The following is a 62,955-nucleotide window of genomic DNA, read 5'->3' as shown; positions in this document are numbered from 1 at the left end:
AACGATATTTCTCGCTGTTGCGGATTTTGCGGAAGGTTTCCAATATTTTGTCGTATTACTAATCTGAGGTATGGAGAAACGTTTAAACCAAAGAATTGTCAACCTGCATTTATGAATAGAATTATCCACTGGGTTTTAATTTTCCTATTTTCGGTGATAAGTGAAATCCGCTAAATTAAATCTGTGTGAACATGTAAAATAATAAAATTCATTGTTTCCTTGACAATTTGTGAAATTAAATATCAGTGAAAATAAATCATGGTTTTACAGCATTTACATCAAGACAATATAGTTCACCCCAAAAATAGAATGTTCCTCAAAAATTACTCCATGTTGATTTACAGTTGATATTATATTGATACTACCAGAGGTACATTACTTGGGGTTTGTAACTACGGTGACATGATACCAAGATCCCGTCACAATCTCGCTCTCGCATAAGCGTTCCAACTCAGAAAAATGCGAATGCGCATGCCCGAGGTAACTAGGATACTGGGATGTCCAGGTGGATCAAAATAGCTGCCCACGGTATGACGGATTACGAGAACTATATTTTCTGTACATTTTCGATGTATTACATTTTTCACTATGATAGTGACAAGAAAAGTTTTATTTTTTCATTACAAACCTTGAACATTGATATGTGTCATGTCAGAAGGTCGTAGCCTCAGTCTCGCTATCTACGAGAAGTGACTTGAATGGGATCTTGACATGATGTCACCATACAGTACTATGCGAGTTGCAAACCTCAAGTAATGTACCTCTGATACTACCAAGAATTGAAACATTCATCGTCCGGTTCGCAGGTTTTGGTAAAGCCGACCAACCGTTATAATGGCGGGCGACGACCGAACCGTGGTTGACGAAGATGAGAAACATTGGAATCAACAACAACTGAATGTTTGGGTACAATCACAGTTTACATATGCCGACCGTCAATCTTTCTTGTCGTGCGACCTCTGTTTTCCTTGTCCTGAATATGACAGACGAGGATGCACGTCGTTTCCCTGCTGCTTGGAGTGTCTCGTGAATGTATGTGCATATCAAGGCAAAACAAATTGCATTCGTCAATGGTAACGATGATAATATCCTCTCCAAACTATAAAATACTAGCACTGAAAAACAAAACACAGGATGCCATGCTCATAGAGTGACATTAGCGGCGGGACGGTCACGAGTTATTAGTAGTAAACGTATTATTATTAATCCATTTGACTTGACCCGCAGTACTATGCCCAGAAACTGCATTTACTCACAACTTCACAAAATATTAATGTCAAAGTTGCATTTTTTTAATTATACGGTTGTAGGAGAAAAACAACTGAACTTGTTTTTGTCTTGGAGGAAAAAGTTCCCTTCTTTTCTGAAATACGCATAGCGCCATCTGTGGTAGAAATATGTAGCTGCAGTCGTTTTTATATCTATCCTGTAGCGCCACCAACGCACAATGTGAATAATATCTTTGCATTCGTTTTGTCTATTCTGTTACTACGCCACCAGTGCCCAATACTTAAATTGCATTCGTTTATCAGCCTTTCGTCGCCGCGCCACTAACGTTAACTACTTAAAATCTATCCGTTTATCTTTTAATGTCGAACAGTGTAATAGCGCCGCCAATGGTCGTATTGTGAACTCCTCTTGTTTTGTAATGAAATACATGATTGTATAGTGTCCCCAACGTTCATAACTAAATTATTTCGTTTGTTGTTTTAATCTAATTATTGTTTTACCACCATCATTGTTTGTATAAAACAATATTTTGTTGGAGTTACGATATACAGCGCCACCAACACCCAGGAAATGTCGTAGCAGAGTTCGAGAAGGGTTATGCGCACGCCACATTGGGTCGTATCTGGGAGCTCTCAAATAGGACCTCCCGAATACGACCTACTTTACATATTACCCATATTGCATTATACAAAATGGCTGGTAGGTTAGTTGTTAGTTTTTTTCGGTTTCTTCGCAGTGTGTACTCGATGTTTTGCGTTTACCAGTAATCGTGCGTTTTCCTGACGCAGTATTTGAACCAATATCGCCTCGCGAGATAGCGATTCAGTTTGCATGTTTATTCATGTTTATGAACGTAGGATTTATTGACATTTATTGGAATATTTATTGGCATCGGACTCGTTGCGTTGACCCGAATCTTCGACAGCTTGTTAAACGGAAGAATAACAAATAGATTTCCATACTCTTCAGGAGTAAAACAGAGCTGTAACTTAAGCCCAACATTATTTAATCGTTTTTATTTTATAAATGCTCTCCAGACATTTTTGCTATGAACACTTGTGACCCTCCAACCAGTCGGAGCCCAGGAACTTTGATCAACTGTACGCAATCCCTATGAGCGGGGGGGGGGGGGGGGGGTTATCGGCTGGTATCTAGTTTAAGAAATAAGGGATGAAGGCTCCAGCCAGCTCATATTTTTTAAATTCGAAAAAACAGTCAAACGGAATGAAAAAATAAAATCTAAAAAAAAAATACCAGCTTGAAGAATATTGGTTGCTGTTTAAAATTTCAAATTTGATCATAGTTCCTGTGCTCCAACACGGGGGGGGGGGCTCCTTTTACCAAAACCACCACCCCATACCACTCCTAGCCCAATTTAATTGCGTATGTCCCTTCTAAGGACGCCTATAGTTATCTAGAGGGGGTATAGGGAAGAAGGCTTATTACTGAAACAAACGTACACTAGTACAAGTTCGTACTAAAACAAACACTCAATTCTGTCTCAAACCTCAAAATAAGCATAGCTCTAAACCTATTTGATAAATTGATAGCACCCATCATTAGCTATGGGTGTGAAGTATGGGGAGAGGAAGTCACTAGGGGAATTGGGAAGATACCCTCTTGCCATAAAAATTATCACACAAATAATTAAATTCTGGCTCAGATCAAAACTTCCATAGACGCCCAAGTTAATAAAAAGCACCTTTGATGAGGTCAATACAGTAAAAACTAGGTGGACAAGAAATGTCGACAAAATAATCAGTGACAACAATCTTGATAAGGCAATAAAACAACAAATAAAAAAAAGAAACCACACCAAACCAAGACTATCTCTGCTTTACTGAAAGAAAATTATAAAATAAAATGGAAAGAAGCTCTATTTGATGACAACAGAGCAAATAGTGGAACAAACAAATTGGCAAATTATAGAACATTCAAAACACAGTTTAAAATGGGAAAATGTTTAATAACAATGAGTAATATTAAACTGAGACACTCCCTATGCCAGTTCAGAATCTCTGATCACAAACTTCATATTGAAACTGGCAGGCATTGCAGAACTCCAAGGAATGAAAGGGTCTGTAAACACTGCTAAAAAGCAGATTGAAGATGAGATACATTTTCTTATGGACTGCAGTCTGTACAATACACACAGAATTGAATTATTCAAGTACTGTAAGGAAATTATACAAAATTTTAGGAAGTTAAATGAACTAGAAAAATTCAATGCAATCATGAAATATTGTTCAGGAATAAGAACTGCACAATACATACAAAAATGTATGCAAATGAGATATGAGCAGCTCCACCAAAATTTAAAATATTCTTTCCACCATAATTATGACTCTAATGTGATTTTGTTACCTCTTAATAATATTAGCTAGTGTATTGTATTGTACCGTATAAGTTTATTATGATCTTTTGCGTGTTGGTAATATTATTTAGCTTTATTTAGCATTCTGTGTAGTTGATTAACATTACTGTATCTTAGTGTAGTTTATTTTATTTTATCTTATCTATTTTTATTGTTATATGACCATAGAACAACTCACTGTAGTTCGTTTTAGTGTTGAATAAATAAATTATTTGACAAATTAATTTATTTTTTAATTCAGCTAATCCTTGTTTGAGGTAGTGATGTCTGGGGGCATTGAAGCATGTACTGTTCCAATGTACTATTTAACATCTAGTATGTTAGCTTGTAGCATTTAACTGGTACAATTGTATAAAACCAGTTTAATTCCTCTCCAGGAATTTGACATGTTTCAATAAATGTAAGGTTATCCTGATATTACTTGTTCTAGACCTGAGTGTTTTTGGGTAAATTTTTTTTCTAAGATTGGGGAACACAGCATTAAAGAACTGGGTAATATTCTTTCCACATTAGACGTAAACAAATTTCACTGGCTAACTCAGGTGACTGTGTATTATTGTTGTCGTTAAAACAATACTTCATACCTTTGTAATTTTTAAACATTATTATCTTGGTATAGTAGTGGTTTATATCCCGGTATAAGGAGCAGTATAAATTTGATATCTTAGAACATAACATGTTTCTGTTTTAGCATGTTTGGTCTTATATTGCTTCAGTGATCAAAACATTCAATCCCATTCCTATACACAAGACAGAACCTATATTTCAAAACTGTGATTGGAATAAACATCTTTCATGATGTTGAATAGTTCCTTAAAATAAAAGAAAGACAGTGATTGGTGTGCTTACTACAGGCTAATTACTGCAATGTATTTTACAACAACTTTCTTTTGGTAACCATCAGGTGCTACAATTTTTTTCTCAATAATGATCAATGTATGTTTCTAATTTGTGTTTATTGAAAATCAAATTATTTTACTAATAGATGTCATCTCTATTATTTATAATAAATAAAATGTGGCTAATGATTTTTATCAAATTTACCGCTGCATGTACATAAATCGGATTAAATTATTACCAGTAGCTGATTTGGATGGCTGATAGACAGTATGAACCTAATAAAACGGTCCATGATTTAACAGTAGAATGTATAGTTTCCTTTCTCAAACAAGTGAATTTTTAACCTAATGAATATTTCTATTTAGTATCCACTGGAATTCAAACCAGTGAATGTTTTTTAAATACACAGTGCCCTCTATGGGTTGCTTGGAGAAAGATACAAAATAATGTGAACTACCCCCGGTAATTGAAATTGAAGATTGCATAGCAATTGTTAGTTTTATAGAAGTTCAAGAAAGATTAATGTCTGATAATTGTAAATGTAGTTCCACCTTGTTCAAATTCTACCATTTAAAATCATGAAGTGAAGAATATCATTTTTCAGGCATGCCTTAATATATTGTGTGCACCATAGTTTTGGAATCAGCTGTCCTGAAAATTCATTTATTTAAATATTTTAATCATTCATATTGTGAAAGGTGCAGCATTTGAATATTGCATAATATTGCATATATAAATACAATACTGTATCTTATTGTTCACATTTGTCCAGCCATCCCTTTGTGCTAGGCAGCATTATTCAATTTTTGAGACTAATTGAATCCCACATCCCAAATGCCTGGGTTGAGATTTCTCATGGAAGGAATATTGTTTTGAAATAGAAAAGTGATTGTGTTTACAAATCATTAACATACCATTGTAGCTATATAAGGGGATTATTAGGTTTGGGCCAATTGATATTTAAGGTAGAGATGCAGTTTACCAGACAGGTATTTTAATTAGTTAATTAGGCAACCAAGATGACCTCCCTTGTCCACATAACTATATATTTTTAGAAAGCTTATTGTATGAATTTTAAAATTTTGTAAGTATTTTTTTTTATGGACATTGTAGTTTGAAATATGCACAAAAATGTTTTTTTTTTGGTCAAAAGTGATTTAAAACAAATTCGCTTCTAAACCATGTCTCTGTTTCCTGTCAAAATTGGTTTACGGGTACATCTGTTTACTATGAAGAAAGTTTCGTCTTGAAAACTGTCTACCTGGGCAGCAGCTCAAATTTCACTAATTCAAGTTTATGCATAAATTAACACCCAGGCTAGTTGTCTGTACGATTGTTGTAACACTGTTCAACCAAAAACAATGCCCCTACGGCGTTTTGAAGATAAACACATTGTCAATCATTTGTGAAAATTTCAAAACAAAAGGTCAAAGCGTAAAGTTTATAAGAGATAATTGCTAATTTGCATATTTTATAGTTAAGTAAAAATATATGCTGATTTACATTGCTATTGGATTTAACACAGTTCCACTAAAAAATGCTCGGCACCATCTAAAAAAAATTGTTATATATATATATCTGTCAGATTTGTTAAATTCGTGTAAAAATATGGAAATTTAGATTTTAAGTGAATATTTTTGTCATTTTTGGTAAAAAATGTTATTTTCGACAACTAGTTCGAAACCATAAGTCCAAATGCTTTCATATTTCCAGCAATGATACGTTGGATGGTCAGATTTGTTAAACTGGTGTCAAAATAAGCAAATTTGGATTTTTAGTGAACATTTTTCTCATTTTTGGTAAAAAATGTTATTTTTGACAACTGGTTCAAAACCGTAAGCCCTATTTACAGAGAGCTTTCAACTAAATATAAAACATAATACAGCTTTAAAGTATACTTTGAATATGTAATAGCACAAGTGAGTTAAGTAACTGGTATTTTTGATGAAAAATGCGATGATTATTCTGCTTATATCAGGTCCCTTAAATTGCACACATAATAATTTGGACGGTCATTATAAATAGAACATTGATACAGTCATTAGAAACAACTTTTAGATCTTCTCAGCTTATTTCAGAAGCCACCACATATATGGCACAACAATTGATCTTGCATTCAGCAATGTCTTATGTAAAACTGGAGTACATTTGTAATTGACTCTTTCATACCTGATCATAAGATTATTACTGCACAGATTTATTGAACATTACATATATGTACAACGTATCAGGAAAGATAACATTTCAAAAACATGACCACAATTTTCAAACAAAAACATATTTTTTTTTTCTCGACCATTTCTCAGGTTTTTGCACATCCATGATTTCTTAAGTTTAGCCTCAATGATGTTTGTCCAATGAAATGCACTATCCTTATAAACACTATAAAAGTTCATAATTGCAACTGCAAGCAACTGTAACTCAAGTGCAATGTTCTCTAAATGACTGACTATGAATATTACAACCACAATGCCACTTCACTGATTCTTGTTCCATGATAATGAAGACAGCGGACCTATTTCGACCGTCAGGTCGCTTGGTTTTCAGTAGATTAATGATTTATTTCACAGCACAAATCATCACTGTGTACATGGTATGCTATCAAATCACATATGCAATCTATAAACGACAACCATTACAAGTTCTGAATATTAGGGTAACATCCATGTGAAATATAGGAATCTGAGTCTTTGATTTGCACAGAAGATCTGAAGTTTGTGGACTCCTAGTGATACGTCACTCAAAATAGGGAATACTATATAATAGCTTGTGTTGCATGCTCGTTGAATTATGTTTCTTTATTATTTTACCTTTTGATCTTAAAAATTATATTATGTTGTTCCTGATAATAAAATCAACGAAGATCCCATAAATTTGCATGCACAAAGTTTCTTAAAAGTGGGAATAAATATAACCACAGTTTGGCAGTGCCATATTTACAATTAAATAATTGTATTTAATGTATTCATGGTCATTAAAGCGTTGCTGCGCATTCCCTGTAAACAAATGTGTATTTTACACGTATTGTGTATGTCATGAGTTCCATATTGATTAGGACAAGTAGTAGTTTGACCAATCATTTTCATAAACAGATTAAACAGCAAATACAGTGTTTATGTTAGCAACATATTTCTTAAGAACATTTCCCATCATTTCCAATGCTACTACCAGTACTGCAGAATTTACAGTTGATGGAAAATGTTACTGATATTAAAATATACAATCAATACAGTTTTTCTCTATTGGTGCATTAAAATTGTTGTTCTCTATTTCTTTTCTCTAATTTTTTTGGAGTATAAAGAAAACTGGTATTTTTTTTTTACAAAATTGACCATCACATTAAATGTTTGCAGTTTTCCCCATAGACCACCATGTAAACTGAAAAAGGGTGTATAGTGTAATGATCCATTTTATTTAGCCATTTCTGAATACAGTCTTGAAAATGTATTGGTCACCCTTAATTTCTGTGCAAATGAATTTATTCACTGATTTCACCTCAAATTTGGTTGTTTTCCAGACTTTTACAAAATTGTTATACAATATAGGCTTGTACATATGACTTACATATGAACATCCATTTGTGATACAGACTTATTTAACATGGACAAACAGTGGCAATTTTAGTGCTAAAAATACATCAAAATTCCCTGTTTTGGCCATTTCAGAAACAGATCTTGGTAATGCATAGACTGATTACATTCAAACTTGGTACAATGAAAACGAATGGGACCTTGATGCACGAGACATGCAGATATAATTAAAAATGGCTTACTGGTGGCCATTTTGTTTTACCAAATACAGTTCCAGGTCTCTATAATGGAAACACTGGAATGGTCAAGTTCAAACTTTATACAAACACCATACAACATGTGCTACTACTTGATTCAAGATTTAGTACTAAAAATGCATTAAACTTATTTAAATTGGCCTTTCTGAACTAATATTGAACCTTGATGCGCGTCCTTTCCTTTTGATTTAACAAATATAATTCTGGTTTCATATCTTGAAAGTACTTGGATAGTTAACCTGAAACTTTAAACATGCACACAACTCGGGATGCATATTTTTTATTCATATTTGTTTTTTATTTGTTTTTTTATTTTTAGAATAGTGTGTTTTCTTTTTTGTTTTTTTTTAATTATAGTTTTTAAATTTCTTTTTGTAAGACCCTTTTTATTCTTCCCTGAGGATTTTATGCATCTAATAAATATTATTAAGATGACTGCAGAAGGCCCCTTCTTGGATGGATTTTGTTTTTTATGCAATGACTTAAACTTCATAACCAATGAGGACTGTATAACTTGTTAATAGTATTTTTGGGCAGGCAATACAGTAAAACTTGGGTTTTATCTATTTATAGCAGTTTAATTGTACCACAATAAGTCAAAGGTGACATTGTACACTCTTTGCCCAAAAACAATGTTTCTGGCCAAATTATTTTTTCAAAATTGATGCATTTCTTTACTACCATGGCCAACTACAAAAAAAAACATTTGACATGTAATCTTTGAGTGATGTGCATGGTGATCTGAAACATTATTTTGTTTTGTTGAGCTTAAACTATATATAAATCTTAAAAAACATGGCTAAGAAAACAGAAATTCTGTGGAACCACAGATAAATCATCCTTGTATATATCATGTGTGTTTGACATTCTGAGTGCATGCTTTTCTAGTTTGTATGTTACATTAGTATAGGAAAATGCAGAAAGTATTTGGTGTCCCTTGATGCCCTATTTTCACAGGTTCGTACAGAGTCCTGTCAGGAGCACTAGTGCATATAGAGATAGTCACACAGTGTTATAATGAAGACATTGCACACTAGACCTGATTAACCTATTTAACAAGTTTATAATTCCATAGTTTGTAATAAAATGTTGAGATGACGATGACATAAGTATCCACCACATTCCAGTATATTACTTACATGCACTGTAGGCAACTTTAATACAATTATGAGGGTATTAGTGACAACTGATTTTCATTGATGTCAGTTCAAATTTAAATAGCTAATTATTGCTACTGCAGAACTGACACTTGCCATATTAGTCATCTAGAAGGCAGCACATTTACAGTTTTCAATTTTTTTGGAAAATTATCTTTACCTACTTAAGATACTTGATGAAATTTGTGGTGCAAATTTTCACTGGCCCTTTAAATTAGTTGCACATAATTGTGGATGTACAGTTATTTATATTTTGTGGACACAAATCTCAATTGTCAGTTTTGCGCCTAAAATGTCACACAAATCATATGGACATTCAGAACCAAGTTTATTTAGTATGGAATAACACTGCAACCATTTACAATTATTATAAAACAAATTGTGTTTTATTAGAGAACCTATATAATATAACTGAGGATGCTGATAAAGAATGCCATATTTTTTCCTTTATATTCTTTAGAACAAGCTGTATGGAAACCAACATTACTGCACTGTATACTGGATATAATATAAATTAATGCTGGCTAACCTGGAATTATCAACATTGTATAGATGTGGGTGCAACGTCAGGACAGACATTTTGCCAGATTATTTCAGTTTATAATGAAAATATTTTTTTGATAATCATCTTATAAGCTATTTTCATTTGTTAACTTGAGTCTCGAGTCCAGGAAATAATTCCCTTTCCTCGATGGGTTAAATAAAGTGACACTGAAACATTACAATGAAAAGAAATTGTTTCAGATGATATTTAAATGTTTTTCATATTAAAAGTGCTGATAATACCATGAACTAACAAACATTCATTGTCAGCTGGCTACACATGAAGCTCCATGCAATACATAACCCCCAAAATAGCTTACTGCGGAAGCACCCAACACTGTTCTGTACACTATTCTAATACATTTGGAGTTATTGCTATATACCGGTACTGATAGAAAATTGCGTATTTCTAAAGATGCAATACAGTACAATTTATTAACTCATAACAACCTACTGAAGGAGGTTAAAGGTTACAACAACAACAAAAATTACAGAAAAAAAATTAATCAAATTACAATGGCTAATAGTTTAAAGACAACCAAAATCAGACTAAAAACAGAATAAAAGTTAGTAACGGAAATATATAATAAAGTAAAATAAAACACCAAAAAAAAACTATAAACTGAATATAAAAACAAAAACCCAATGAATAGGTGTAAAAAAAAATAAAAGAAAAAGTCAATGACTAAGTACCAGGGGTAGGTGCTGCTGTCTAATAGCAAAGCTGTATTTCAGATATTGTGCCAGAGGAATTGCTAAGTTATTATTTGACATTATTTTTATGAATTTATTTTCAGGTGTGAGATTAGTAAAGTCAGGAATAATCTTTTCAGCTTCATTGTATAAAACTACTATATACTGGGCATATTATGAGGAAGTGATGTTCATCTTCAATATCATTTTTATTACACAATTTGCAGATTCTGTCGCTACTTTTGATTCTGTTTTGTCTTTCTTTTTCAATTTCTAAACTGTGATTGCTCAGTCTGAATTTAGTTAGGGTACTTTTCAGTTCTTTATTTTTTAGCTTAATTAAGTAGTTTTCCAAAATGAAGTTTGTTTTAAATTTTTTGTAAGTCCTCAGTTTGTTTTTTGTATTAGTGTTTTGTCTGTTATCATCATTAATTGAGTTAATCCAATGCTTTATAAATACATTTTTTATTTTATCGTATATCCGTGACATTTGTGACGATTTTAGCTCATTATTGTCAATATCTGATAGTGTTGTATTTGTAGATTTAAATACAGTTATTATTATTATGCGTCTTATATCTACTTCAAACAAAAGTAGCCGCTATTCATGATGAGAACTGGAAAACCAACTGTAACTTGGGTAGCTGGTAAACTGACCTAGCTGATGACAAACCACTATCAAAAAAACGTTCGACCCCCATGTACCCCCACGTACGGCCGTCAGCTATATGAACTGTACTCCGTCTACAAATGTTCATCTGCCGACACGTTATTGGACTTTCCCACCCACGATGACAACCAATAAATCATGTTTGTGACGTCTGGTCTGATTACACCCAGCAGCACAAGCTCTAAATCAGGGTCATATATTGCAGATTTGTATTTGAACAAATAATCGTGCATGGGCATCCTGTCTTCTAAGCTTTGTGAAAGCATAAGGTTTTGAAAGCATTGTGCATATTTACAACTTTCTAGCATTTCACACGTAATGCGCCATATACTGTAAAAGGATCAATTGTTCACCGGGTTTTAATTTGGCTTATTTCGCTGAATGAAAAATGCGCTAAATTAAAACCCAGTGAATATGTAAAATTTAGCATAGAACACATTATCTAAATGACAAAACCGTGAATTTAAAACCCACTTAATATACCTGAAATGGTAAATCAGCGAAATTTAAACCAAGTGAAAATTAGTCATTTTACAGTATGTGTATCGATGTCGCCATGCCAACGTTTCGTTTCGTCCTAGTTGTGATATTTATCTGTAAATGTCAGACCATTGGTCTGAGGTTCATCGCAGACTCTATTTGAAAGGCTGCGGTTGAGGTTTCATGTTGATCCGTCGAAAATGGCAGTTACTTATCACACAACAAAAACTTATTAGTTACGACAATATTTTCTTAACATTTTATGGAAACAATTCGTAGTGTGCATAAATCTTAAAGAAACATAATAGACAAAACAGTAAATTTTAATATTACTTGTTCGTGCTGTTTTGCAGCACTGCGAAGGAAAATGAAAGATTACAACAATTAGCACATATGGCTGGAAGTTACATTTGCTCCGTTGTGTAGACAGGTTTCAACATTTCATCAGATAATACAATTTATATCCAATCATCTAGAACAAACTTTTCTAGAGAACACACGCGCACAAAGATTTTGTGGTCTCGTATTGGGGGGGGGTCACAGTAATATAAACAAGGATACATTTTGCCGAGATATTCAAATCAGTCGCTATTATGATTTACAGAGGCGGCGGAATGAAATATCCCATGGAGGGGCGAGATCTGCTCATCACCCCTCGCTTACTAGGAGGACCCAGGGGCATACTCTTCCTTGAATTTTGAAATCTAGACCCTCTACAACCTAAGCTATTTCCTTCATTTTGAGGGGCAAATTGTGCTGACACAAAAGGTTTCAGCTTGATTTTCGATTGGCGGCATATTTTACGTGCCCCTGAAGTGGTTCTCGTTTTTAGAATATTAGAAATAAGTATCGGTCTTATTTCTGATCAAGATAGGTATGAATATCGGTAGTATTTTCCCAATTTGGTGTATTTATGGTTCCGTATATGAGCGAATATCTCCACCTCAGATTCCGGCCTCATATCCCTAGGTAACTGTTTTATTCGAAATAAACAGTGAGGACAGAAATGGTACTTTGGTATAAACATGGGTATAGATTTTGCCACTATCCAGTTATAAAATTGGCCACACTTTTGAGTACTCAGGGGCACTTCCCTACCCAACTATGTATCAACTGCCCCCCCCCCCCCGCGTGCATGCCCGTGAATGTGGTTATGCAATAGAAAGTAATGTCTACACGTAGGTAGGGTTATTAAAATCGAGAAAACAAAATACGGGTATATTTTTTCCGACATATAAGATAAACGGAAAAGAGGTTACTAATCAATCTTCAAGTTTTACATTTTTGTAATTTCTTCTGTGAATCTCTCCGGCGAACCTACCAGCGAATCTCCGGTAAGGTATACTTAGTAGTACGTGACGTTCAGAATTCCCCCGCCCCTGAATAATCGCGAAGAACAGACTGGCGTGTTAACTGCATAAATATGTATAATTTCCTTCCTGAATGCAGAACTTAGTTGATCTAATCGTTAAGGCGTATGATACATTTTGATGTGAGTTAATTTGTAATGAATAGTTCAGCCAAACACTGAAATATATCATGATGGTGGTATGATGAATTATATTTTTTTTTCAAAATGATATTTCTGGATTTCATAGAAGTATATTTTCATTTTTTGGCCGGCTAATGTTGGATGTGCAAACCTCATTCGGGAACATGTATATTCGGTGTTTAGAATAAAGATGGGCAAAATGCTAACAGGGCAATCGTTTTTATTGATGTGTTGAAATTACGCCAATAGGGTATGCTTTTAATGTTTTTGTTAATTGAATGTTTTTGTTGTTGTTGTTGTTGTTGTTTTTAAAAAATTGTGTACGTAATTGAAATTTATTTAAAAAGCTGAAGAACCCTTGTATCATCAGAGGGACTGTGCATCATCATAAGAATAGCGGATTTTGCAAGGAATAATGTTTACTTGCTCTCTTGACTGAACACTTAAAACCCAGAGTAAAGAATAAACTTTATAAAATAGTTGGATGGTTGAGATCATATACTAGTATCACATGAATATGTGTAGTATAGTCAGATGGTTGAGGTGATATACTAGTATCACATGTATATGTGTAATTGTAGTCAGATGGTTGGGTGATATACAAGTATCACATGGATATGTGTAGTTGTAGTCGGATGGTTGAGATGATATACTAGTATCACATGGATGTATGTAGTTGTAGTCGGATGGTTGGGTGATATACTAGTATCACATTGATATGTGTAGTTGTAGTTGGATGGTTGGGTGATATACTAGTATCACATGGATATGTGTAGTTGTAGTCAGATGGTTGAGATGATATACTAGTATCACATGGATGTATGTAGTTGTAGTCGGATGGTTGGTGATATACTATACTAGTATCACATGGATATGTGTAGTTGTAGTCGGATGGTTGAGATCATATACTAGTATCACATTGATATATGTAGTTGTAGTCGGAAGGTTGAGACGATATACTAGTATCACATTGATATGTGTAGTCGTAGTCGGATGGTTGAGGTGATATACTAGTATCACGTGGATATGTGTAGTTGTAGTCGGATGGTTGAGGTGATATACTGGTATCACATGAATATGTGTAGTTGTAGTCGGATGGTTGAGATGATATACTAGTATCACATGGATGTATGTAGTTGTAGTCGGATGGTTGGGTGATATACTAGTATCACATTGATATGTGTAGTTGTAGTTGGATGGTTGGGTGATATACTAGTATCACATGGATATGTATAGTGTAGTCGGATGGTTGGGTCATATACTAGTATCACATGGATATGTGTATTATATGTACATGTCGGATATTTTGTCTTTTACGCCTTGATGAGTCTGTCACATGGTTCACAAAGAATCACGTGTAACTGCCCCTTAAAAGAAAAATAACATTGCATATTCCGAGGTTAGTATTAAAGCCAATCGGCGAATTTTGCAGGGGCTTATTGCCAGTAGCCCATACTCTCAAAACCGTGGCGAAATGAAACATTAAGCTCAGTGGTTAGTTTACGCATCTTTTAAATGTGTTTTGATTCACAGTGCATTCGACAATCAACTGCAAGTCAGTTATGTGAATATGAATTGCATTCACTGGCAGCCGTACTAATGAACAAGTTGAAATCGCATTTAACGGTAGAAATATGATAATTCTTAAAACATCTACATTTCTATGAAAGGCCTCAGTACTCTATATTGTTTTAATTTGTATGTAGCTGTTGTTGTATTTTCTGATTTAGTAGTAAGTGCAATGTATATTTCATTAAATGAGTGAAACAAAGACGTGGAATTCATCACCTAAACCGAGTATAATAATTTGTCAAAATAGCAATAGAAAATAATATTTCTTTGGCATTACCCAATCTCATTTAATATACTTATTAGACAACAGAAAGACAGACAATATGCAGGGTTACATCCTTAAATGACGATTCACCGTGAATGGAAGGGGTTCACTGCCAAGTTGAAGCTCCTTGTGTTGGAGAGGTATAGGTACATTCTGCGCTACGGAGTTCTCATTTCAAACTGTTTAACCCCTCTTTTCAGTGTAATGTAGAACTATGTCTTATTATGACAACACATCTTCATCAAAATGTCGAAATTTGAATATCCATTTTAGTACAATTTACCCAAAATGGAGCCTGAGTTTTAAGACCTTTTCTAATATAAATAAGAAGTGGAGTTTAGAACACCTATTAAAACATACCATCTTACATATTTCGACATTGATTTTGCAAATAAAACATTCGCTTGAATGGTATCATCACACTGCTGTCATTTGAAATAAAATTTGCACTCTGAGAGAATTTATAAAGCGTTATTAGTGTACTGGAAAATGCCATTCTCTGTAATAGCACGGACTGTGACAAAACGTGAAACCGTGAGTTCTATATAAGTTTGTTGAACGTAAATAATTCCATTACAGCATTAAAACATGAAACTTAGTGCTGATGGTCAATTCAAATAATGGGTCAAATATTTTTTTAGTCTATGAAGACGAATCATGTATATTTTATGTAATAGATTGAGAGTTTCCTGTCACCCAGATTATTTGGAAATCTGTTTTTCAAAGCTAAATTTAGATAGCACCGCAGTTCTATTCAACCCACACATTTATAATTATAAGCAAACGCTGTTTTATTTTAGAATTATCTTGCGAGCATCATTGTTTGTTGTCATCAGAGTACTTCGCTAGGACCTACAGGACTCTATAGTAAACGTGTCGCTCTCCATGACCAACTTCTACAAAGTACCGAAAAATCTAATTGTTGAAAACATCACTACCGGTAAGTTGAAGATTATGAACTGGAACTCGAAGGCCTCAAAACACATTCTGTGCCCAGGAATATAACGGCACACGGCGTTTGAATCAGTCACAGTACCGACCGTTACATCGCGAGTCATCGAATAGTAGCACCGCAAACCAAGGGTCATTCAATAACCAAACACTCCCTTGCTCTGTCCGACTGTGTGCGACCCGAGTCCGCGACCCGAGTCCACGTCGCGAGCTCAGTTTCTATTTACGAAATACCAAATATATTGATACTAATGGGCCCGGCAACGTTAAATTATAATGTGCCACAACGCCATTGAACAATCAATACGTCACTTCCTGAGTCCTATTCGTGAGGTCGTATCTGTGAGGTTCTATTCGTGAGGTATATAGCGTGCGCATACATCAATTGCAGAGTTCGTGTATTAGTGAAAACGCTTATTAACATCTGATGATGCTCAATAATGTTAAGGCTAATATCTCGAAGTAAGAAGGTGAGTAAATGTTCGATTTCTTGTGAATGATTTTGGTGGGAAAAATAAAGCAGTCCGCTGGCGTAATGTTTGTTTACATTGTGGTCAGTAGTCGGGCGGTTCATTTATTTAAAACAGATCTTGGCTCCATGAGAGGACCAAGTTAACTTCAGCTATGTTCGCTAATATGTATCTGTTCCTTGTTTTCCACTTGTGCTGCCATTCTTTGAAGTTGTCGTCTGCACTCGCCAACAAATCCGTAAAAATATTCGTCCGTAAGTTCTTATTCACAGTATCAACCTAGATGTCACAATGCTAAACTTTCAAAAATCTCTACAAGTCACTGTCTTGCTATCTGGAAGAAGGATAATACAAAAATCTAGTGACCTTAGCAAACTGACAAAAATCCAACGACTAAAAAGCTTGGTATAGTAAACTTGCACTCCACCATCTGAAAACTGCTTTCTGTTCAAACCTTTTCTGCAAATGTGATGGAGCTATGTGTCCTACTGTGTCCTACTTGCCAGGTTTTGAATGTGATTGTTACATTTATGTACCTCGTCTGCCCTCTCATGTTACAGGTGTTTCTCAGTATTATAATAATAATAAATGTATTGCATCCTGGAAATAGTTGCCATTGGTTGACAACAATTAATTGTTAGTAATTAAATAAAATACAAATAATACAAGGGAGGGGAGAAATGTTAAAGGTGAAGATAACAAAAGATTGGGAGACAAAATTATTGCCATGCAGATGTGAATAAAATATTTGCAGAAAGGTAATCTCCATTCACAAGTTTTCAAATGGGTAACCCCCCATGTCTGTATTTTGCCGAGTTTAGTAAATTTGTTGGTGTAACACACAAATGCTTTTATTTTATTATTAATTATGTACATTCATTCATTTATGTCTTGCAGATTGACTGTGTCCATTATGAGGTTGGTTTGAACATGTTATGCAGATACTTGGCCCAGTTTTGGTCATGTGATTAATTGTCCAGGCCTCTCATTCTGTAAACCCACATTTTGTAATTTGTCTCTTGTGCAAGGTCTTAAAGTTGAGGATAATCTTCCTTAACTATCAAAAAAAGATGGCAAAAGGGTATGGCAGGTACATGCAGCCTTTAATCCAGAGCCATAATGCTGATTGGTTGGATGACCAATGCTAATTATACATATCTACATGTATATGCAAAATATTAAATTTTACACTATCCTGATTCATGATGAACAGGTAACATTATTCAAGTAGAAGAAATCTACGTAGACACAACCAAAAAACAATGGCCACCAGTCAGCCATATAAGATATTGAATAAATAACCAGCACCTGCAACCCAATATGGAGTCATCATTAGCATCAGATTTTAAATAATTTTGTTTGAAAAAATACAGAAAAAAATTATTTGGCCATTCAAATGATTAAAATATCTGAATTTTCTATGGCCATCAGTTGGCCATTTTGAAATCAAAACGCAAACCAATATGCACAGTGCACCACCAGTAATGCGCTTTGTGAATACAAGTTTGCCAGAGAAACGAATGCAAACACTAACAGAAGCAAACAAATTTTAATCCGAAATCAAATTTATTAACAAATAGTTGGAAATGCATCTAAGTACAATTTATAGTATATATCTAGTACCAATATGTATATTTTACTGCAAAGTTTGGAAAAATGAGTTTACTCAAACTCTTTAAATGCAAACACAACCAAGACTTTGACTTTTCTGACCACTTTGTTTATCCAAATTTTTCATAAGAATTGTGTTACCATATCAACACATTTTATTGTGTTGAAATAGAATCGCCCAAAATCCAGTTGAGTTGGCTTGTTGACCTAACATTATTGCTAAATAATTATTTACACTCATGTGACAGACATAATACAAATTGGAGCTAGTTTATTTATGAAATTCCTTCTTTTATTCTGCCCATGACATTCATAATGCATATTTCTGTAATGAAAAATATGATGGGCTATCTTGAGTCAGATTTTAAAACAGATGCATGTGCAAATGCTAACCAAATGGTTATGGTACATGACGTATGTGTAAAATTAGAACATGATCAGTCCAGTCATGCTAGTAGTATGGCTCCAAAAATATTTGTTAAAAACAAAATGGCAATCAGTCAGCCATTTTGAATCAAATTTGGGGGGTAAATACGACACATATTAAGGACTCATTTGGTTTAATGGGCATGCCAAGTTTAAATGAAATAAGTCCATGCACTACCCAGATCTGGAATAGCAGGAATGAAAAATTTGATTAATTTTTAGCACCAAGATGGCTGCTATTCGGCCATCTTGAATTGGTTCATGAAACAAATGCATGTGTACATGTACAATACAGTGTGTATGTGAAGTTAGAATGAAATCGGCCAAGGCACGTCAGATATCAAATTACAAGTCCTCGTTTTCGGACTGTCTGAACAGGGAAGAACTAATAAAACAAGCAGGTAGGCTGGTTAGCAATCCACTCCGCTAAAAAAACAAGCAGCCTGTCGGCTGAGATAGCTCCGCTGTTAGCAATGCACATTACAATTAAAGAACTGAAGATATCATTAGAAAATGAACAATATATATATAAAAAGCAATGGGACAAATCTGAAGAAGTCCACACGTAGTATGTATATATGTAATATAAAAGCAATCGAACTTGCGGTTTTCAACAAGAAGTCAAAAATATCACTTTTCACCAAAAATGACAAAAATAATCATCAAAATTAAATAATTGAAGATTTCACAACGAAATTAACAAATCTGAAAGAGGTCCACATGTAGTACCTATATATGTATTATAAAAGCAATCGAACTTGCGGTTTTCAACAAGAAGTCGAAAATATCACTTTTTACCAAAAATGACAAAAATATTCACCAAAATTAGAGAATTAAAGATATCATTACAAAATGAACAAATCTGAGAGAGGTCCACATGTAGTACCTATATATGTATTATAAAAGCAATCGAACTTGCGGTTTTCAACAAGAAGTCGAAAATATCACTTTTTACCAAAAATGACAAAAATATTCACCAAAATTAGAGAATTAAAGAATATCATTACAAAATTAACAAATCTGAAAGAGGTCCACATGTAGTACCTATATATGTATTATAAAAGCAATCGAACTTGCGGTTTTCAACAAGAAGTCGAAAATATCACTTTTTACCAAAAATGACAAAAATATTCACCAAAATTAGAGAATTAAAGATATCATTACAAAATTAACAAATCTGAGAAAGGTCCACATGTAGTACGGAGCGGATCACCAATGATGGCGTGAGCAACAAACAAAAGCTGTGGCCCCCCATTTCCTTCATATTTAGACATTTTGTTTATAACATAGTTGAACTCTGGTGACCTTGCCCTTTGTTATATACTGTAGAATACTTTATTTTCGCTTGGAATTTATTTTCGCTGAAGGGATGATTCCGTGTAAATAAAATCCAGCCAATATACTTTTTTTCCTATATTTCACATTAAACTCATCATAAATCAGTGAAATTAAATTCCATACAAAACGCCCAAAAAGCCTTTTCAGCGAAAATTAATTCCAGCGAAAATAAAGTATTACACAGTAATATTATTCCCTTTATCATAGTTTGTTTCAATATAAGTATGCATTATCATAATTATTTTTGAATACAAACAAGTTTTGGGGTTGAACCAACAGTTGGGAATCAGTCTACCAAATGTCCTTGATAGATGTAAATATCTTACAAAGAAATATCTTGGTGCCTAATTTGTTTAATTATTTTAAGGGACATAATTATTTTAAGGGACATAATTTCCAGCTTTATTCAAAGCAATTCAGATATTTTAGTATGTTGCATACAACTTATTTACCACTTCCGTGTCACTGAGAATGGGTGGAATATTCTAGATTTCTTTTGGAAACTGGTTGAATAGGTAATAGAACGCTGTAGGAGGCAATAGAAGGTAATGAAACATTCTAAAAATTTATAGTAAATTCCAGACTCATTATGTATGCTGATGTAATGGTCTATTTATAGACAGTGTGGGTATATATAGGGGAGTTGTTCAGCACTGAGATCAGATCGGAGATCTCGTTGAATTGTATTGGAGTTTAAGTATCTAGTTATTGGAGTAGTGGAGTTTTACAGCGTTATTGTACTTGATGTTTGCAGAGTATAATAATACCAGTACCAGTTGAAACCTCATCTGTTGACTCCGTGTTCGCATGTTATCATCACCGCCAGGGAAGTCTTTCTGTTACTGTTGCCATTTTGGTATTTGAACCATCACACCTGTACTATACCAATTACGGTAATATTACGTTGCGTGTGACATAGTATAAAAATAAATGCCTCATCGCAGAAAAAAAGTGCTGCATTTAGACGTGAATAGATTCATAAAACATGCAAGATAACAGAAAATTTTGTGCAGGTGTCTGTCAAAAATTAATGATTCACTGTGACAAATATGAACTGTGTGACTACTGTATTATATGAAAAATAAAATAACATTCTATGAATAGCTATCATGTTGCTAGCTCTGCTTTGTATGCAAATCAACTTAAATACTTAGGGAGAACGTCAAAAGATCAATGTCGGATAAAAAACTTAATTCTTTTATTTTTTTCCCAAAACCCCCCACTGAAACTTAATTGATAAATATTGATCATGGCGTCAGACTGCATTCACCATTAAATACAATTTGATAATCAGACAGTAGTATGGCATAGCAGTTGGTTGTAATCGGACAGTAGTATGACATAGCAGTTGGTTGTAATCGGACAGTAGTATGGCATAGCAGTTGGTTGTAATCAGACAGTAGTATGGCATAGCAGTTGATTGTAATCAGACAGTAGTATGGCATAGCAGTTGGTTGTAATCAGACAGTAGTATGGCATAGCAGTTGGTTGTAATCAGACAGTAGTATGGCATAGCAGTTGGTTGTAATCAGACAGTAGTATGGCATAGCAGTTGGTTGTAATCAGACAGTAGTATGGCATAGCAGTTGGTTGTAATCGGACAGTAGTATGGCATAGCAGTTGGTTGTAATCAGACAGTACCCCCGGTAGTATGGCGTAGCAGTTGGTTGTAATCGGACAGTAGTATGGCATAGCAGTTGGTTGTAATCAGACAGTAGTATGGCATAGCAGTTGGTTGTAATCAGACAGTAGTATGGCATAGCAGTTGGTTGTAATCAGACAGTAGTATGGCATAGCAGTTGGTTGTAATCAGACAGTAGTATGGCATAGCAGTTGGTTGTAATCAGACAGTAGTATGGCATAGCAGTTGGTTGTAATCAGACAGTAGTATGGCATAGCAGTTGGTTGTAATCAGACAGTAGTATGGCATAGCAGTTGGTTGTAATCAGACAATAGTATGGCATAGCAGTTGGTTGTAATCAGACAGTAGTATGGCATAGCAGTTGGTTGTAATCAGACAGTAGTATGGCATAGCAGTTGGTTGTAATCAGACAATAGTATGGCATAGCAGTTGGTTGTAATCAGACAGTAGTATGGCATAGCAGTTGGTTGTAATCAGACAGTAGTATGGCATAGCAGTTGGTTGTAATCAGACAGTAGTATGGCATAGCAGTTGGTTGTAATCAGACAGTAGTATGGCATAGCAGTTGGTTGTAATCGGACAGTAGTATGGCATAGCAGTTGGTTGTAATCAGACAGTAGTATGGCATAGCAGTTGGTTGTAATCAGACAGTAGTATGGCATAGCAGTTGGTTGTAATCAGACAGTAGTATGGCATAGCAGTTGGTTGTAATCAGACAGTAGTATGGCATAGCAGTTGGTTGTAATTAGACAGTAGTATGGCATAGCAGTTGGTTGTAATCAGACAGTAGTTTGGCATAGCAGTTGGTTGTAATCAGACAGTAGTATGGCATAGCAGTTGGTTGTAATCAGACAGTAGTATGGCATAGCAGTTGGTTGTAATCAAACAGTAGTATGGCATAGCAGTTGGTTGTAATCAGACAGTAGTATGGCATAGCAGTTGGTTGTAATCAGACAGTAGTATGGCATAGCAGTTGGTTGTAATCAGACAGTAGTATGGCATAGCAGTTGGTTGTAATCAGACAGTAGTATGGGATAACAGTTGGTTGTAATCAGACAGTAGTATGGCATAGCAGTTGGTTGTAATCAGACAGTAGTATGGCATAGCAGTTGGTTGTAATCGGACAGTAGTATGGCATAGCAGTTGGTTGTAATCGGACAGTAGTATGGCATAGCAGTTGGTTGTAATCAGACAGTAGTATGGCATAGCAGTTGGTTGTAATCAGACAGTAGTATGGCATAGCAGTTGGTTGTAATCGGACAGTAGTATGGCATAGCAGTTGGTTGTAATCAGACAGTACCCCCGGTAGTATGGCATAGCAGTTGGTTGTAATCGGACAGTAGTATGGCATAGCAGTTGGTTGTAATCAGACAGTAGTATGGCATAGCAGTTGGTTGTAATCAGACAGTAGTATGGCATAGCAGTTGGTTGTAATCAGACAGTAGTATGGCATAGCAGTTGGTTGTAATCAGACAGTAGTATGGCATAGCAGTTGGTTGTAATCAGACCGTAGTATGGCATAGCAGTTGGTTGTAATCGGACAGTAGTATGGCATAGCAGTTGGCTGTAATAATGAAGCGGAATATACGCATACGTTTCAGGGTTCTGCGTGTGCTCTAGGTCTATGACCTGAAATGGACCTCATTTGACGCACATATTTACACTCGGACCAAACCATTTTCTCGTCTTGGATGTGTTTTTTTCATTTTCTGTTATTTTTGTCTATGATTGGATAGAAAAAAAAAACGAAATGCAAATACTCCAAGGTTTTTTTGACTTCATTAAAAAATAAAATCGTTTTTGTAGGATGGAAACTTTTTGAGGTCAAAACCCCACCCCCAAACTAAAGCAAATAAGTTTTTTATCCGACATCGATATTTTGACGTTGTCCCTTAGTTGGTGTCCAGTGGAGAGGGAGAAAAGTCAACAGTACTGTTGCTTCCTGAGAATCTACATCTTCAAACACTGCAATCTTTGTTTTTGAAGTGCGTTTTTAAATTAGTATTATAAAAGCTCTATCATTCTGTTCTAATAGCTGAAACAAATTCTTATGAATTTTCATTTGTCGAATGAACTGTTTGTCAAATACAGAATACATATATTTAGTACAATTTTCTTTTCTAAATGTGGATGCAACGTTTTGCTTTGATAACTTTGAACTAAACAGTTTTTCTATTAGCTTCAGATCTTGATCAAAGTTTGGCACCCAGTTCATAGGAGTGCTTATATTGATTTTCTGACATCTTGTTTTCTGTGAAGATTTTATTGGTAGGTTTTGTAAATGTGCATCAGACTGTGCAAAAAATCTCTCCACAGTTGTTTATGAAACCCAGTATAGTATTCCCATGGGATTTGAGAGATACATTACCAAGGATATTATTACAAGATAAATGATTTGCTTCATTGAACACATACAACAATGCATATTTCCACATTTTTGCATATTTTCATACAGGAAATCCGTTGTTCAAACTCAGGGAAGACTTTATACTGATGAATAAGGTAATCAAGTTTGATGAAGTTTGGAATAGAATTAGTCAAGTTATTGTGCACATAATTATTAATGACGCCACTGCTGCTGACGACAACACCACCGGACAACATTTTTTCCCCCTAATATACCTTTCCCTTCCATCTTTGATGGTACAGGGAAAGGTAAAAATGTTAATTTGATGACACGCATATGAATTACCGGTAGCACAACTAGTTTTGTCACAGCACATCAGTGTAGTCTTAGATGACACACTGGGATTTGATTGTTGGCAGGGGAGAGGGGGGATAAAATACAACAGCTTTCATTTATGAACATTTTTATTATGCCGACAGGATAACTACTGAAGAAATGATTATTACCATGTCATCTATCATAAATAAGAAAATATATACAGGCTACTATAAATAATAATAGTAGTATTGAGTACTTCATATTGGATTTCCGATTATATTTTGATCATTTCACACAAGGGATGGGAATAAGTCTGTGAATGTTTCTTGCCAATCATTACTTAGTGGAGAAGCAGGGAAACCCATCGATTCTGAGTCAGAAATACCAGAGTCACTGTAACTATCACATTTTGCAGAATCTACACTTAGCAAGTCCTCAATATTGCAGTTCAAGTCAACTGATGAACTAAACATTTCTGACATATCTGGTTCCGTCTCCATGTCAAGAACAGCGACATCAGGAATTGCTGGTGAAGGAATCATGTCTGGTACTACAGTCTTTTCTTCAGTAGTTGCAGTTGTTTTATTGTCGACTGATTGTTCACAGATCACTGGTTTTTTGTAGTATTCATGATCAAATCGTATCAGTTCATTAAGGGATTCCAATTGGCTTGTTGTGGGCCCCACCACCTGGGCATCTGTGGGACATTCGGATTCACTGGAGAGTTCGGAAATAATGTCTCCAGGTTTCTCTTCAAAGAATCCATCGGAGTTGAGGTCTTCGAGTAACCCCAACAGGAATTCAGACTGTAAAAAAAAGGATTATATTTTCATTAAAACTTGAGAAGTTTGGTAATCATTCACTATTATTTAAGCTAGCCATCAATTCATACACGTTCTGTGCCCATGTCCACAAAAAACGTTCACAGGGCGAATAACATCATAAACACAAACTTAATGCATTTATAAATGCTTTCAGTGTCTTATTCTATATAAGTGATTTCTCGTGTATACAGACCAAATTCTGACCAAATATCCAATTTGAATTTTGAAAAAAATTTCTGATCATGTATGAAGGTTTTGTGCCACTTGTTTCTAAAAACACTAAATAAAGTCGAATTACAAACCATCCCATGAATTACACCTTAAACTATGTTTTGCTAAGCTATTTCTGAAAATGAGAGCATATATTCTGAAAAATTCTCCTTTATAGTGATTTCCCCTCAAAAGTACCAGGATGTAATAAAGCGCTAGTTGATACAAGCCCGGACCACCCTTGTGATATGTGCAGAAAAGATAAATCACTGAATCTAGGGGACAAACAAAAAGTGATCATCTTCATCACCTACTCCATCAAACACCATGTGCGAATCAACAGGTGTATGATCCCAATATTATTTCCAATCGTTGTCATAACCTGCAATTTTCCCAAGCTGGTCATATGCCGAGATGGGAAGAGGGATCAGGGTGTTCATTGACTAGCACATGAAAACGAATCGGTACTCACCTCCACAAGAGAAGCATTGCTAGCCAGCTGGACAGAATCTGGGTGTGCTCCTTCTGCTGAGGAACTGAGAGTACTGCAGACCCGCACCCATCTCTCTCCAACTTACACAATGTTGTGTCTTTAGAGTCTTTTTCCTACAAACAATAAATTAATAAGTTTACAAGCATGTAAATCAAGCAAAAACTTATTTCTTGGTTTTGGAAAAGAAAATGTACAAATTCTTTAGTATCTTTGGTTTACTACAAAAACTAGATAACCATTTAAAATCATAGGGGTGGCTGGAAAAATGTGACCAAATCACCAATGCATTTTTTTTCGTGGTTCTACATGTATCTGTACATTTTTAGTTTTTTTGAACATGCCAACTTTACTCTCCCCTACAGCTTCCATGGAATTTTCTTTTTCTCTTGGTGTATGCAAATGTTTTATTCAGAAAGTCTTCCAGCTTAATTTTTGTACTTCAAATGTGCTATATATTTACCTGTTTAATTTCTACTGTAGAATTCTGTTGTAATCTTAATTGAGCTTTTAGTGATTTGTTTTCTTCATTTAATAAGTTGCTCTGTTTTCGAAGTGCTTCATTAGCCATTAAAAGTTGTCTATTCTTTGCTTCAAGAATAGACACTCTGGACTGTATGGAATCCATGTGAGCCTTCTTTCTGTCTCTGGCAGTTTGTGCAGCAACTCTGTTTTTTAATTTCCTGTAAGAGTTTGTGAGTATACATCATAAATACAACATCGTAGTCAGGAATTCTCAATAGTACTAAATATACATTTGTTATATCAGTACCCTATTTCATAACACCCCCCCCCCCCGACATGTATCATATACCGGTACACCCAGCGACACCGATGCTAGCTGACTGTGCTCCACCCGCCTCCATTCTTTTACCATTAGGGATTGGTCAGTTACTTCGGCCTAGGGGGGGTCGGTGGATCAGTAGGGGGGGTTATCCTGTTTTTGATTGTGCAAATAGGGGGGGTCACCCTGTTTTTGATATCATGTTTTACAGAGTTCACACACGCTCATGCATATATTTTTAAAAAATTTATTTCAGAACAAACGATAAACAAGCAGCCTGTCGGCTGAGATAGCTCCGCTGTTAGCAATGCACATGGCAATTAAAGAACAGAAGATATCATTAGAAAATGAACAAATCTGAGAGAGGTCCACATGTAGTACCTATATGTATAATATATCAAAGCAATTGGACTTGCGGTTTTCAACAAGAAGTCAAAAATATCACTTTTTACCAAAAATTACAAAAATATTCATCAAAATTAGAGAATTAAAGATATCATCATGAAATGAACAAATCTGAGAGAGGTCCACATGTAGTACCTATATATGTAATATCAAAGCAATTGGACTTGCGGTTTTCAACAAGAAGTCAAAAATATCACTTTTTACCAAAAATTACAAAAATATTCATCAAAATTAGAGAATTAAAGATATCATCATGAAATGAACAAATCTGAGAGAGGTCCACATGTAGTACCTATATATGTAATATCAAAGCAATTGGACTTGCGGTTTTCAACAAGAAGTCAAAAATATCACTTTTTACCAAAAATTACAAAAATATTCACCAAAATTAGAGAATTGAAGATATCATCACAAAATGAACAAATCTGAGAGAGGTCCACATGTAGTACCTATATATGTAATATCAAAGCAATTGGACTTGTGGTTTTCAACAAGAGGTCGAAAATATCACTTTTTACCAAAAATTACAAAAATATTCACCAAAATTAGAGAATTGAAGATATCATTACAAAATGAACAAATCTGAGAGAGGTCGACATGTAGTACCTATATATGTAAATATCAAAGCAATTGGACTTGCGGTTTTCAACAAGAAGTCGAAAATATCACTTTTTACCAAAAATGACAAAAATATTCACCAAAATTAGAGAATTAAAGATATCATTACAAAATGAACAAATCTGAGAGAGGTCCACATGTAGTACCTATATATGTAGTATCAAAGCAATTGCACTTGCGGTTTTCAACAAGAAGTCGAAAATATCACTTTTTACTAAAAATGACAAAAATAGTCACCAAAATTAGAGAATTGAAGATATCATCATGAAATGAACAAATCTGAGAGAGGTCTACCAAGGTACATATACACCAAGTATCAAAGCATTCAGGCTTGTAGTTTTCAAGAAGAAGTCGAAAAAGTAAAACATTGACACGGACGACGACGACGACGACGGACAATCACTCATATGATAAGCTCCGCTCGACAAAGTCGTACAAATCTTAATAATAACTATTACCTATATTGCTCATAAATTTGTTGATGCAAAAAATGTTATAGGCTAAATATTTTGAGGTTAAAGTTGCCAAATAACTAACAGATTATGCAATGCGGCTAGAACCCCAATTATACAGTTTTAAACACATCCCAAGTCTATGTGCTGCTGATATCAGATTATTTTATTGAAAGTCTGAAGTCACTCACCATTGCATAAGATATTTACTGGATTTATCCATTTATAACAGGAGACAGAAAGACAACACAGCAATTAGTACAAAGAGCAGTGACAGTTAAAAGTTAAATTTGTGAAAATGCTGATATATAAATTAAAATATAAGGGCGTATATCGAGTGAGTACTCCACAGCTTTGCTTTTATTTACTATCTTTAGCAACATAGATTTCCCTCCTTCCTGCAGCCTTTTCTGTAGTCATTTTGTGGCTTTATGCTTCCCCTCCCCTCCTAAGGTCTATTAAATGCAAACGCTAAAAATTATGTCAAAATTATGGCAAACCATGATATTTTCAATGCACATATAGTACATTTTGTAATCATGTCAAAGCCAAAACTGTTAATGTTTCTTTGTTTTTTTTTTAGGGGGGGTCAGCATGTTTTAAGTTTTAAAATATAATGTTTGGGGGGGGGGGGGGTCATCCACTTTTTTTTATTTGATAGGGGGTGGGTCAACTGAGATTTACAGCTGGCAAAATGGAATCTGCCGACCCCCCCTAGGCCGAAGTAACTGACCAATCCCTTATACAGTCTTGAATTTTTTCACACACATTCAGTAAAAATCCTCAAGATACCCTTTTCGAGTTTTCAAATGGGAACTCAAAAGTGAAAAGCACAAATCGCGAAGTACTAGAACCATTTTCCATAATATAATTATTTTACTATACGAGTGAGACAGCTGTTGGCTACAGTGCACGTCAACAAGAAGCATCCTGAAATAAGACATACACTTCGAAGACTGGGAATTGTTTTCTTACCGTCTCATGAATTTTTCTTCCGGTGAAAGATGTGTCAATCGCTGTCTTTTCCTTACTGGTTGCTGTACATTAACGTCCGACGTAACTGGTGACGCCATGTTTGCCGTCGTCCTGATTGTTGTCAAAGGTGTCGCCGGTGTTATTCGCCGTGCCGGTGTAATTAAAATCGTCGTTGTAGCCATATTGTGGGACTGTTTATGCACACAATAACTTCTAGAACCGCAGTTACCCCAAACCGGGCAATTTTGGCTAATATCCGAAACGAAAAACAGCAATAACCGACACTACATACCGTTCGATGATGTGGCACAATCTTATGGATGGCAAAATATATCGTGTCGGTTTCTGATTGGTTGATATTTTCAGATACGACGTCACTTATCTGTGTGGCGATTGGTTGGTTGGCTATTTCATCGGCGAGTTTGTTTCTCTCTGATGAAACCTTCCACGTCGACAAGTATTCGTCACTTCGGAACTCGTGACTGTATATGGTGCCATTGCCCGGAAAGCGGAAAATGATGCAATCGGTTCCAAGTAGCAAGCAGTATAAATAAACATTGAAATATTCCGTCAGGCTGCAGTGAATCATGGAGCTCCATGAGTGAATATATATCACACAGACTATATCCAACAAATGTAGTCGAAGACAAAACGGAAAAATTGACCTTCAAATTATACCATGTTTCAAATTATAACATTGGAGCGCACTAATAGTTTTATTTTCTCACAGTCCCTCTATCTGCAACTGTGGTTGCCTGGCTTTTTATGGGTTTTCCGTTTGATATGGGGTGCTTGATGTTGTTAATTTTGTCAAATTTTGAATTCATGAATGACCACAATAGGAAACGCCCAATAAGTCATTTTTGGTCAGGGAAATACCTCGGAATTTTCAGTCCAACAATTTATTTATTTAATTATTTATTGCTCAATATATTCCTACAATCGCATCATAACATGACTGGTCAAAATATTTACTCCTAATGAGTTTTTTTCAAGGTTGCCGGCGAAATCCGGAATTGAAATCACGTTGCAATTATAAAACGCGTCCAGAGAAGACAGCAGTTTAAATGCATATGTTAATAATAAGACCATATGTTACTATATAAAACAAGTGCTGCTTGTGCTGAATAAAATTTCCCTATCATATCATATCAACAACTCATATTGTGAACAAGATGCTGAATTGGTAGAGTTACAAAAATGACCACGCCCATATTTTGGAAACTATGTCCACTTTTTTCAAAACCACGCCCAAATTATAACTCGATGCTCAATTAACTTAATAATTAACATTATCACCATATTATTATTATATTATTATTATTATTGAAACACGCCCTTTTCATGTCACACACTTTCAAATGTTGTTCAAGGTATATAAAGCATACATCCTGTGCCAGACTAAGCCTTTCTTGACAATTTTGGAGTGCTGATTGTGAAAATTCATTCTATACAGGCGTGCACGGGGCGCTTAGTCACGTCAAACATCGTGAAAAATAACCAGTAAAAGGATCACGTGTCACCGGAGGGAAAATTACTGGGTAGCTGCTTCTGGCCAAGTTTGAGACGCTGATTTCAGATGCATGTGTTCAAAGGTATGTTAATCCTCCACTCCAGTCTTAAGTAAAGCTTCGTGGGTTTCGGTAAATTGTCATATAAAACAAAACCAGAGAGGTGTCGTGCGGAAGGAGAAATTCGCCAGACAATAAGTTGTAACCCTAATTTTATTATTTTGTTAAATTATAGACTAAGAATAACATTTCACTGAGTCTAGACTCTCTCAAGTTTGCTAAGACACATTATATAGTTATATAGGGCTGGCAAAATTTAGTGGAAATGTAGGCACTAATGACCTAGTTTATGGCGTAAAACTCGGCCTCGTATTGCATTATATTGTAGTCAAGTCGACCCGGTTAGCATTTTTCCCCAAATGGGGTATTGCCTTTACCAGAAACTCGAAGTATACAGCATTGCAATAAATAGTAACCATGATTATTTACAACCATTTGGGTTTACCAATTCTGCATAATCGATACTAAGTCATTCAATAAAACAAACTGAGTTTATGATGTCATATACATCGTGTAATTTATTACATTACATCGTAGTTAAATCTACACATTAGGTCCTGAATTACAACTCTGTATAGTTGCCGCCACTGCATGAAAATAAAAATTTACATTCTAAAGAAATACGAAAGTCTAGAATTTATCACTTTCACAGTGGTTCTTTAATGGTTTTATTGAAATAAAAATAAAGTTAAAAAAGTTAGACCGCCTTTATTTATTTATTTATTTATTTATTTATTTATTTATTTATTTATTTATTTATTTATTTATTTATTTATTTATTTATTTATTTATTTATTTATTTGTTTATTTATTTATTTATTTATTTATTGCTTCCCTTTTGTAACAGGGGCTCACTATGTAAATAAATAATAAATAAAACATTTCACGCAAAGACCAATGAAAACACTTTTGATAGACAAAAATAGAAACTAAGTTACATGAACTAAAATAACAACAAAATAAAGCAACAACAAAAACATCTAAAAGTAGCCTGTATCGCCTTAAAAGGCCTGTTTAAAATTAAGTCTTCACATACAACGCATCCTAGCTGTCATTCTGATAATGAGGATGATTATATTATACGTGTTATTATGTAATACTTATAACATTTTTTTTTAAATGCCGGACCAACTTTTAGGGGTGATAATTTCGAAAATGCATGTCATGCCATGCAGGTAATCACGGATGCGTTTAGCCTCGATTTCGTCCATGTAATGTTGCCAATGGCATCGAGGTACCTTGATGTGAAGAACTAATTTGTTTCGCACGATGGCGCACTCCAGTTCTACATGGACTATGAGCAGACTGAAGCGATGACAGTCGCCACATAAACGGACACTAATGTACACTAACTAAAAACCAAAGAGACCATTTAGTTGGTGTTGAGAAAACTTATATTGAGAGAACTATACAGATAACTGACGTGAGTTATTAGAGTGAACGTTCAATGTTGCCAAGGTGGTCCTAAAATAGCAGGACATAACATTATTAACACTGCGAACGTTTGACCGATCACTTCCCAGGACAAATAACTCGAATAATGTAGATGAATACAATTCTATTATATAATAACTATGAATGCACTATTCTAGACATCATTAATTAATGTTTCCATACACATTTAAATGTTAATGCATTGTCGCGACACGGACATTGTTTGTGTCTGGTCTGATCTGTAGTTTCATGAGAAAGTTAGCACGGAAGAAATTCATTATCCAAGCGACGCACTTTCTGACCACCTTGAAAGGCAGATGAATGTAAGACAATAATATTGTTACACACTATAATCATAGAAATTAGATAAACATGGATATTATATCATGTTTATTGATTATTTTAACACTATCCAGGTTGTTGGCAGAACTTTGATATCAATATTTAAAGTTAACATGTGTTTGATAAAACTTTAAATGACTTAAGTTGCATCATGACTTCACGAAGTGAAAAAATGTTAACACTAACCGCCGGTCGACAATAAAGGGTTTATGCGTCGTATTATTAGTCGTATTATTTGTTGTGATACTGATACAGACAAACGAACATGATACGGTAGTCAAATATATGTTATTTTAATAGTAATACAGATTTCTTGTCTGAGTGGCATTCTTAGACGATAAAATAAAATAACCTCAGTCTCTGCTAAACATTCTATTGGAAATCACCCCAAATGCAATGTCGAATACGAGTAATGTTGATATCCCGGAGCGGTCAATTTTGACACATGCGTAAATAAATAGCAAACACACATACACTGTGCTATCGTTTGCTATTACTTCCTGTTCGACGAAATTTTGCCCGTTTTTATGTAAAACAATGCCGAAAGGCAATCCATCGGATAATTTTCCACTGCATTGTCTTGTGTGGCACAATAATTATGACCATTTAGAACGGGAACTCGTCAAAGATAAGGTATGTTGCAAATTTAATTGCAATTTGCATATCCGATTTGTGATTTGTTATTTTTTTGGTCGAACCTGGTGAATCTCGTTTCATGTTTAACATTTGATATTAATGCCCTGTGATATGATCAGTGTTTTCATTCGCTTGTTAGTAAAACAAAATCGTCATATTGACGTTATTTTATCATCGATTGACGTTTTCCACAGTGACGTCCGTCATTCGTACGCGATGTAAGCAGCCATTGCACGATGTGGTCAACATCAAGTGCAACTGTCAAGTTCTCCAACAACAACGTGCAGTCGTAAATCAGTGAGAACTTAAAAACGTAGCCATGTAAAACAAAACGCATCTGTCAAGACTACAACATACATGTGTAGTATATTGTGTCTTATCTTGTTTTGTCGTTAATTGTAGGTTTGAAATATGAGTCATACTTAGTGCGCCGAGGCCTCACTCCGCTGTATGACCATGAAATATACTACATCGATGCAGTCACGCTTGTCTTTGAATATTAAATTATGCAATCATGACTCCTTTCATTTCCCTTATTAGTAGTTATCCCCCATAGGTTACTTTTACCTCATAATTTAAGGAGCGCATGATACAGGCAATGTTGGTGAGCCATTCATTGTAAAACATGGCGGCTGCAAAATACGGAGAGCGAATAATGTTGCTATTTTTAGACATAAGGGACAGGAGCTAAAAATATATTTCTCTATATATAGAGGATATCTAAAGATTAACCCATAATTTCTGATTTATTAAACAGTGTAGTAATTTTCACCAAAGGCACATGAAAATTACGTCTCAAGTTTAAAGAACCTTATGTCATGGGACACAAATCTTGATATTCTATTTATCACATGTATGCATTTCATAGCAATTGCGTCAGAAACTAACCTAAGAATCGTCATTTGTGAGCACATCCTAATCTTCTTATTATGTTTCATCTCATTTGCATACACTAACGTTGTGTATACACTAAATTGACAACATCCAACGTTATGTGGATGTACCAAAAAAGGTGCTTTACAACTGCAGTTTATATGGCTTGCAATTAAACAAATAATTCATTTTTAAAACCAGACACTTTGCGATATGCATTTTTCATGATAAGTGATATTCACAAAAAATATTTATTAACAATTTCATAGACGTTTTATAACTAGTTTAGCAAATCCCAACCACAAATCAGATATAACTTTTATTGCCTTTTAATGATGAATGGCAAAATTCATGTTCATTTTTAACAAATCCAAAAACTCTGAGGATAATTTTGTTTAGACGGTATATACTTTGTACATGTACTATTTGTTTAATGGATATACAGATTTTAGTAAACCTGTACACACATAAAAATATTTCATCAAATATTAGTGATAGAATTTATTGTACATGTATAATCTGGACTTCAAAAGAAAACACCATTTTTCCTTGGTGCATTTTTCGTGTACATGTAACCTTCCTTGGGAATCCAGATAAATGAGATTTAAAGTTCACAACTAGTTATTTTTCATAAAATGGAATTGCCCATTTAAAAGAATATTGGGGCTGCAGGAATTTGCCTTTTTTCCCACAAATATTGTATTTGCCTACATACTGATACTGTATTTAAAGTATTTTTTAATATGCAGTCATCTGCAATTTTTTCCCACCCTGATTTTCAAATGAGCAGCCACTTATGGTATTTATATGTACAGAATCCTGATACAAGATTTTCTCTATTTGTCATGTATTTGTCACAGATTTTCTTTCTCATGCTCATACACACTGGATGTGTATGAGAAATAACCAGCTACATGTATATACAAGTTTGGATCAAACCATGTTAATTAATAGTGTTTATAGTAGTTGCCCACTACTCTTTATTTGTATTAACGATACAGATCAGTTACTTAATATATTTTATCATTGTGTAAATTAGCCACCATGCTGTTGGCAACACTGTTGGCATTAACCATGCACTTCTTATGTTATGTTGCAATTCACACACACATGCACACATATACACTACCGTCTTTGTAACGACACACATTGGATTAACTTTTAATATAGTTAAATTAACTTTTAATATAGTTGTGATATAAACTCGATTAAAACGCATTCCTATATAGGGTTGCGTTTTAATTGGGGTTTAATTAAAACTCAATTACAATGCAATACAACGTAGAATTGCGTTTTAATTAAGTTTAATTAAATAAAAGTTGAATATCCCTTGACTGAACATAGAAATGTTTGCGAAGCTTAGGTTTAGTAAAGGGGGTAAGTATGGTACTAGTACAATTATATTAATATTAATATAAATTGAACCATACCCTTCCCCCTTTACTAAACCTAAGCTTCGCAAACTTGACTTAAATTTGATTAAATATTAATATAAATTATGAAACATTGTGAGTCCCCATGTTTGATGCTCCACCTGTACAAAAGGCTGCACTTTGTTGGTGTGTTGGCTCCACTTCTACTGCTATACACACACACACACACATTGCAATACTTCTTCATATTCAATTGGTCTTAAAATAAAAGACCACAATACTAATGGAATTCAGGGTTAACACAATGTGTCTTATTGTTTTCAGTTTCTTGATGTAGAACTTGTGGATCCTAGAGGAAGAACAGCTCTACATTTAGCAGTGGCTCTGGGTCACTTGGAAAGTACGCGTGTACTACTCAGACACAAAGCTATTGTGAATGTGGAAAATAAACAAGGATGGACAGGTACATATTCATTGCCCACAATACTCTTGTGCATACGTGTGTACCTCCAAGTACTAGTAACACATGTGGTCATACACGTATGAGGGCGCTGTTGAGAGGGAAGGAAATTATGGTGGATTGGAGAATAGAAATGGGCTGTCATTGGGACTGACGGTGATTTGGCTTCTTTGGGTAATAGAAAAAAAATGAGATTTTCTGAATGGGAGAACTAGAAAAATGGGACTGCAGTTAGAGGGAGAGGTGAAGAATGCTTTTATAGAATAGAGCGAGAAAGAAAGTGCTGGAAATTATAAGGGGAATGTTTTTTATAGAGAATAGAATAGAATATGAATTCTATATAGTTGTTCTTTAGACGTATTTTATAATTGTAAGAATGCTAGATGCATTGGTTACAAATTACTGACATGAATCCTACCATAAATAATCATGTACTGTGAAATATACTGCTAACCCAGCTACTATACAAGTCCCGTTTGATTTAGGTGTGTAATAACATTTAATACTATATTTTAAAACTAGTTACGGCAAATTGAATAAAGATTTTTAAAACACAGTTACACCCATATCTTGTAAACATAACCAACTTTTTCAGGTTTTGACTTTTTTTAATTATACATACAATATTTATTTTAGTGTAATTGTCTTGTTCACACTTTCTGTAATTTTCACTGATTTCAATCTTAATTCTTTTACAAAACAGACAAAATGTGGCATTCCTTCTAGTTTTTTACCAACAATTACGACCCAAAATTGCTAAAAGAATTAATAATTTGACTTTATTGAATTCATAACAAAACTGACATGAGATAATATATTTTTGAATTATGCAGGCAGATCTTATTGATTTCCCATATTAATTGTGACTTAAAGTTTCCATGGCAACCACTAATTTAAGAAAGTACTATTGTCAATGCATTCATCTACCAGTAGTTACAATGCCTAGAAGACATTTAACATTTAGGAAATCGTATTCTTAATTAATGTGCCAGATTTTATATGATACATGGCAACCTGAATTAAGGTAGCGGGACTATTATTTGCATACTTGTTTTCATCTTCTAATTGTGACTAAATGACTACAAATAGACCCGGGAAAGTATATATTTTTAGAATCGCCAGACTTCAAGCTTTTCACAAGTGTATTTTGCATGCCCGTATCTGCATTCTACCATGCGTTACACAATCAAAGGTGTAAAATTACTTTTTCTGTAAAAAAAATAATTACGCATTTATGCTGGCGATAAGAAGTATTTTTTTCACTTTTCCTAGTTGTTCAATAGTCTGGTAAATTGAATGTGTCTGGTCAGTTTTATTCAAGCAACGCGTTTTAAAAAATATTGTGCTGAATTTCAATTACTGTTTTAGTCACATTGCCCCCAACTCAAACCACAACTCGTTGGTAAATAATCGATGAAATAGTTTGTCTGGACACATTCAAGTTCCTCTCATTGTCACCTTAAAGCTGTGAAAATTTGGTGTTAATCCGACGACAATAAGTATACGTTATTTTTTGTTAAAGACCTTGTATTTTGAAAAACATAAACTCCTAGAAAACGTCCATGAAGTAACAGCAAAGATTTTCAAGCTTGTTTATCGGCACAATCAAGTTGTTTTCCCATCAAGGTCTGTTTTACCATGTGTAGGGACATCCAAATGTGTAAGGCTATTGGAAACCAAAAAAATAAAGGAATGGGATAGCTATAATTGGATAAATTCGGCATATGAAAACACCAAAATCAATGATTTTTTTTCAGTGGCTGTGTGACCTTGTGTCTGACACATTCATATGCAAATGACTAATCTGTGAAACAAACAGGGGCGGAAACAAACTACTCGAATGTTTGGAAACACTCATTGTGTGTCAGATAGCTACTGATAACACATCCTAACATTGCTTTGTCTTGAGTTTATCTTTGAAACTTATAGGCACACAGATTAAACCTGTGCTGTTGATTTTGGAAAACACTACTGAGGCTGCCTTGCTTCCCTTCAGAAAATATACATTTTAACCAACTTACATGACATTCTATGTTATGTTGATTTTATCATATGAAAGTTTATAGTGCATTTCATCAATTAATAAATAAATGTGAAAATCGTAATTTTCAACACAAATAATAGTCTCGCTACCTTAAAAGGGATTTTGCTTCCTATGGATTGGTAGATTGCCCTGGAAACAGGACTTGGATTTTTTTTTTTAGTAAGCTGAAATGTCTTGATTTCTACACTTGATACAAGTTGGTGAGGAGAAAAAACACACATAATGTCATGTGACTTTAGTTTTACAGGAAGCCATTAGTACAGGTGATCCTGAATTGGTGCAGATAGTCTTACAACACAGAGATTACCAGAGGGCATCAGCTAGAGTGGCTGGAATACCAGAATTATTGGAAAAACTCAGAGCTGTAAGTTAATATTTATCAGACATGGGCACAGGGCACATTTTGATTTGATGCTTCGCTCACTATCAATAATTTAGACATTAAAGTAACAAATTTGACTACAAAGTACCCAGTGTTTTGGTGGAAATCTGATTGACTTGATGAATGTATTGTTTTCGTACATAAAGTCTGGACTTCTGTTTCATGTTTATTTTTAGTTATCCTAGCATGACTCTAAAATGTAGCTTCGTTTGTGGCTAGATTTTGAACATTCACTACGAAAAAATAAATATCTTGACAGACTTCGACTTGAATATGGTGATAGTGTTATGTTTAAATTTGTTGGAGTTGTTATTTAGGTTCAAGTATTAGTGATCAATGTAGCAATGAAGAATTCTGTCGTCAATGTGGCAATGAAGAATTCTGTCATCAATGTGGCAATGAGGAATCCTGTCATTGATGTGGCAATGAGGAATTCTGTCATTAATGCGGCTATCAGGATTACTGTCATCAATTTGGCAATGAGGAATTCTGTCATTGATGTGGCAATGAGGAATTCTGTCATTAATGCGGCTATCAGGATTACTGTCATCAATTTGGCAATGAGGAATTCTGTCATTGATGTGGCAATGAGGAATTCTATCATCAATGTGGCTATCAGGATTACTGTCATCAATTTTGCAATGAGGAATTCTGTCATTGATGTGGCAATGAAGAATTCTGTCATCAATGTGGCAATGAAGAATTCTGTCATCAATGTGGCTATCAGGATTACTGTCATTACTTTGGCAATGAGGAATTCTGTCATTAATGCGGCTATCAGGATTACTGTCATCAATTTGGCAATGAGGAATTCTGTCATTGATGTGGCAATGAGGAATTCTGTCATTAATGCGGCTATCAGGATTACTGTCATCAATTTGGCAATGAGGAATTCTGTCATTGATGTGGCAATGAGGAATTCTGTCATTAATGCGGCTATCAGGATTACTGTCATCAATTTGGCAATGAGGAATTCTGTCATTGATGTGGCAATGAGGAATTCTGTCATCAATGCGGCTATCAGGATTACTGTCATCAATTTGGCAATGAGGAATTCTGTCATTGATGTGGCAATGAGGAATTCTGTCATTAATGCGGCTATCAGGATTACTGTCATCAATTTGGCAATGAGGAATTCTGTCATTGATGTGGCAATGAGGAATTCTGTCATTAATGCGGCTATCAGGATTACTGTCATCAATTTGGCAATGAGGAATTCTGTCATTGATGTGGCAATGAGGAATTCTGTCATTAATGCGGCTATCAGAATTACTGTCATCAATTTGGCAATGAGGAATTCTGTCATTGATGTGGCAATGAGGAATTCTTTCATCAATGCGGCTATCAGGATTACTGTCATCAATTTGGCAATGAGGAATTCTGTCATTGATGTGGCAATGAGGAATTCTGTCATTAATGCGGCTATCAGGATTACTGTCATCAATTTGGCAATGAGGAATTCTGTCATTGATGTGGCAATGAGGAATTCTGTCATTAATGCGGCTATCAGGATTACTGTCATCAATTTGGCAATGAGGAATTCTGTCATTGATGTGGCAATGAGGAATTCTGTCATCAATGTGGCTATCAGGATTACTGTCATCAATTTGGCAATGAGGAATTCTGTCATTGATGTGGCAATGAGGAATTCTGTCATTAATGCGGCTATAAGGATTACTGTCATCAATTTGGCAATGAGGAATTCTGTCATTGATGTAGCAATGAGGAATTCTGTCATCAATGCGGCTATCAGGATTACTGTCATCAATTTGGCAATGAGGAATTCTGTCATTGATGTGGCAATGAGGAATTCTGTCATCAATGTGGCAATGAGGAATTCTGTCATTAATGCGGCTATCAGGAATACTGTCATCAATTTGGCAATGAGGAATTCTGTCATTGATGTGGCAATGAGGAATTCTGTCATTAATGCGGCTATCAGGATTACTGTCATCAATTTGGCAATGAGGAATTCTGTCATTGATGTGGCAATGAGGAATTCTGTCATCAATGTGGCTATCAGGATTACTGTCATCAATTTGGCAATGAGGAATTCTGTCATTGATGTGGCAATGAGGAATTCTGTCATTAATGCGGCTATCAGGATTACTGTCATCAATTTGGCAATGAGGAATTCTGTCATTGATGTGGCAATGAGGAATTCTTTCATCAATGCGGCTATCAGGATTACTGTCATCAATTTGGCAATGAGGAATTCTGTCATTGATGTGGCAATGAGGAATTCTGTCATTAATGCGGCTATCAGAATTACTGTCATCAATTTGGCAATGAGGAATTCTGTCATTGATGTGGCAATGAGGAATTCTGTCATTAATGCGGCTATCAGGATTACTGTCATCAATTTGGCAATGAGGAATTCTGTCATTGATGTGGCAATGAGGAATTCTGTCATTGATGTGGCAATGAGGAATTCTGTCATTAATGCGGCTATCAGGATTACTGTCATCAATTTGGCAATGAGGAATTCTGTCATTGATGTAGCAATGAGGAATTCTGTCATTAATGCGGCTATCAGGAATACTGTCATCAATTTGACAATGAGGAATTCTGTCATTGCTGTGGCAATGAGGAATTCTGTCATTAATGCGGCTATCAGGATTACTGTCATCAATTTGGCAATGAGGAATTCTGTCATTGATGTGGCAATGAGGAATTCTGTCATCAATGTGGCTATCAGGATTACTGTCATCAATTTGGCAATGAGGAATTCTGTCATTGATGTGGCAATGAGGAATTCTGTCATTAATGCGGCTATCAGGATTACTGTCATCAATTTGGCAATGAGGAATTCTGTCATTGATGTGGCAATGAGGAATTCTTTCATCAATGCGGCTATCAGGATTACTGTCATCAATTTGGCAATGAGGAATTCTGTCATTGATGTGGCAATGAGGAATTCTGTCATTAATGTGGCTATCAGGATTACTGTCATCAATTTGGCAATGAGGAATTCTGTCATTGATGTGGCAATGAGGAATTCTGTCATTAATGCGGCTATCAGGATTACTGTCATCAATTTGGCAATGAGGAATTCTGTCATTGATGTGGCAATGAGGAATTCTGTCATTGATGTGGCAATGAGGAATTCTGTCATTAATGCGGCTATCAGGATTACTGTCATCAATTTGGCAATGAGGAATTCTGTCATTGATGTGGCAATGAGGAATTCTGTCATTGATGTGGCAATGAGGAATTCTGTCATTAATGTGGCTATCAGGATTACTGTCATCAATTTGGCAATGAGGAATTCTGTCATTGATGTGGCAATGAGGAATTCTGTCATTAATGCGGCTATCAGGATTACTGTCATCAATTTGGCAATGAGGAATTCTGTCATTGATGTGGCAATGAGGAATTCTGTCATTGATGTGGCAATGAGGAATTCTGTCATTAATGCGGCTATCAGGAATACTGTCATCAATTTGGCAATGAGGAATTCTGTCATTGATGTGGCAATGAGGAATTCTGTCATTAATGCGGCTATCAGGATTACTGTCATCAATTTGGCAATGAGGAATTCTGTCATTGATGTGGCAATGAGGAATTCTGTCATCAATGTGGCTATCAGGATTACTGTCATCAATTTGGCAATGAGGAATTCTGTCATTGATGTGGCAATGAGGAATTCTGTCATTAATGCGGCTATCAGGATTACTGTCATCAATTTGGCAATGAGGAATTCTGTCATTGATTTGGCAATGAGGAATTCTTTCATCAATGCGGCTATCAGGATTACTGTCATCAATTTGGCAATGAGGAATTCTGTCGTTGATGTGGCAATGAGGAATTCTGTCATCAATGTGGCTATCAGGATTACTGTCATCAATTTGGCAATGAGGAATTCTGTCATTGATGTGGCAATGAGGAATTCTGTCATTAATGCGGCTATCAGGATTACTGTCATCAATTTGGCAATGAGGAATTCTGTCATTGATGTGGCAATGAGGAATTCTGTTATCAATGTGGCTATCAGGATTACTGTCATCAATTTGGCAATGAGGAATTCTGTCATTGATGTGGCAATGAGGAATTCTGTCATTAATGCGGCTATCAGGATTACTGTCATCAATTTGGCAATGAGGAATTCTGTCATTGATGTGGCAATGAGGAATTCTTTCATCAATGCGGCTATCAGGATTACTGTCATCAATTTGGCAATGAGGAATTCTGTCATTGATGTGGCAATGAGGAATTCTGTCATTAATGCGGCTATCAGGATTACTGTCATCAATTTGGCAATGAGGAATTCTGTCATTGATGTGGCAATGAGGAATTCTTTCATCAATGCGGCTATCAGAATTACTGTCATCAATTTGGCAATGAGGAATTCTGTCATTGATGTGGCAATGAGGAATTCTGTCATTAATGCGGCTATCAGGATTACTGTCATCAATTTGGCAATGAGGAATTCTGTCATTGATGTGGCAATGAGGAATTCTTTCATCAATGCGGCTATCAGGATTACTGTCATCAATTTGGCAATGAGGAATTCTGTCATTGATGTGGCAATGAGGAATTCTGTCATTAATGCGGCTATCAGGATTACTGTCATCAATTTGGCAATGAGGAATTCTGTCATTGATGTGGCAATGAGGAATTCTGTCATTAATGCGGCTATCAGGATTACTGTCATCAATTTGGCAATGAGGAATTCTGTCATTGATGTGGCAATGAGGAATTCTGTCATCAATGCGGCTATCAGGATTACTGTCATCAATTTGGCAATGAGGAATTCTGTCATTGATGTGGCAATGAGGAATTCTGTCATTAATGCGGCTATCAGGATTACTGTCATCAATTTGGCAATGAGGAATTCTCTCATTGATGTAGCAATGAGGAATTATGTCATCAATGTGGCTATCAGGATTACTGTCATCAATTTGGCAATGAGGAATTCTCTCATTGATGTAGCAATGAGGAATTATGTCATCAATGTGGCTATCAGGATTACTGTCATCAATTTGGCAATGAGGAATTCTCTCATTGATGTAGCAATGAGGAATTCTGTCATCAATGCGGCTATCAGGATTACTGTCATCAATTTGGCAATGAGGAATTCAGTCATCCATGTAGCAATGAGGAATTCTGTCATCAATGTGGCAATGAGGAATTCTGTAATCAATGTGGCAATGAGGAATTCTGTCATCAATGTGGCAATGAGCAAGTCTGTCATCAATGTGACAATGAGCATATCTGTCAATGGTGACAATGAGAAATTTTCTCTTCAATGTGACAATGAATAATTTTCTCTTCAATGTGACAATGAGCAATTCTGTCATCAGTGGTGACAATGAGAATTCTTTCATCAGTGGTGACAATGAGGAATTTTCTTTTCAATGTGACAATGAAGAATGTTCTCTTCAATGTAGCAATGAACAATTATGTCATCAATGTAGCAATGAGGAATTTTCTCTTCAATGTAGCAATGAGGAATTGTCTTATCAATGATGTCAAACAAATGTAGGTTTATATTCAGTGCTTATTAGTCCCCGTTCGGACGCAGTCTAAAAACGAGGACTAATGTCCATGCTTCCGGACCTGTATCTTAGAAATGCCTGGAGCAATCACAATCAAACTTCACACATACATCATACATGACATACATATGCACATCAATTTGTTTCACGATCTGATTCAAGATGGCCGAATGGCAGCCATTTTTGTACTGAAAAATCATCAAAATTAAGCATCTCTCGGCTGTTTATAGATGGATTATGTTAAAACTTGGTGCATACATTAGACATTACGGGTTCCTGATGCATGTCATTTTATTTTTCATATCGGATTCAAAATGGCTGACTGGCTGCGATTTTTTTTTAATGAATGTGGTTCTAGAGCCATATCTCTGATATGCTTTGACTGATTATGTTCTAATTTTAAATATTCATTATACATCATGTTATAGATATATACATGTATTCAAAATGGCTGATTTTGTTTTAATTAATGCTGTCTAGAGCAGTATATCTCAATGTGGACAAGTACTTGTTTGACGATCAGATACAAATGTCAAGCATTTTAATGTTAAACAATCATCATAATCATAATTCTGACATGGTTATATTCCAGCTATATTACTATAAACAAAACTATATACTATCTTAAATTCGATAACTAACGGGGACTGTGCCATGCATGGCTTGTTTTTGAAAACTTGACTAAAAGTGACCACAGATAATAACAGACTTTAATAATTTTTCTATTACAGGCTCCTGATTTCTATGTTGAGATGAAGTGGGAATTTACAAGTTGGGGTGAGTACAGTGAATGCGAGTGTTCTTCAATTGAGATGTTTTAAGCATGTATAGAAAAAGGAGTCTACAATTTCAGCATTCATGATTGAAATTATATCACGAATTATAGTCCTCAACAATTGCTAAAAAGCATTGTTTCAAGCCATAAAAATCACTAATTTAGGTGGAAAATGGCTTGTTTCATACTCATGTCATCAAAGTTCCATTGTATGTTGTATATTGTGTGTGGTTGGCCATCCCTGAATGAGGTAGATCATAAAGTAACCATTGGCGGTCTCTGAATGAGGTAGATCTTAAAGTAACCATTGGCGGTCCCTGAATGAGGTAACCAGTTTGTTTTGTTAAGGAGGAAGAATGATCAAACTTATATTATTTATATGTAGTCTGCTGTACTTTTTTGATTTTTTCTGTAAATATCTGCAGTCTACTTGTTTTCCTAATTAGAAATACTGTATTGGTGTACATGTATACAGTGAAATGTCCCGTCGTTGTGTGAATATGTGAACACTAGAAATCCTGTAATCACATTAATTATTCGTTGGATTTTAATTTCGCTATTTTCGCAAAGAAGTAAAATCCACTCAGTAAAATTAAATCAACTAGAACATGTAAAATAACAATAGTACTTGTTGTTCTGCTGCCAAGTTCGTAAACTTAAAACCCAGTGAAATTGCTCAAAGCATCAAAATACAGATTCAAGAAGTTTAATGTCAGTGAAAATTGTTTTACAGTAAGCAATGACCACTGTCACATGTTGGACTTGAATACGGTGACAGTTTTTGCACATTTTTTAAGGGAATGCTTGACTACACCGCCACTCTTTAAAAGCAGGATTTTCTATTTGAGGTCATGTGGCACTAAGTCAGTTAGGATATATTGAAAAATACATAAAAATGAGGCAGTAACATTTTGGCAATGTAACTGTAAATAACTTACAAAATAAGTTTGATATACTGAAACATACACTGTATGTACTGGTTTATGTGGCATGCACTGAAAAATCGTGATACATGTACTAGTCCCTACTATTATCTGATTTACTCACTTTATTCAGCTTGTGGAATATGTCAACCACTAGAGACTCCCCTGACTTAGTCTTTAGTAATGTCAGGATGATTATCAAGTGATTAACCAAGTGACATATTTTTATTCAGTGCCACTAGTGTCAAGAATGTGCCCTAGTGATGTATATAGAGTGTACAAAAGTGGTGCCAGTGTACGCGTGGATACAACACTACTAGGATTTGATCAGATGACTTGGCAGCGTGGAAGTCGAAGTTACATCTTTAAAGGCGAAGGTTAGTTGGGTCACTCATTTCTGATACAAGTTCCATGTGATCATCTAATGTCAAATATTTTGCTTGTTAACACAAAATTCTTGCACAGACTGACAATTCAATTGATATTATGGATAAAAATCATGTCTTACTGCTACAAGTGTTGATTTACATCGTTATCTTTATACAGAAGGTGAACACTTAGCATCATTTATGGAAATAGATCATGATAGATGTCAGGTATATGTGGAAAAACTTCAACTGCGTCCAGATTTTGACCTTTCGTTAATGACACCACGTGAGTCGACTGTTGTATCCAGACTTACGTCTCCTGTAGTCACCACATATATAGATACAGAGAAGATTGCATTTTCCAGGTTAGTTGCTTTAACTTCAATAATCCACTTGACTTCAGTTCAGATTTAGTTTTGCTGAAAACAGCCATGTGGTTTTGTGTGTGCTTTCACTGTTAAACATGAGCCACATCTTTTAACCCTTTGAGCACCAAATTTTGTTTTGCCCAAAAATAGTGTCAATTTGTTTATATTTTCAGTAGTTTTCACTGTATTCAGACTTAATTAAGCCTCCTTTAATAATAAATTGTTGTATTAAGAGAGGGAGTCATGACTTACACATGCAACAGACGGCCATGTTGTTGTTTACCCCTTTTGCTTTAAATGTACAGTGTGCTTGTTCAAATGATAATAAAAACCTTTTCCTGATTTGTAACTTATCATCATCTGATTGGCCAATTTGTCTTTAGAAATAAGAGTGGTATCTGGGGATGGAGAAGTGACAAAGTTGAAGCCATCAATGGGTATGATTGTAAAGTATTTAGTGCCTCCAATGTGGAGTTAGTCACAAAACAAAGACTGGAACATCTCACAGAAGAAGACAAAGAGCGAAATAAAGGTATGCAAAGTGAAAGTCAGTATAACTCACTAGAACCCAGCAAAAGTCAACTACTCCCTAAGAGCCCAGTGAAAATAACTGTGACTCTCTGACCCAAGTGAAAGTCTGTGTGAGTCACTGTGACTTCCCAAGACCGAACTGAAAGTTGTTGTGATTTGCTGTTTAAAGATTCCAGTGAAAATCATTGTGACTCGCTGAAACCCAAGAAAATTTTCGGACTCACTATTTTTTTTAATGATGCTAATTAAAGTCACTGTGACTTTCTTGGATCTAAGAGAAATTCACTGTAACTTCATATGATCCCTGTAAAAGTCATCTTGACTCACTGATTTTGACTCCTGTGTTCACTGATATCTCAAGAACCAATAATCAGATTTCAATGAAACTTGGTACATAGATACTCTAGGATAGTAGTTGCCTAATTTGCATTTTAATTAGCCAATTTTAAACATTTTCACTATTTCTCATATACCATTAAACAGATTTCAATGAAACATAGTATATAGATGTTCTAGGATATTGCACAGTACTGATTAGTTTTGGCTGAAATCCTGTGCATATCATTGACCTAGTTTGCATAATAATTAGCCAATTTTAAGCATTTTCACTTTTTTCTCAAGTACCATTCAACAAATCTTAATGAAACATGGTACATAGACACTCTAGGATAATACTCAGACCTGATAACATTTTGTTTAAAAATCCATGCATATTAATTGCCTGATTTGCATATAAATTAGCTTACAAATACCTTAGCCACTCATCAGATGCAATGAAACTCGGTACATACACATGTAGATGCTTAGGAATAAGCCATATACATGTTTAGTTTGTACTTAATAATTACCTAATTTGCATAAATTGAACCAATTTATAGGTGCTCCACAGATATCTTGTGTACCACTGATCAAATTTTAATAAAACTAGGTACATAGATGCTTTCAGATAATCCACTGATCTGATTACTTCATTAATTACCTGCTATTAGTTTATGTTTGTTTCTTAATACGTATAACTGTAATGTACTAAATACTGTTGCAGATAGGGACATGTAACCAGTGCTATAATTCTGTGGCCTGACAAGATACATGACCAAAAGTCATATATGGTCATTATTTCATTAAATATTCATAATTGTTAAACCATAGCTACTTGGAACCAACCATTTTCTCTATCAGAAGCACATATGCCTGCTGTGAAAATAAAGGACAAAAAGAGGTCTATGGTCAAAATAAGATGATGATTTTGATGATTAATGATTTTGTATGTAAGAAACACAATGCTTTATGTGTAATGAAGATGTGCTTCTAATATAGTAATAAATACAAGTATTCCTTACTTGTTTTTCATGCCTCCAATACCTTCACACGAGTTCTTTCTAAGCTTTCTTTGATTAAGGATGCCATTAATAGTCATTGTGACTATTAGAGACCCCAATAAAAGTCACCATGACTCCTTAGGACCCCAGTGAAATGCATTGTGACTCCCTAGGAGATTCACCACGACTTATTCATTCAGGATGGCAGTGAATGTTAGCTGCTGAAAGTGTTGCGATTTTCCTGAGGGTAAATTCATATTTTTCTGACATGTGTATTTTCTTTGTTGTAGATACTTTTAAAAACCACCATCCATTACAGTCATTTTTAGGTTTAGCAGAACAGCATCAAGCTGCTGCAGTAGTAAGTATTTCTATACTCTTTTATTCTTGTTTGCACGAAATGTGAATTTGTAAAGGTAGTTAGTTAGTTAGTAAACTTGAGAGGCTTTCATATTAACCATATGTACTTGGTGGATGTGACAGATAATGATGTTACAGAGATCCACATTCAACTTTTGGTATTGGCATAAGGGGCCAAGTTGTGTTATCTGCTAAACTAAGTTGAAGTCTTTAACATGTGTGGTGAATTGAGCCATGGATGAATCATCAGTTGGAAAATTAAGTTCTGTGTGTAATAGACCATTTTCCGTTGACTGTGAGATCCTGCGTTATGCATGAAATCAAACAAAAAAACAGGACAAACAAAGGTCATAGCGTCATAGTGGATTCCGAACATTGAGTGGGGTTCCTCAAACGCAAAAATATTTTTTGGCTATTTCCACGCTTAATAATGTGCTATACACAATTGATGATGGTTAATTACGATGAAGTAGGGGTATTTCAACGCATTATTCGGTTTGCGCCATTCACAAGATCTCGAGGTGAACGGAAAATGGTATATTCAGTGATGGCTGGAGATTATCTTTAATCTAGATCTATGGAAATTTTCAGTAATGTTTTTTGCTATTTGCAACACTTCTGACCCAGAATATTTGGCATTTAGTATATGGCACATACTACTTCATATGCCGGAGGCTACAAACAAAATATATCCAATAAGATAACTTTAAGAGAAACTCAATGTTCAAATAAATGGATGAGCCAAGTACTGTTGGCTGTCGACCTACCGTAACACATGCAGACTTCAAAGGTCAAATGTCAGCCACAGTCAGCAGTGGACCAATCAGGATGCAGGAGTATTATTATTATCATTCTTTATATAGCAAGGAGATTATCAATTAATTGTTTGTTTGTATTTTCTATTTTCCAGGCTAATGTTTCCAAAAGTAGTGACCCCACCAATCCTACTGCCATTACCCCTGAAGAGTATTTTGACCCCAATTTTGAGCTTGGAGAACGTGATATTGGTAGACCAAAAGAAACCAGCACTAAAGTACAAAAATTTAAAGCCACATTATGGCTGTGTGAGGACCATCCACTGTCGCTACAGGAACAAGTATTACCCATAATTGATTTGATGGCAATTAGTAATGTACATTTCGCTAAACTAAGGGATTTTATTACGCTGCAGTTACCGGCAGGATTTCCAGTTAAAATAGGTTTGTGCCTTTATAACTATTGTCATTTTGCAATGACATGCATTGAATATGGGTGCTATACTACACGTGTTTCAGATGTAATTTCACTTTTCACATGATTTTGAGATTGGAATGATCCAAGTTGAAATAAAGCGTTAGCATTGAAAAGATTGAATAATTACCACTATTTTTCTTAGTACATGTAGTCTATTTCACCAGAGTCTATTTCGCCTGTTCAAGCTTTACATATATATTACATAATACAATACATATATTAGTAGACTCAAAATATAAGAACTTTTTTTTTTTGGTCAAAATCTGTCATATTTGGCTCCAGAACCATACCTAACATGTGTACAGATCATTAAAACATAATTAAAACATTGCTTTAGTGATATACGTCTGTAGAATTTTTTGAAAATCAGTCGAAGAATCTCAGAGTTATAACGTGGCATATATTTTCAACACTTTTTGACTGAAAATGACACTTATTGACTAAAGAAACAACAACATATTTTACATGCACATGTCAAAAAAGATTGAAAGTTTATGCAGGGCTTTGTCATTGATTTGATGACTTGTTCATCATATATTAGCTCTGTAAAGTGCTGAAAGCATTATCTTTTATTTTTTTTCAGAAATTCCACTGTTCCATATTCTTAATGCTCGTATTACCTTTGGTAATTTGAATGCAACTCAAGAAAATATACCAGGTGTATTAAGTCTCCAAGAAAATGGTACCAGTGAAGCTGGTGAAGAGGCTGCATCCAAACCAATTACTTGTGTTGTTGATGCATCTTGTTTTGAGCCACCAGCCACATACAGTTGCCTTGGCGACACATACCGAGAACCCATAATGAGAGATGAAGACGACGACTTGCTACAATTTGCAATACAACAAAGCCTTCTAGATGCTGGCACTGAAAACGATCAGGTAAGTCATTGTGTATGAGATGAACATGTGTATTGTGTTTTATAAACAGACCTTGTTACCGGTACTCTGCATTGACCATGAGTAATTGGGGGTAGGGTAAGTGGTAGATTAGAAAAACAAAAACCTGGTTTTCAATGGTTTTAAACAAACGGGGGAAGTGATATGAACAAAAAAGTATTTTTATAAAGTATAACAATTACAAATGTAATAGAGGAAACCTCCCTAAAAAATGAAGAGAAAAACAATTTGCACCTTTTTTCTACCATCTCCTCTGTAATGGTTAACCTCTTTTACCAAAAGTGAACAGGTATATTGAATACACTTACAGTTAACATAGTATCTTAGTCCAGTTGATTCGTGTAAGTCTTGCATATACAATTCTTTGTGCTTTTCACACCTAATGCGATACTATGTTTGTTCTTGTAGGTAACAGTGTGGGAAGCTCTCAATAACAGTAGACCAGGCTATGGTGGTCATCCAAGGTCAACACAAGAAGAACGTATGTTACAAAGGTAAAGCATGTGGCTCAAGTGTTGTGTCTCTACAATGTTTATGCTGTAGATGAACTTCAATTTCAAAATCTGTTGTCAGTATGGTATTGTAAAATTGTTAAAGGTTTGTTTATAAATAATGATTATTTAGATAGACTGCTATTGCTGGTAGTAAGCCACTATGCTTGTGTTCATATGCAGATTAGTAAGTCACTATGATTGCGTTCATATGCAGATTAGTAAGTCACTATGATTGCGTTCATATGCAGATTAGTAAGCCACTATGATTGCGTTCATATGCAGATTAGTAAGCCACTATGCTTGTGTTCATATGCAGATTAGTAAGTCACTATGCTTGTGTTCATATGCTGATCAGTAAGCCACTATGCTTGTGTTCATATGCAGATTAGTAAGTCACTATGATTGCGTTCATATGCAGATTAGTAAGTCACTATGATTGCGTTCATATGCAGATTAGTAAGCCACTATGCTTGTGTTCATATGCAGATTAGTAAGTCACTATGCTTGTGTTCATATGCTGATCAGTAAGCCACTATGCTTGTGTTCATATGCAGATTAGTAAGTCACTATGCTTGTGTTCATATGCAGATTAGTAAGTCACTATGCTTGTGTTCATATGCAGATTAGTAAGCCACTATGCTTGTGTTCATATGCAGATTAGTAAGCCACTATGATTGCGTTCATATGCTGATCAGTAAGTCACTATGCTTGTGTTCATATGCTGATCAGTAAGTCACTATGCTTGCATTCATATGCAGATTAGTAAGTCACTATGATTGCGTTCATATGCAGATTAATAAGGCACAATGATTGCGTTCATATGCAGATTAGTAAATCACTATGCTTGTGTTCATATGCTGATCAGTAAGCCACTATGCTTGCATTCATATGCAGATTAGTAAGTCACTATGATTGTGTTCATATGCAGATTAGTAAGTCACTATGGTTGCGTTCATATGCAGATTAGTAAGCCACTATGCTTGCATTCATATGCAGATTAGTAAGTCACTATGATTGCGTTCATATGCCGATTAGTAAGTCACTATGCTTGTGTTCATATGCAGATCAGTATGCTTGCATTCATATGCAGATTAGTAAGTCACTATGCTTGTGTTCATATACAGATCAGTAAGCCACTATGCTTGCGTTCATATGCAGATTAGTAAGTCACTATGATTGCGTTCATATGCAGATTAGTAAGTCACTATGATTGCGTTCATATGCAGATTAGTAAGCCACTATGCTTGCATTCATATGCAGATTAGTAAGTCACTATGATTGCGTTCATATGCTGATTAGTAAGTCACTATGATTGTGTTCATATGCAGATTAGTAAGTCACTATGCTTGTGTTCATATGCAGATCAGTAAGCCACTATGCTTGCATTCATATGCAGATTAGTAAGTCACTATGCTTGTGTTCATATACAGATCAGTAAGCCACTATGCTTGCGTTCATATGCAGATTAGTAAGTCACTATGCTTGTGTTCATATGCTGATCAGTAAGCCACTATGCTTGCATTCATATGCAGATTAGTAAGTCACTATGATTGCATTCATATGCAGATAAGTCACTATGATTGAGTTCATATGCAGATTAGTAAGCCACTATGCTTGCATTCATATGCAGATCAGTAAGCCACTATGCTTGCATTCATATGCAGATTAGTAAGTCACTATCATTGCCTTCATATGCAGATTAGTAAGTCACTATCATTGTGTTCATATGCAGATTAGTAAGTCACTATGCTTGTGTTCATATGCCAATTAGTAAGTCACTGTGCTTGTGTTCATATGCAGATCAGTAAGCCACTATGCTTGCATTCATATGCAGATTAGTAAGTCACTATCATTGCCTTCATATCCAGATTAATAAGGCACAATGATTGCGTTCATATGCAGATTAGTAAATCACTATGATTGCATTCATATGCAGATTAGTAAGTCACTATGATTGCATTCATATGCAGATTAATAAGTCACAATGATTGTGTTCATATGCAGATTAGTAAGTCACTATGATTGAGTTCATATGCAGATTAGTAAGCCATTATGCTTGCACTCATATGCAGATCAGTAAGCCACTATGCTTGCATTCATATGCAGATTAGTAAGTCACTATCATTGCCTTCATATGCAGATTAATAAGTCACAATGATTGCGTTCATATGCAGATTAGTAAGTCACTATGATTGCATTCATATGCAGATTAGTAAGTCACTATGCTTGTGTTCATATGCTGATCAGTAAGTCACTATGCTTGCATTCATATGCAGATTAGTAAGTCACTATCATTGCCTTCATATGCAGATTAATAAGTCACAATGATTGCGTTCATATGCAGATTAGTAAGTCACTATGCTTGTGTTCATATGCTGATCAGTAAGCCACTATGCTTGCATTCATATGCAAATTAGTAAGTCACTATCATTGCCTTCATATCCAGATTAGTAAGTCACTATGATTGAGTTCATTTGCAGATTAGTAAGTCACTATGATTGCATTCATATGCAGATTAGTAAGTCACTATGATTGCGTTCATATGCCAAAAATAATATTTAATGCAGAAAATATAAAAACATTCCAAATTATTTGTATTTTGTTGGGTTATATGTAGTAAAAGAAAGTAGGTTAACTTTCCATGGAACCTAATACAAGAGTGATTTTAGTGATGAATATGAATTTAAAATTAGGTTACCCTAGGGTTCTGATGCTTTTTTTGTTTTCACCTTAAATTTCATTCAAACCCACATAATTTAAATTAATTTTTTTTTCTATGCTAAGTTGTATTGTAATGGGAAAAGCCCTGATTTCTATAATTACCCGGTAATTGCTGGTGTTCGCATCTGCCAACAATTACTCCCACTCCTCTGACTTGTATCTTCTTTGTTATCAGGGCTATTCAAGAGAGTCTGAGATTATCTCAAGAACCAGAACCTTCCGAATCAGATAACCCGACAAGATGTTTAACCCATCAACCACTGCCGCCCACTTCATTACCACCACCACTAGGAGCAGGTAGTGATAATGAACTTGATCACCAACTTAAGCTAGCTTTAGAACTATCGGAGAAAGAACTGAAAGCAGATGAAGTAAGAAGGAAACAAGAACAGGAAGAGCTAGAGATGATACTACAGTTATCTTTGACCGAAAAATAGTGCAATGTTGGCGGTTATAAATCTTGTCATTCCCTAACTGGACATATGCCTGTGACATACTAATCATGTCTGACACATTGATCTCATTCGACATGTGTCACAGTTTGATGCATTGACTGCAGATTCCATATTGACATGTGTCATTCAATGTCAGTTTCACAAGCTGATTTAATTTGACGTATTAATATGTCACATTATAACACACATCAGTTCATCTGAAATAATAATTTATAAATAACTTAATGTTATGCATTGGACAACAAACTACTTAATTCTAATCTATGGATATTGAACGAATACACTGTAATCAACATTTAGTGTGACTTTTGCTATATTCTCATAATCTACGTTGTATTTGGTGTAGCGCTCAACTGGACTGAATTGCATTAACAACATAATACATACTTTTTATTTATTAAATTTTGCCAACACATTTCTTCCTAATATATTTGGAACAAATTTCCAGCAAATATAATTTACATAACAAAGCTGTCACTCTCACTTCCTTTTATTTTTAATTCCCACTTCCAATAAAATTTAGTATAAAGCCAGTGGTGTAGTCCTCCATTATCAACCTGCAGCCACTTTCTAATATAACCTATAAAGTTATTCTTTTATGTGATTCCCAGACTTTTTTGTCATCGTGATACTTTAGAATTATTCAATTTTACATTGTTAAATACTTATTATCATATAATATTTCTAATACTTTTTATTATAATTTACTTGTTATTGATTTGAATTCTGTAAACTTTTTTCACTTGTAGAAAAGGTTAGTTAGTGATTTGAGGTACATGTAATTTCGGATAATGACGTTTTGTAATTTCCCCGATTCAAGCAGTTTACGGTTTTGTTTTTACTAAGACATGTAATCTACATGTGACTCATGTGATTTTTCTCTGCGTCGTCGTGTGATTTTTTTCTGTGCCGTTGTGTGATTTTTCTCTGGGCTTTCCTGTGATTTTTCTCTGCTTTTAGAGCTTTGAAGTATTTACTGTTCCTGACTGTAGCAATTGTTTGGAGTGATGTTGATGTGTAGCATAGCGAACGACAATGCAGTCCTTGTGCAGCATAGTTACACATAGCTGACACAAATATACTCTGTGAACTTTTTAAGTACAGACAATCTTGTATTTTGTATAGCCCATTATGCTACACTGTAAATAATGTGGGATTTTTTTTTTTTTGTATTCATTTTAATGTAACAGTGAATTTTTATTGTGATTTATTATTAGTACAATGATGGTATGTGTTTGTATGAATATTTACATGATTTTTAAATAACCAGAGATTTTTTTTTTATTTTTGGTTTATAGTGAATACAAGTTCTGCCATTATTTTTGTATTTGTTGGTGCATATAAACATGGTGTCGTTTCATACTCAGTCGTGATTTACAGCAATATTTGTACAGGATTAATGTTTCCTGTGTTCAGATTGTTTAATTGTTTTTGACTATATTTTAATATAAACTATCATGCTAATGGTGGTTTGATTCCATGTTCAGTAATTTAGGATTCTTTACAATACCATTCAGATTGATGTTGATGAGAACTATCCACATGTTGACTAGTGTTGAGCTGTGGTAAACTATCCACATGTTGACTAGTGTTGAACTGTGGTAAACTATCCACATGTTGACTAGTGTTGAGCTGTGGTAAACTATTCACATGTTGACTAGTGTTGAACTGTGGTAAACTATTCACATGTTGACTAGTGTTGAACTGTGGTAAACTATCCACATGTTGACAAGTGTTGCGAATCTGTGGTGAACGTTTCTCATTTTATTCTCAGTGAACATTATTGCACTATCCATCCATCCATCCATGGCCAGGATGCATGCGTATGCTGTAGGTTTGTCTGATGAAAGCTGCATTGGTTTCTGGGTAGTGACATAGTTAGTGTCCAGGTTTACCAGTTACAAGCTAAATTAGTGTATATATTAGTCAATGTGTCAATTTAAGTGTAAATGTTATTTATAGAATTTTAATTATGGTATATTTCGCTTATTTGCCAACTATTATTATATATTAATTAGTGACCATGGTGATCACACTTTTTTGTAGTTTATTTAATTGTGGATTTCACAAAATCTGTGTGAAATAACTAACGATAATTCTAAAGTAACAAAGTGAATTTACATAATTTGTTACTAAACAGACAAAATTTGGAACTAAACAACTTGACTAAAGTATCATTTTATTTTACGGTCTATAAAAGATGGCAGAGCTAACTTTTTATCAATATCAGTGTTGAATACTGGCCACTTATTTACATCACTGCTGAGATCGTATTGAACACAGACTTAATTTAATTCAATGTTGACATTATATTGAACATCTGTGACTGTGGTATTGACTCTGATAGACCTCCTCCATGTTGTTAATGTATTACTGTAAAATACTTTATTTTGGCTTAGAAATAATTTTCGCTATTTTCTCTGAAGGAATGATTCAGTGAAAATAAAATCCAGGGAATATAGCTTTTTCCCTATGTTTCACATTCAACTCATCAAAAATCAGTGAAAATAAATTCCATACAAAACACCCACAATATCTTTTCAGTGAAAATTAATTCCAGCTAAAATAAAGTATTTTACAGTACCTAATTTATAACGTAGAGCTTCCAGCTATGCTCAATGTGTATTCCACATGAAATATTAAATTTAACAATTGTTCTTGCTCAATCAATAAATGTCATAAGCAAAAAATGTATGCCAACACCATATATTCGTTTATCATTTGACGAATAAGCATTGTATTTCTGTATCTGTGAAGGCAATATAATAAGTGATTAATAAACTTGAATATTGTAACACGTAGTATCTCTTGATTGCATAGAAACGTGTGTTGTGTGTTTAACTAATGTGTTTCCATGGTTATAGCTAAAACAACATCCAGTTAAGATGAACATCATTTTGTGTGTGTTCTCTACCATTTTTCATATTCGTTACAGAAACAGGGATTTATCTATATTCATGTTTAGGACTAAGTAAGTGAAAGTCTTCCAATCAGAAACTACATTATGGCAATTTATTGTACTATCCTGGCAATGACCATGCATAAACAAGCACTGGTACTACCTATATCAATGCTCCGTCAGAGTGGCATCCATTATTGAATGCACCTTGGCTAGTGGATTTAGCCTTCCCATCGGGTCTGTAGCACAGGGTAAGGGGTTGAAACATTTTGGAGTTTAATTCTAGATAGGATTTGAAGTTTGATTGACTGATCATGAGTCTGACACAACAACCATTTCACTACCAGTGTTAACAAAACCTTCACATTCACTTATGCCATCAAATGAATATGGTGTAGGTTAGTGTGTCCTCTAACAACCCAAAACTGATATACAATAAAATGTTTTACACCTCAACAATGATCACTCCTGACTTTAAGTGATGTGCAATGAACTCAAAACATCTCAGGAAGTACCGTGCAATGACATATCACAGGAAGTGTTGTGTAATGACCTCTAAATATCACAGGAACAGTCGTGTAATGACCTCTAAATATCACAGGAAGTGTTGTGTAATGACCTCTAAATATCACAGGAAGGGTTGTGTAATGACCTCTAAATATCACAGGAACAGTTGTGTAATGACCTCTGAATATCACAGGAACAGTTGTGTAATGACCTCCAAATATCACAGGAACTGTTGTGTAATGACCTCCAAATATCACAGGAAGTGTTGTGTAATGACCTCTAAATATCACAGGAACAGTTGTGTAATGACCTCTAAATATCACAGGAAGTGTTGTGTAATGACCTCTAAATATCACAGGAAGTGTTGTGTAATGACCTCTAAATATCACAGGAACAGTTGTGTAATGACCTCTAAATATCACAGGAACTGTTGTGTAATGACCTCTAAATATCACAGGAACAGTTGTGTAATGACCTCTAAATATCACAGGAACAGTTGTGTAATGACCTCTAAATATCACAGGAAGTGTTGTGTAATGACCTCTAAATATCACAGGAAGTGTGTAATGACCTCTAAATATCACAGGAACAGTTGTGTAATGACCTCTAAATATCACAGGAACAGTTGTGTAATGACCTCTGAATATCACAGGAACAGTTGTGTATTGACCTCCAAATATCACAGGAACTGTTGTGTAATGACCTCTAAATATCACAGGAACAGTTGTGTAATGACCTCTGAATATCACAGGAACAGTTGTGTAATGACCTCCAAATATCACAGGAAGTGTTGTGTAATGACCTCTAAATATCACAGGAACAGTTGTGTAATGACCTCTGAATATCACAGGAACAGTTGTGTAATGACCTCTAAATATCACAGGAAGTGTCCTGCAATGACATATCACAAGAACAGTTGTGTAATGACCTCAAAATATCACAGGAACAGTTGTGTAATGACCTCTAAATATCACAGGAACAGTTGTGTAATGACCTCCAAATATCACAGGAACAGTTGTGTAATGACCTCCAAATATCATAGGAACAGTTGTGTAATGACCTCTAAATATCACAGAAACTGTTGTGTAATGACCTGTAAATATCACAGGAACAGTTGTGTAATGACCTCCAAATATCACAGGAACAGTTGTGTAATGACCTCCAAATATCACAGGAACTGTTGTGTAATAACCTCTGAATATCACAGGAACAGTCGTGTAATGACCTCCAAATATCACAGGAACTGTTGTGTAATGACCTCTGAATATCATAGGAACTGTTGTGTAATAACCTCTGAATATCACAGGAACAGTCGTGTAATGACCTCCAAATATCACAGGAACTGTTGTGTAATGACCTCTGAATATCACAGGAACAGTTGTGTAATGACCTCTAAATACCACAGGAACAGTTGTGTAATGACCTCCAAATATCACAGGAACAGTTGTGTAATGACCTCTGAATATCACAGGAACTGTTGTGTAATGACCTCTAAATATCACAGGAAGTTCCGTGCAATGACATATCACAAAAACAGTTGTGTAATGACCTCTAAATACCACAGGAACAGTTGTGTAATGACCTCCAAATATCACAGGAACAGTTGTGTAATGACCTCTGAATATCAATACAACAAAGCCTTCTAGATGCTGGCACTGAAAACGATCAGGTAAGTCATTGTGTATGAGATGAACATGTGTATTGTGTTTTATAAACAGACCTTGTTACTCTGCATTGACCATGAGTAATTGGGGTAGGGTAAGTGATAGATTAGAAAAACAAAAACCTGGTTTTCAATGGTTTTAAACAAACGGGGGAAGTGATATGAACAAAAAAGTATTTATATAAAGTATAACAATTACAAATGTAATAGAGGAAACCTCCCTAAAAAATGAAGAGAAAAACAATTTGCACCTTTTTTCTACCATCTCCTCTGTAATGGTTAACCTCTTTTACCAAAAGTGAACAGGTATATTGAATACACTTACAGTTAACATAGTATCTTAGTCCAGTTGATTCGTGTAAGTCTTGCATATACAATTCTTTGTGCTTTTCACACCTAATGCGATACTATGTTTGTTCTTGTAGGTAACAGTGTGGGAAGCTCTCAATAACAGTAGACCAGGCTATGGTGGTCATCCAAGGTCAACACAAGAAGAACGTATGTTACAAAGGTAAAGCATGTGGCTCAAGTGTTGTGTCTCTACAATGTTTATGCTGTAGATGAACTTCAATTTCAAAATCTGTTGTCAGTATGGTATTGTAAAATTGTTAAAGGTTTGTTTATAAATAATGATTATTTAGATAGACTGCTATTGCTGGTAGTAAGCCACTATGCTTGTGTTCATATGCAGATTAGTAAGTCACTATGATTGCGTTCATATGCAGATTAGTAAGTCACTATGATTGCGTTCATATGCAGATTAGTAAGCCACTATGCTTGTGTTCATATGCAGATTAGTAAGTCACTATGCTTGTGTTCATATGCTGATCAGTAAGCCACTATGCTTGTGTTCATATGCAGATTAGTAAGTCACTATGCTTGTGTTCATATGCAGATTAGTAAGCCACTATGCTTGTGTTCATATGCAGATTAGTAAGCCACTATGATTGCGTTCATATGCAGATTAGTAAGTCACTATGATTGCGTTCATATGCAGATTAGTAAGTCACTATGCTTGTGTTCATATGCTGATCAGTAAGTCACTATGCTTGCATTCATATGCAGATTAGTAAGTCACTATGATTGCGTTCATATGCAGATTAATAAGGCACAATGATTGCGTTCATATGCAGATTAGTAAATCACTATGCTTGTGTTCATATGCTGATCAGTAAGCCACTATGCTTGCATTCATATGCAGATTAGTAAGTCACTATGATTGCGTTCATATGCAGATTAGTAAGTCACTATGATTGCGTTCATATGCAGATTAGTAAGCCACTATGCTTGCATTCATAAGCAGATTAGTAAGTCACTATGATTGCGTTCATATGTCGATTAGTAAGTCACTATGCTTGTGTTCATATGCAGATCAGTAAGCCACTATGCTTGCATTCATATGCAGATTAGTAAGTCACTATGATTGCGTTCATATGTCGATTAGTAAGTCACTATGCTTGTGTTCATATGCAGATCAGTAAGCCACTATGCTTGCATTCATATGCAGATTAGTAAGTCACTATGCTTGTGTTCATATACAGATCAGTAAGCCACTATGCTTGCGTTCATATGCAGATTAGTAAGTCACTATGATTGCGTTCATATGCAGATTAGTAAGTCACTATGATTGCGTTCATATGCAGATTAGTAAGCCACTATGCTTGTGTTCATATACAGATCAGTAAGCCACTATGCTTGCGTTCATATGCAGATTAGTAAGTCACTATGCTTGTGTTCATATGCAGATTAGTAAGCCACTATGCTTGTGTTCATATGCTGATCAGTAAGCCACTATGCTTGCATTCATATGCAGATTAGTAAGTCACTATGATTGCATTCATATGCAGATAAGTCACTATGATTGAGTTCATATGCAGATTAGTAAGCCACTATGCTTGCATTCATATGCAGATCAGTAAGCCACTATGCTTGCATTCATATGCAGATTAGTAAGTCACTATCATTGCCTTCATATGCAGATTAGTAAGTCACTATGATTGTGTTCATATGCAGATTAGTAAGTCACTATGCTTGTGTTCATATGCCAATTAGTAAGTCACTGTGCTTGTGTTCATATGCAGATCAGTAAGCCACTATGCTTGCATTCATATGCAGATTAGTAAGTCACTATCATTGCCTTCATATCCAGATTAATAAGGCACAATGATTGCGTTCATATGCAGATTAGTAAATCACTATGCTTGTGTTCATATGCTGATCAGTAAGCCACTATGCTTGCATTCATATGCAGATTAGTAAGTCACTATGATTGCATTCATATGCAGATTAATAAGTCACAATGATTGTGTTCATATGCAGATTAGTAAGTCACTATGATTGAGTTCATATGCAGATTAGTAAGCCATTATGCTTGCACTCATATGCAGATCAGTAAGCCACTATGCTTGCATTCATATGCAGATTAGTAAGTCACTATCATTGCCTTCATATGCAGATTAATAAGTCACAATGATTGCGTTCATATGCAGATTAGTAAGTCACTATGATTGCATTCATATGCAGATTAGTAAGTCACTATGCTTGCATTCATATGCAGATTAGTAAGTCACTATGCTTGTGTTCATATGCTGATCAGTAAGCCACTATGCTTGCATTCATATGCAGATTAGTAAGTCACTATCATTGCCTTCATATCCAGATTAGTAAGTCACTATGATTGAGTTCATTTGCAGATTAGTAAGTCACTATGATTGCATTCATATGCAGATTAGTAAGTCACTATGATTGCGTTCATATGCCAAAAATAATATTTAATGCAGAAAATATAAAAACATTCCAAATTATTTGTATTTTGTTGGGTTATATGTAGTAAAAGAAAGTAGGTTAACTTTCCATGGAACCTAATACAAGAGTGATTTTAGTGATGAATATGAATTTAAAATTAGGTTACCCTAGGGTTCTGATGCTTTTTTTGTTTTCACCTTAAATTTCATTCAAACCCACATAATTTAAATTAATTTTTTTTTCTATGCTAAGTTGTATTGTAATGGGAAAAGCCCTGATTTCTATAATTACCCGGTAATTGCTGGAGTTCGCATCTGCCAACAATTACTCCCACTCCTCTGACTTGTATCTTCTTTGTTATCAGGGCTATTCAAGAGAGTCTGAGATTATCTCAAGAACCAGAACCTTCCGAATCAGATAACCCGACAAGATGTTTAACCCATCAACCACTGCCGCCCACTTCATTACCACCACCACTAGGAGCAGGTAGTGATAATGAACTTGATCACCAACTTAAGCTAGCTTTAGAACTATCGGAGAAAGAACTGAAAGCAGATGAAGTAAGAAGGAAACAAGAACAGGAAGAGCTAGAGATGATACTACAGTTATCTTTGACCGAAAAATAGTGCAATGTTGGCGGTTATAAATCTTGTCATTCCCTAACTGGACATATGCCTGTGACATACTAATCATGTCTGACACATTGATCTCATTCGACATGTGTCACAGTTTGATGCATTGACTGCAGATTCCATATTGACATGTGTCATTCAATGTCAGTTTCACAAGCTGATTTAATTTGACGTATTAATATGTCGCATTATAACACACATCAGTTCATCTGAAATAATAATTTATAAATAACTTAATGTTATGCATTGGACAACAAACTACTTAATTCTAATCTATGGATATTGAACGAATACACTGTAATCAACATTTAGTGTGACTTTTGCTATATTCTCATAATCTACGTTGTATTTGGTGTAGCGCTCAACTGGACTGAATTGCATTAACAACATAATACATACTTTTTATTTATTAAATTTTGCCAACACATTTCTTCCTAATATATTTGGAACAAATTTCCAGCAAATATAATTTACATAACAAAGCTGTC

General features: G+C 35.0%; 3 protein-coding genes and 1 long non-coding RNA gene across 4 annotated transcripts; 3 read left to right on the top strand and 1 right to left on the bottom strand.

The window, feature by feature from the left end:
- The first annotated feature begins 16,079 nt into the window (after positions 1–16,079).
- Positions 16,080–17,843, top strand: LOC146733739 (uncharacterized). Its single transcript, XR_014926624.1, has 2 exons — positions 16,080–16,524; positions 17,422–17,843. It is a non-coding gene; the product is annotated as an uncharacterized LOC146733739 (long non-coding RNA).
- A 6,491-nt stretch (positions 17,844–24,334) lies between these two features.
- Positions 24,335–29,466, bottom strand: LOC100313767 (X-box binding protein). The gene is given in 5 exon segments (NM_001168208.1): positions 24,335–24,876; positions 24,879–25,012; positions 25,713–25,846; positions 26,194–26,413; positions 28,965–29,466. Coding segments are annotated over 5 exon segments (1,050 nt in total). The 5' UTR covers positions 29,147–29,466; the 3' UTR covers positions 24,335–24,496.
- Positions 29,467–32,806: 3,340 nt separating this feature from the next.
- LOC100375176 (ankyrin repeat domain-containing protein 13D-like) lies at positions 32,807–54,226 on the top strand. Its single transcript, XM_085491185.1, has 12 exons — positions 32,807–32,944; positions 35,518–35,656; positions 37,937–38,061; positions 44,309–44,354; positions 45,509–45,652; positions 45,822–46,008; positions 46,395–46,543; positions 48,152–48,222; positions 49,132–49,420; positions 50,038–50,333; positions 50,760–50,845; positions 53,742–54,226. The coding sequence occupies exons 1-12, from the start codon at positions 32,849–32,851 to the stop codon at positions 54,001–54,003; spliced, it is 1,890 nt and encodes a 629-aa protein (XP_085347311.1). The 5' UTR covers positions 32,807–32,848; the 3' UTR covers positions 54,004–54,226.
- A 4,784-nt stretch (positions 54,227–59,010) lies between these two features.
- LOC146733738 (ankyrin repeat domain-containing protein 13D-like) lies at positions 59,011–62,476 on the top strand. Its single transcript, XM_085491541.1, has 3 exons — positions 59,011–59,096; positions 59,516–59,601; positions 62,200–62,476. Exons 2-3 carry the CDS (start codon positions 59,591–59,593, stop codon positions 62,459–62,461), a joined length of 273 nt encoding a protein of 90 aa, XP_085347667.1. The 5' UTR covers positions 59,011–59,096; positions 59,516–59,590; the 3' UTR covers positions 62,462–62,476.
- The last annotated feature ends 479 nt before the right edge of the window (positions 62,477–62,955 follow it).

Source organism: Saccoglossus kowalevskii, chromosome 16 (genome assembly GCF_978046115.1).
Source record: "Saccoglossus kowalevskii chromosome 16, keSacKowa6.1, whole genome shotgun sequence".
NCBI lineage: Eukaryota > Metazoa > Hemichordata > Enteropneusta > Harrimaniidae > Saccoglossus > Saccoglossus kowalevskii.
Note: the sequence above shows the minus strand (reverse complement) of the source record. Positions and strands in the feature narration are given on the sequence as shown.

Bases quoted from the DNA above. Each gene is read 5' to 3' on its own strand.
- LOC100375176 (XM_085491185.1), top strand. From the start codon at position 32,849: ATGCCGAAAGGCAATCCATCGGATAATTTTCCACTGCATTGTCTTGTG. The intron at 46,544-48,151 runs GTATGCAAAGTG...TCTTTGTTGTAG, and splicing joins AGACAAAGAGCGAAATAAAG to ATACTTTTAAAAACCACCAT. The intron at 48,223-49,131 runs GTAAGTATTTCT...TCTATTTTCCAG, and splicing joins AGCATCAAGCTGCTGCAGTA to GCTAATGTTTCCAAAAGTAG.